This window comes from Hypanus sabinus, unplaced genomic scaffold (genome assembly GCF_030144855.1).
Source record: "Hypanus sabinus isolate sHypSab1 unplaced genomic scaffold, sHypSab1.hap1 scaffold_788, whole genome shotgun sequence".
NCBI classification, from domain to species: domain Eukaryota; kingdom Metazoa; phylum Chordata; class Chondrichthyes; order Myliobatiformes; family Dasyatidae; genus Hypanus; species Hypanus sabinus.
This window is the reverse complement of record NW_026781639.1, coordinates 7,782-79,870: the sequence shown is the minus strand read 5'-3', so window position 1 is coordinate 79,870 and position 72,089 is coordinate 7,782. Positions and strand designations below refer to the sequence as shown.

At 46.5% G+C, this 72,089-nt stretch overlaps 1 protein-coding gene across 1 annotated transcript; it reads left to right on the top strand.

Moving 5' to 3' along the window:
* Window positions 1-26,652: 26,652 nt before the first annotated feature.
* LOC132390148 (C-type lectin domain family 10 member A-like) lies at window positions 26,653-56,434 on the top strand. The gene is made up of 6 exons (XM_059962758.1): window positions 26,653-26,674; window positions 45,556-45,654; window positions 51,809-51,940; window positions 53,518-53,660; window positions 54,821-54,885; window positions 55,199-56,434. The coding sequence occupies exons 2-6, from the start codon at window positions 45,561-45,563 to the stop codon at window positions 55,386-55,388; spliced, it is 624 nt and encodes a 207-aa protein (XP_059818741.1). The 5' UTR covers window positions 26,653-26,674; window positions 45,556-45,560; the 3' UTR covers window positions 55,389-56,434.
* The last annotated feature ends 15,655 nt before the right edge of the window (window positions 56,435-72,089 follow it).

The following is a 72,089-nucleotide window of genomic DNA, read 5'->3' as shown; positions in this document are numbered from 1 at the left end:
AGATGACCTCTCTACTCTTGAACTCAATCCCCCCGTTTATGAAGCCTAGCATCCCATAGGCCTTCTTAATTACCCTATCAACCTGCGCAGTAACCTTGAGAGATGTATATTCATGTTGAGGGATGTGTCTCCCTTTGCTCATGCACATTCCTAAGTATCTGACTGTTAATCTTTTACTCAGTAATCTGATTTGTCCTTCCAAAATGCATTATCTCACGCTTATTCAGATTGAACTCCAACTGAGATTTTTTTTCTGCACAACTCTATATCCACTTGTCGCCTTCGACAACCTGCAGCTCCATCCACAACAACTCCAATCTTCGAGTCATCCGCAAACATAAATCCACCATGGTGGAGGCGGGTACAATAGGGGCTTTTAAGAGACTTTTTGACATGTACATGGAGCATCTTTAAAATAGCGGGCTTTAGGTCAGCCTAGTAATCTCTGAGGAAGTGACATGCTCGGCACGACATTGTGAACAGAAGGGCCTGTATTGTGCTGTAGGTTTTCTCTTCTTCTGTCTTTCTGTGGGTCCGTGAATGTGTGAGAGAGCGAGAGCGTGTGAAGAGAGCTTCCCCTCTGTCTAACCCCGGGAAAGTGTTATGGGACGGTGCGGAGTGAGGGTCACACTGTTTCTGTCCCGGGCAGCTTGTGCTGGGACGGGACGGAGGGAGCTTTATTCTGTGGCTGAAGGGGCAGTGTGTCAAGGGACGGTGTGCAGGGAGCTTCAATCTTTTTCTGACTCCAGGAGTATGTGTAGGGACAGTGTGGAGGAAGGTTCACTCTGTGTCTTACCCCGGGAGTGTCTGATGGGACGGTGTGGAGCGAGATTCACGCTGTGTCTGACCCCGGGAGTGTGTGATGGGACGGTGCGGAGGGAGAATCAGTCTGTGTCTGACCCCGGGACTGTGTGATGGAGCGGTGTGGAGGGAGATTCACTCTGTGTCTGACCCCGGGACTGTGTGATGGAGCGGTGTGGAGGGAGATTCACTCTGTATCTGAACCCTGCAGTGTGTGATGGGTCGGTGCGGTGGGAGTTCATTCTGTGTCTGACCCCGGGACTGTGAGGTGGGACGACTTGGAGCGAGTTTCACACTGTTTCTGTCCCCGTTCCTGTTTGTTCGACGGGCCAGGGTTAATTATTCTCTCTCACTCTCTGTCTAATTCCTTCCTCCAGTGTCTTCTCTTTTGCTCTTCCGCCTCTATTTCACGCACTCTCTCTACCTCTTCAGCCCACCGTAATTTCCTTACTCCGCTGTCAGGTGTCTCAGATGCACTCCATGTGCTAAACATTCCCCTTTCACGTCGCTCCCGCTCCCTACTCTCCTTCCAGTCTGTGTCGCAAGCAATTCTGGGGCGTATGAGAGAGAGATGACGTCTGGAGTTTTCCCTTTCACTGGATATCTATCAGCATGATCTGAGCCTCTTCAGAACTCTCTATGCATAGTATCTACAATCCTGACAACCTTTCTCTCACCTCCACTCTCCTCCCCTTCCTTTCTCATCCCGCAGCACACCATCTACACACACACACACACACACACACACACACACACACACACACACACACACACGCACACACACACTCACACACACGCACACACAGACACACATTCACTCACACACACACTCACACACACACACACACACAGACACACACTCACACACACACACACACACACACACACACACACACACACACACACACACACACACACACACACACACATACAATCCGAGTAGACAGGGACACAGAAGGACTTGGGATTGGTAAGAGGTGAGGAAGGGAGCTTTGATATGTGTGTGACTGCCGGAGCTTGTGCCTCGATTGTGCCCAGGGATGTAAGCTCCAGAAAATATCGGAATCCAAGAGCGTGACATGAGAAGGTGTCGATGGAGCTTCCCTTTGCATCTGATCCCTGGCAGCGTGTTATCCGACTGTGTGGAGTGAGTTTCACTCGATGTCTAACTCCCGTTATGTGCGACGAGACAGTGTGTAGCGAGCTTCCTTTCTTCTCTGACCCCGGGAGTGCTCTGGGACGGGGAAGACTGGGCTTCTCTTTGTGTCTGACCTCGGGAGTGAGCGATAGGTCAATTTAGAATGAGCTGCTCTCCATGTATATTCAGGGAATTGTGTGATGGATCGTTGTGGATGAGCCTCTCTCTGTGTCTGAGTCCCACAGACACACAGTTTTGTCGTCTCCAAGCAGTGATCAGGAGTGTCATTCACACGGTTGGGAGAGTGCCCATTAAAAAGCACCGATTCGCGTAATTTTCGGAGTGAGGAAAGTCTCACCGGACAGGGCTCCTGCGCTGAGCATGGTTCTGTGAGTCAGAATGGAAGCAGGGTGGGGGAGATGAGGTGACCTGTAGTGAAAGCAGCTTCGGATCTTTGTTTCTTTGGGTTTCCCTCCCAAGCATGTGAAACCGGTAGAGAAGGGATGGTTTCAATTCAATATGTTGCATTGCAATGCCACCATACATGAATACAGCCAATCGAGTCTGCGATATTGCAGGACGAAGGTGCCAAACACAAAACGCAACTGGTGAATTTCTCCCCCGGAGAGAATTGTCTAATACCACGGAATGGAAGGGGAGAGGGTGGATCTTTTCAGGAGAGGTGAGGGACAAGATTTTATTTACAAAGAGAGCGTGGGTGACTGAAATGAGCTGCCAGGGGTAGTGGTGAAGAAAAATCGATGGAGGCGTTTCGTTGATTCTTTGACTGTCACGTTTATGTTCAGGAATTGGACGGAAACAAACTATGAAGGCAAAAACGATTTTGGTATGAAGTATAACATGTGTGGCAAAAAATTTGGGACGAAGCGTCTGTTCTGCTCTGTAATTTACGCTCAGCGAAAGGGTGCGATTTAAACTCAGAGGATGGGAAGAGCAGGGGAGGGGTAGATCAGGGAATATGACGATGGATTGACAAAGACAGGGACCCGATTTTTCCACAGACGGTATGGGTAGTGAACGACCCACAAGGAGAGACCGATCAGACTCTAGAATATGGCTAATCTGTGTTTTAACAGCGATCCTCATTATCACGGGTATCTGCTGGAGGATTCACGGTGAGTTTCACACCGGTCGCAACGACCAAACCGCAGAGAATAAAAAATGGCCACTGTAACAGCCACTCATTCGCAACATTTCCCAGAAACACCCTTCACTCTGATACCAAGGCAGCCCTCACTGTAGTACTGACGGCTCTCTCAGCATGTTCGCGGCTCAGCCCTCACCGTGACACCGACACAACCCCCACAAACACATCCCTCAACATGAAACTGTCATAGCCCTCAACTTGATACCAACACACAACCTAATGTAATAACGATTCAACAAAACACTGACACGCCTCTCGACGTGGCACCGACAGGTCACACCCTGTGATGTGGAGACTTCCATCACTGTGACGTATCTCTTATCATGACAGCAAAAGCCACTCCACCGAAACACCGATATACCCCTAACCGTCACAATGACGCATCACTCACCGTGACACCAACAATCCCCTCAGAGCGTCACCCACTCAGTCCGCAACGTGACAACAACACTAAACTTACTGTGATAGCGACAGATCCACCGTGACCACGACAGGTCCTTCCCCGTGACTCAAACACACCCCTCATCGTGACATCGACATTTTTTCCGCAGTCACACCAATACATTGGAGACTATGACACCGACGAGTTTCTCACTGTAACACTGTCAAACCTCGCACTGTGACCCCGACATATCTCTCACCATGACATAGAGATACACCGCGATGTGAGCCGGTACACCTCTCACATGGACCCAGAAACCATATAACTATATGACAATTACAGTGCAGGATCAGGCCATCTCGGCCCTTCTGGTCCGTGCCGAACGTTACTCTCACATAGTCCCACTGGCCCATATAACCATATCACAATTACAGCCCGGAAACAGGCCGTCTCGGCCCTTCTAGTCCGTGCCGAACGCTTACTGTCACCTAGTCCCACTGGCCCATATAACCATATCGCAATTACAAAACGGAAATAGGCCATCTCGCCCTTCTAGACTTTGCCGAACGTTACTGCCACATAGTCCCACTGGCCCATATAACCATATAACAATCACAGCACGGAAACAGGCCATCTCGGCCCCTCGAGTCCTTGCCGAACTCTTACAGTCACCTAGTCCCACTGGCCCATATAACCATATAACAATTACAGCCCGGAAACAGGCCGTCTCGGCCCTTCTAGTCCGTGCCGAACGCTGACTCTCACCTAGTCCCACTGGCCCATATAACAATATCACAATTACAGCCCGGAAACAGGCCGTCTCGGCCCTTCTAGTCCGTGCCGAACGCTGACTCTCACCTAGTCCCACTGGCCCATATAACAATATCACAATTACAGACCGGAAACAGGCCGTCTCGGCCCTTCTAGTCCGTGCCAAACGCTGACTCTCACCTAGTCCCACTGGCCCATATAATCATATCACAATTACAGACGGAAACATGGCGTCTCGGCCCTTCTAGTCCGTGCCGAACGCTGACTCTCACATCGTCCCACTGGCCCATATGACCATTTAACAATCACAGCACGGAAACAGGCCATCTCGGCCCTTCTAGAACGTGCCGAACGCTTACTCCCACCTCGTCCCACCGACCCGCACTCAGCCCATAACCAGCCATTCCTTTCCTGTCCATGTACCCATCCAATTACACTTTAAATGACAATATCGATCCTGCCTCTACCACTTCTACTGAAACTCGTTACACACAGTTATCACTCTCTGAGTTACGAAATTCCCCTTCGTATACCCTTAAACCTTTGACCCTAACTCTCAAATCATGTCCTCTTTTTTGAATCTCCCCTGCTCTCAATCGAAAACAGCCTATCCACGTCAACTCGATCTATCGCCTCATGATTTAAAATACCGCTATTAAGTCACCCGCTCAACTTTCTACGTTCCAAGGAATAAAGACCTAACTTGTTCAACCTTTCCCTGTAACTTTGGTGCTGAAACCCAGGTAACATTCTGGTAAATCTCCACTCTACTCTCTCTAGTTCTTAACATCTTTCCTATAATTCGGTGACTCGAACTGTACGCAATACTCCAATTTCGGTCTTACCAATGTCTTGTATAATTTTAACATTACATCCCAACTCCTTTATTCAATGCTCTGATTTTTAATGGCCAGCATACCAAAAGCTTTCTTCGCCACCCTATCCACATGAGATTCCACCTTCAGGGAATAATGCACCATTCTTCCTAGATCACTCTGTTCTACTGCATTCCACAACCATTTACCGCGGCATAGAGATACACGACGATGTGCCCGGTACACCTCTCACATTGAACCAGAAACACCTATCACAATGGCAGCTACACGTCTCGCACTGAAACGCCGTCTAGGTGTGACAGGGAATCAACTATCACCGCGATACTGACGCATCTCCCATCGTGACACCGACAAAAACCTCGCTCGTAACCTGATATACCCCTCAGTGAGTGCCAGACACGTACCTGACGGTGGCGCCCAGCACACCTCTAACTGTAACACGGACACACCACTCTCCGTGACCCGCTCAGTAGCTTGACGCTGACACATTATAAACGCCAAACATCCTTCACTATCTCAGATCACCTCTGACCGAACTACAAACTCCTTTGGGAAGAAAATCAGCTGATGAACAGGACCCAACGTCAATGTCGACGACCAGTCCATGAGTTAAACTCAATCTTTGAATCCCAGATATCTGAGATCTCCCACACGGATCTCTCCCAGACAACTTGTCTCAAGGCGAAACACACCTCAGTGACACCGACACGCACTTTACCGTGACGCTAAGACACCACTGACACCTACAGGCTCCTCAACGTGACCAGCCCAGCTCTAAACCGAGACAAGGTTACACCCCTTTCCGAGACAGTATCTCCCCTCAACATCACATCGATGCTCCGCTCACTGAGGCAATTACTCAGACCTCATCCTGACACAGACAAACCCCTTACCGTGATACATAGACCTAAATTCACAATGACACCGACATAGTCCTCTCCGTGAGACTGACACACAACTCAGCGCGACAATCGGACAGACCCCGTGGCCATGACATGCCTCTCACAATGAAACAGACACACTCCTCTCAATGAGATCAACAACCACTCATTACACCGATACTCCACACACCATGACACAACCAGACCCTTCACTCTGACATTCGCCTCACCTGAAATATCCTTTGCCTTGTCATCGCGATACACTGCATTGTGGCCCGGCAAACCTCTCGACGGGGCAAAGAAACACCTATCACAGTAGCGCCGTCTCGTCCCGCGCAGCAGCTCGAACATGCCCCGCGCTGAGACAGGGGATCAATCATCTCCACGATGCTGACACAGACCCCATTGTAAAACAAAACCTTCTCCACGGCATTGGTAAACCCTCAGAGTGACACAGATACGCCCTTCAAGGTGGTGCCGGCGCCTCTCATTGTGTAAGCAGCACATCCAACACTGTGACACCCTTCACCGTGACACTGACACAACATTCTCTGTGACCCGTTCGGTAGCGTGAGGCTGACTCACTTGTCACTGTAAACGCTAAATATCCTTCACCATCTCTCCCAGTGTCACAGATCAGTCAGTCTCTTAAACGAAAGCACAGCGATCTCCGTCACCAGTTCACTGAGATGGAAACGAAGTACAGATCTGTCAACGAAACCAAGGCTCAAATCTGTGAATTGTTGACCAGCAGACGAGGTGAAACATCATCCCTGCATTTTCACCCGCTCCTCATCACAGGGCAGGCAAGGAGAGAGGATACGACACTCTGTGCTTGATATCGGGAGTGTGTGAAGAGATGTTATGGAGGGTGATTCACTCTGTGTTTGACCCGGTGGGTGTGGTGGGACTGCGTGGAGAAAGTTTCACTCTGTCACTGAATCCAGGAGAGTGTGATAGGACGTTGTGGAGGTGGATTCACTCTATGTCTGACCACGGGATTGTTAGACGTAACAATGCAGCTTCACCCTATGTCCCACTCCCAGAATGTCTGATGGGGCAGTATGGATCCAGCTTCACTCCGTGTCTGACAGCGGGATTGTGTGATGGGACAGTGCAGAGGGACGTTCATTCTATGCTTCGCCAGACTGGGTGATTGGATATTGTGGAGGGAGTCTAACCCCCTGAGTGTGTGAGCGGAATTTCGCCTTGTGTGGGAACACAGGAGGGTGTCATGGGACGGTACAGAGAGAGCCAGACTGTGACCCGCCAGGAACCGCGATAGGACGTAGGGAGGGAGATTCACACTTTGTTGGACTTGGGCGTGTGTGATGGGATCGTATGGAGGCAGCTTCCTTCTGTGTCTGACACTTTGCTGTGTGGTATGTTGAGAAGATACACAGGAAGAATCACTGTCCTTCTGACGTTTGTCGTGTGTGCTGAGGGAATTTCTTTCTGTGTCTGACCACTGGAGAGTGTTATGGGGCCGTGGAAAGAGAGGTTCATACTGTGTCTGACCAAAGCTGTGTGTGACTGGAGTTTGTGGAGGGATATAAAATCTGTTCTCTGACCCAGGGAGTGTGCGTTGGGACGGTGTGGAGGGAGATTCACTCTGTGTCTGACCCTGGGAGTGTGTGATGAGACGATGTGGAGGGAGATTCACTCTGTGTCTGACCCTGGGAGTGGGTGATGAGACGATGTGGAGGGAGATTCACTCTGTGTCTGACCCTGGGAGTGGGTGATGAGACGATGTGGAGGGAGCTTCACTCTTTGTCTGTGCGCAAGAGCGTGAGATTTGACAATAACCAGCGTGCAGTGTAAACGTCTAAAACTATGTGTGTGTGATGGAACAATGGAGAGAGAGAGAGAGAGAGAGAGAGAGAGAGAGAGAGAGAGAGAGAGAGAGAGAGAGAGAGAGAGAGAGAGAAGAGAGAGAGAGAGAGAGAGAGAGAGAGAGAGAGAGAGAGAGCTTCACTCTGTGTCTGACCGCGGGAGAGTGGAGCGTGTGGAGAAAACTTCATTCTGGATCCGGCCCAGAGGCTGTGGGACGATCCGCAATTAAATGGGCTTCACTCCAAGTTTGATTCAGGGGTCTCTGATAGGTCAGCGCGGAGGGAGCTTCGCTCTTTTTCTGACACTATGAATGTGTGATAGGAGGGTGTGGAGCGGGGATCATTTAGTGTCTGACTCCGTCTCTGTATCAGCGGATGGTTAGAGGTTCCCCCAGTCTGTGCCTGACTGGAGAGTCTATGATGGATGATGCGGAGGAATCTTCTCTCTGTGCCTGATCCTGTGAACCATTGATGGGACGTTATGGAGTGAACCTCATTCTGTGCCTCTACCCAGGAGTGTGCGATGGGACAGTGTGGTACGATATTCACTCTGTGTCTTCACCCCGTGAGTGTGTGATGGATGGTTTGGACGGAAATTCACTGTTCCTGATCCTTGTTAATGAGCGTTTGGACGGCGTGGGGGGAGATTCACTCTGTGCTTGACCTCCGGTGTGCGTGATGAGACGGCATGGCGAGAAATACACTCTGTCACACACCGCGTGTGTGTGATGGGAAAGTGTGAAGAGATAGTTCACTCCGTGTTTCACTGTCCCTTGTTCATGATTTCCAGAGCAAACGTGTTCCAGGGACTGGGTCACAAATAAAGACCGGTGTTATCATGTTTCGACGTTTGAAACATCTTTCCCCAGAGCGATACAAGATTGTTCAAACCGAGATTCAATGCTTCTGGGAATCAATTCAAGGGATGAATCGGTATGTGTACAGCACGGGAAGATCCCACAGTAACACAGGAATCATCACACACACTCGGGGTCAGACACAGAGTGAATCTCTCTCCACCCCATCCCATCACACTCTCCCGTAAACAGTTTTCGATTCTCGCCATTAACGAAAGGGATTTAATTTTGCAGAGTTTTTGTTTTACAGTCTCTTGATCCCCAAGACCTTGTTTACTGGATTGGACAATGCGCGAACTGGTGAGCTTCGGACTTGTCTGTGGGGTGGGAGCTGGGGAATGACACTGTCGTGAGGGGAGAAAATGGGATTATTTTACGGACTGAAGTAGGTTTTTGAGAAGAGGGTGGATGGTGGGATTTGGTGACGGGAGAGAACGATACACGGGGAATATTTTAGGAAATGATACGTGTCTGTCACAGGAGAGGGCAGCGAAATATTTGGACGATTTGCTGTGGGCCCCGGCGATTATTTCCCTGGGATTATTTTGGTGACTGACGCAGGGCTGTGCGCATTGGGCGATCCTGTGGAATTAGTTCGGGGTCTGACACAGATCTGTAGGGTGAAGTAGGCAGACTGGGACAGGTTTGACGACGGGCCTTGCCCTATGAGAAAGAGTTATGCAGCAGGATCATTTCGGGGTCTGACACTGATCTGAGGGGAGAGAGTGGAAGAACTGGATTAGTTTGGAGACCGATACGGGGATTTGGGCACAGAGACGGTCAGTGGATCCAGACTGCGGACTGACGCAGGGCTGAGGGAGCTGTGAGGGGCAATGGAATTAACGTGGAGACGGACATGGACTGTGGGGTGAGGAAGGAGCCGTGGTATGGATTTGGGGACCGACAGATGGTTGCATGGTTAGATTGTGCCGATGGGATTAATTTCGGGACCTCGAAAATCTCTGGGGGGATGGATAGGAGTGTAAGATTTGTTTAGGGACTGAAATAGATCTGATGTTAGAAGGTGGGTGTGTTCCATTCACATTAGACTGCCACAGCACTGTGGGGACCGCGGGACGACGGGCCGGAGGCTGTGGGGGAGGAGGTGTAATTGGATTAATTAGCCGACTGACACAGAGCGGTGGGGAGACATTGGGACACTGGAATTATTTTGGGAACGGCGAAGGGCTGAAGTGATTGCCCGGTTTTAATGGGATTAGTTTGGCGACGGTCTCGTGTTTCGCTGGATCTGTTTAGTCTCTGTTCAAATATTTTTACCATTTACTGATAGGAATGATGTCCATGGTCTGCTGTACAAGGTGATATCTGGAGGTCCTCCTGCAGTGAATGTAAATCGAATGGATGGAATGACTATTGCCTTCATGATAAACACCGTTTCATCTGCGAGAAGTCCGCCCCCTGCTGCCCGGATATTCCTGCCAATATCCAGGTTTTCTGTCAACAGCTCGGAGAGCCGACTTGAATCAAAGGATTACCCCGTCTTTCCATCCCTTATCCCTCCTCCACCCCATCCTCTCAAAATCCTCCCGACAGTCTCTGCCTTACCTGTTTCTCTATTCTCCTCTTATTCAACCCCATTCTCCCCACCACCCATGGAAATCACCGATCTCCATCTACCCCGTTCTTTCTCGCTATCCCTCCCCATCCCGCTCTTCCTCACTCCCTCTAGCTCTCTCTACCCCATCTCCTCCCTATTTCCTCGACCTCTCATTGCCTGCTATTTCTCCGCTCCCTCTTCCAACCTCTTTATGTTTATCTTACTTTCCCCCCTCTGCCACACTCTCTCCCTCTCCTCTCCGTTCCCTCAAACACCTGCGTCTCTCTGATCTCTCTTTCTCTATCTCCTTTCCACACACTCTCACCTCAATCATGTACCGTCTGGGTCTCGATACCTCAGCTCTGGGTAAAATTCTGTGCGCATTCCCTCTGTCTGTGCCACTCTTGAGTTTTTGCAACTCTGTAAAGTTACAGCTACCCTCGAGGGAATAAAGACCCGTTTATCCGAGACTTACACGGCCTGTAACTTCTTATTCTGAAACATCAGTATGGATCAAAGATGTAATATTAATGTAAAATACAAATATTAATATATACCGCAAAAATGTGGAGTTAGTTCTCGTGCATTGAAAAATGTGATGGCGCAGTGGAAGAAGATGCCCCATTGCCTATTTGTGTTTTGGAATTTCTCCCCGTTTAGGCAATAGTCCGCACATTTATTTCTTCAACCAATGTGCACGACCATGCATTTTCCAATATTGTGTTTCATTTGCCAATTTGTTGATCATTCTCCTATTCTGTCTGTCCATCCTGCCTTTCTACTGGTTGGTAAGTTGATGGAGAAGATCAACAAAAATGAACCATTTCACACTTATCTGCGTTGTACATCTGCCTCTTTCTTGCTCAGTTTTGCTTCCTACCAGTGTTCCGCTGTTACCTCTGAGAGCCCCCCGCACTATCCGCAACACCTCCAACCTTTGTGTCATCAGCAAACGTGCTAACCTATCCCTCCACTTCCTCATCCAGTTCATTTATAAAAATCACGAAGAGTAAGGGCCCCAGAAGAGATCCCCGAGACACTCCCCTGGTGACCGACCTCCATGCAGAATATGACCCGTCTGAAAGCACGCTTTACCTTCTGTGGGCAATGTCCTCTTTGATCCTACGCCTCCTTACTTTCTCAGCAAGCCTCGCTCGGGTTACCTTATCAAATGCCTTGCTGAAATCCAAATACATTAAATCTACTGTTCATACTTCATCAATGTGTTTAATCACATCCTCAAAAAATCCAATCCGGCTTGTAAGGCACGAGCTGCCCTTTAAAAAGCCATGCTGACTCCTCCTCGAGTTTAGTTCATAAATTGAATGAAGACCAATATTTTTGGCGTCAGGAATGATCTGGCAGGTGCAGATTCGGCCAGGTTGTTTTCTGGCAAAGATGTACCTGCTAAGTTGGAGCCCAGGCGCTGTCTCACAAGAATTGTGAGAGGTTTGAAAGGAGAGAGGAACTTCAGGCTCAGGAACTTCAGGGACTTCAGGATTGGAGACCACTCACTGTGAATGGGGAACAGTTCCGGGTACTAAGGGGCGGAGCAGATAGGAGTTGGGACTGGGTTTCACGTTTCGGAGATTCCTGATTAATTTCTGGACTCTCCGTTAATGGAAGTATGAGTGTCTTTGGGGAGGATACAGTGGGGATTCACAAGGATGCTGCCCGGTATAGAGAGCAATATCTATAGGCAGTGGGAAGAATTTCGGTTTCTTTTCTCTGGAGCGGCGAAGGCGGAAGGGACAACTGGCAGAGGGTTATCTCACTAGAACAGACACAGATGGACCAGAAAGTGGGTATTATTTCCCCCAGGAATAAAATGTCTAGTACAACAGGGCATGCATTGAGGTGAGAGGGGTAAGTTCAAAGGAAATGAGTTTGGCAAGTTTTTTATTCGCACAGAGAGTGGTGGGTGATTGTACTGTGCTACCAGAGACAGTGGTGAGGGCCGATCGATAGACGCGTTTCATTGGCTCTTTGACAGTCACGTGGATTTGTAGGTAATTGATAGAGATGGACGTGTGTCGGCAGAAGTGATTTAGATTAAATGGTATATCAGAACATTCCACATCCCTCTGCAGTCTCTGACTACTCTGGGCGTCGTCGACTCCACACCAGGCGGTGATGCGACTGGACAGAGAGCCCCCGAGCGGACATCCATAGACATTTACTCGTGTTCAATAAGAGACCAAATCGTCACAAACTCCTGACTTCACAATAACGTCTGTGGCCAGGCAGTTATGGATGGTGTCAACCCAAGTGCAGAGTCAGGTCTGGAATTAACTCAGACTTGGAGTCAAAATAAACGACGGCAGTAGCTACATCCAAAGTGTCAATCACAACCCACAGTGCTAGTAATAGATCTCCTGCGGTTGAGCACTGAGAGCTCAGCACAATCCATTTAATTACAGACATTCCAGGAAGGATTGTGACAGGCAGAAATTGGCAGACCGAGTCTTAAAGTGAAAGCCACAGGGAAGCGCACTCCAAATGAGGCCTCAGCAGAGCATTAAAATTAAATCCTTGCCCGGGAAATGAATGTGAAACTTTTATTAGCCTTCCTCACCACCGAGTCCTTGAACAATCCAGCCTGGTGGTGGCAAAGGTTTTAAAATTTTGAGAGGGATAGATAGAGTTAACGTGCATAGACTGTTTCCATTGAGAATAGGGGAGATTCAAACGAGAGGACATGATTTGAGAGTTAGGGGGTAGAAGTTTAAGGGAAACATGAGGGGGTATTTTTTTACTCAGAGAGTGACAGCTGTGTGGAATGAGCTTCGTGTAGAAGTAGTAGAGGCCAGTTCAGTTGTGTCATTTAAGGTAAAATTGGATAGGTATATGGGCAGGAAAGGAGTGGAGGGTTATGGGCTGAGTGCGGGTAGGTGGGACTAGGTGAGATTAAGAGTTCGGCACGGACTAGGAGGGCCGACATGGCCTGTTCCCGTGCTGTGATTGTTATATGGTAAAATGGTTATAAGGCCTCCTTTCATCTATGAATTAGGAGTTTGTTCAGAATTCCCAGTGAAATGGTTCTCCCATTCTCCTACTGCAGGATCTCGGCAGATATTTCACAGTTCTCCCCAAAATACAAGGTTGTTGCTGGAATTGGGAAGCACGCCTTACGAGGTTGAATGAAGTCGATCTTTCTCCTTGGAGCGACGGAGCATGAGCGGTGAACAGACAGATGTGAACAAGATAATGAGAGGAATTTATCGCGTGGACAGACAGACCCCTTTTTGCCAGGGCTGAAATGGCTAGCACAAAAGCGCATTGATTTATGGTGCTTGTAAGTATGTACAGAGGAATTGTCAAGGTAACTTTTTTTTTAGGTAGGGTGGTGAGTGCGTGGAATGGGCTGCCGGCGGCGGTGGTGGAGGTGGATACGATAGGGGCTTTAGAGAGCCTCCAGGCTGGCTGCATGGAACTTGGAAAAATAGAGGGGTATAGGTAAACCATAGGTCGTTCTAAATTAGGGACACGTTCGGCACAGATTTTCGGGCCTAAGGGCCTGAATTGTGCTGCAGATTTTTTTTTTATATGTTTCTATGTGGCCTATGTTATAGACACCAGTATATAGGAGCGAAGAGGGAGCCGTTTCTGCAAAGTTATGTCTGTGCAGGTGTGTCCGAAATTCAATAGAACTTTCAGTTTAACATTAGGGTTGGAATGAGAACTTCAGATATGTGTATCGCTAGATTCTCTTCCACTGAAGGTGCAAACTCTGCAGACGGAACGGTTTCATTGATTTCAATTAATTTCAATTTAAGTTTCATTGTAATTCCATCAGACGGGAATGTCCATGAATACAGCCACGACCTGGCTGCTAATTGCAGTACCAACAGTCCCACATGGGACAAAGCACACACAATATGTATAAAATGGAAAGATCGCAAGCTTATGTAGGTTATCAGTAAAACACATTTACATATTATGTGCACGCGCGAACCCCCGCGCGCTCGCGCGCGCACAGACGCACACACACACACACACACAAACATTCATACACACACACACATACATACACACACACACACACACACAAACATTCACACACACACACACACACACACACCTTGAATCTCCTGGGCACTTCGAGTACACGGTAATTTACATTGTTCAGAAAGAGATTGTCTTCTGCCGAGCGAACACTGGGGGGCAGCACAGACTCCTGCCTGGATGCAGCGCCTTGCCGCTTCCATCTAGCGCAGCTCCTTCATTTAGTCTCCCATGAGCAACCCTCTCACTTTACACCCGAACTTTAATGGAACTAATAAACCATCGATAAGGTTTGCCATTAAAAAGGGAGAGTGGTGAAACATAATAGAGTTGCAGGGACATGTAAACAAGAACGCCATTGCAGATAGCTGAGTGGTTGTTGGGACAGATGTTGTTAAGGCCTCCGACAAAGTCAAGAAGCAAAGCGTTAAGCCTGCTGAGACTCATGTTCTGAGCTGAGTACGTTTCAATGCAGGAAGTACTGTACTAAAGACCGATGAGCTCAGGGCAGGGGTCAACGGCTGGAATTATGATACTGTACACATTATTGAACACCGTTGCAAAGCGGGCAGGAGCGTCAGCTCAACATTCCCGGTTGCGGTTGTATTAGTCGTGAAGAAGTGGGAAGTATTGAAAGTTCAGGCGAGGTTTTATTGGTCACAAGAGGTTCATTGACAATCTCGGGGGGGGGGGGGTCATGTGCCTTTTTGACAGGTCCGTTAATGTACAGGGAATACAGGGAGATGGTTGTTGTGCAGTCAGAAGTGATTTAGCTCAATTGGCATATCATAACTTTGTGGTCCGAAGGGTCCGTTCTGTTCGGTGATTTACGTTCACTGCTCTACAAGAGGGGCTAAAAGAGAGATTTAAACACATCGAGTGGGCAGAGAAGCGTGGTGGGGTAGATCTAGGACTTTGACGATACATTGAGAAGCACAGAGAACAACCACTTCACAGACAGCATAGGCAGTGAGCGAGACACCCAGCTGTTACTGTGACACCTACTCACCCCTCACCGTGACATGGAAACAACCCCGACCGGACGCTAAGCGACCCCATACCGTGACACTGACACGCATCCTGCTGTGACACTCTGCGGAACAGCGTTGGGTAACCTCCAAACTGATGGCATGAACATTGACTTCTCTAACTTCCGATAATGACCCTCCCCTTCTTACCCCATCCCTGATACACTTAGTTTTTTTCTCTCTCTCTGTAATACACCTCCTCCCGTTCCACCGGATAGCGATCACCAGGATCTGAGCCTCTCCAGCACTCTGCATGAACAGGCGGGTCACGTGCTTCCACACCACTTTCATCAGTGCCTGCAAACTCACCACCATTTCCCTGGCCTTCACTCTCCTCCCCTTCCTTCCTCTAACGGCAGCACACAATCCGCTCACACACACACACACACACACACACACACACCATCTCTGAGAGACACACACGATTCAAGACTACTAGAAAGCCAAAAGTCTGGGTATTGGTGAGTGGGGAGAACGGAGGAGGGAGAGGGCTGCGTACTTTTGCTGACTCCGGTAGGGTGTGCTGCGGCGGTGCGGGAGGTACATGTCTGACACCGGGAGTTTGATGTGATAATACTTAAGAGACCTTCTATGGTTATCTGAACCATGGACTGGTGTTTGGACGTTGTGGACGGAGCTTCACTCGGCGTGTGACCCCGGAGTGTGTGTTGAAACAATATGGAGGGAGTTGCACTCTGTGAATGATCCTCGGGATGTGTGATGGATGGCTACGGAGGGAGCGTTACTCAGTGCATATTTCCAGGTGTGTGTGTGATCGGATTTTATGGAAGGATTCTCACTCAGTCTGTGACTACTGGCCATGGGTCAGTGGATTTCCATTCAGAGATAGGGAGCAAGAAAATGGTGCCTGACACGTTCTGCTCCAACGGCTGCAAACTGAACACCCTTTCTGTGGCCCCACTCTCCTCCCCTTCCTTCCTGTTTTCACAGCACACCATTCATTCTCTATGATTCCTTTTTAATTTGTAATATTATTTTATTGAAGAAAGGTCACTGTCCAGACTAATAATGGATTACAATTTCCTCCATTTTTCTTTTATATCTTTTCCCAAAAGAAATCTCCCCTCATCCGCCCTCCCCGACCATACAATGACAGCTAATGTATCTACAATACAACACTTCACAGATACAAGTATGTATATTTCACAACCATACCCCCACACTACTTCAAGACGAAGTCCCACACACATCTACAACTTCTCGGATGATCCAGAATACACTCATATTACGATTCATCAACCACCCTGTGAGGTAAAGCATATGAGTGTTAAAAGGGAAGCAACTTCCCAAGTACAATAAAATGTCCTCAGCCAGTAGGTAATTCCTTATGACTCCCAAAATATGACAAGGGAGGCACCATTTCGAATAGATCTTTCTCACAGAAGCCCTCAGAGTGAAGTTAATCTTTTCTAATTTCAGAATAAAGCATTGCGTCCTCTAACCAAGAAGCAGCAGATGGGGGAGTGGCAGATTTACAGACCAGTAAGATTCTCCTTCGGCAATGTGCAATGTGAGTGAAATATCCGATTTGTTTGCATTTAAACCCAAACCTCATCTGCCTCAACAAATACAGCTGTAGCGGGCAAGGTCTCAGTGTCACCCCCAAAACCTCACTGATAATTAAAAAAATAATGTGCCCAGTAGCCATCAAGCCGAGGGCAAGACCAAAATGCATGCACTAAACTAGCCAGAGAGAAGGAATACCTGTCACAGTCAGCGTCTGGCTCAGGATATATGTCAGCACACCTGGCTTTACTTAAATGTACCGTGTAAAACTTTAAATTGCCTGAGTCCTTGTCTAGCACATGATGACGCGGAATGAACACTATTCAGTGCTTTTACGAAATATTCCTCAGCCGGATCCACACCAAAGTCATCCTCCCAGCTAGTCGTAGTTTTCTTTAGATCTGGAACTCCCAAAGACATCAGCTGAGAGTACAGTACAGAGATCAGCTCTTTATTATTAACGCTAAGAGTGAGTTTGTACTGCAACATAGCAGGTGGTAGATCAGGAAAAGAGGCATTTTTTTCCTTGACAAAGGGGAGAATATTCAAGTATTGAAAAAAAATGATTATACGGAAGGCCATATTTACTGCACAGGTTATGAAAACTATTGAATACATTTTCAGTGCACAAATCCTTCATATGCATATGACCGTTCAAACTCCATTGTGTAAAAACTGAATCGAGTGTGGAGGGAATAAATAGATAGTTTCTATGAATGGGACCCACAACCGAACTAATGTGAACGTATAGTGGCAGCGAAATTGATTAAACATTTTGAGGGTGGATAACCCGACAGGGTCAGATGTGAATTGAGAGGATTTCAATGGGAATGTTCTTTGACCCCTCTCCTAACACCTTGAAATAATGTCGTTGAGTTAAGTGCAATAGAAAGAAGCTCAAATGTTACTGCAGAAAGATTCTGTGATTCTGAAGGTGGTGAGTGAGCAGCTCGATGTCCTGGTCCATATATGTACCAACGGAATCGGTATGTATTAGAAGGTGTTTCTGCACAGTGAGATCAGGGTCTTAGCTATTAACTTAAAGGCCAGGACCACCACCCCTCCCAGTGTGTCCAGACACAGGAAGACCATACAGTTTAACACGTGGCTCAATCTACGGTGCAGGTGGGAGGGCTTCAAAGTTCACTGTGTTTATTCCAAGGAACTGGGGATGTCTACAAGAGATGGAAGACGGTTTACTCAAAAAGACTATAGACAGCAGGTGCAGGAGTAGGCCATTCGTCCCTTCTAGCCATCTCCAACATGTACTGCTATCATAGCTGAGCATACACAATCAGTACCCCGTTAATGCCCTCTCCCCATACACCTTGACCCAGCTAACTGTAAGAGCTTTATCTTACCTCTCTTGAAAGCATCAAGAAACTTCGCCTCCACTGCCTTCTGGGGCACAGCATCTCAACAGATCCACCACTCTCTGTGTGAAAAAGTTTTTCTGCATCTCTGTTCCAAATGGCCTACCCCTATTCTTAAACTGTGGCCTCTAGTTCTGGACTCACCCATCAGCGGGAACATGCTTCCTGCCTCCAGCGTGTCCAATCCCTTAATAATCTTATGTGTTTCAATGAGATCCCCTCTCATCCTTCTAAATTCCAGTGTATACAAGCCCAGTCGCACCAATCTTTCAACATATGACAATCCCGCCATTCCGGGAATTAACCTCGTGAACCTATGCTGCACTCCCTCAATAGCACGAATGTTCTTCCTCAAATTTGGAGACCAAAAATGCACAATATACTCCAGATGGGTTCTCACCAGGGCTCTGTACATCTGCAGAAGGACCTCTTTACTCTTATACACAATTTATCTTGTTATAAATGCCAACATGTCATTAACTTTCTTCACAGCCTGCTGCACCTGCATGCTTGCTTTCATTGTCTGATGTACAAGAACACCTAGATCTTGTTGTACTTCCCCTTTTCCTAACTTGACTCCATTTAGATAGCAATCAGCCTTCCTGTTCTGGCCACCTAAGTAGATAACCTCACATTTATCCACATTAAACTGCATCTGCCATACATTCGCCCACTCACCTAGACTGTCCAAGTCACCCTGCATTCTCATAACATCCTCCTGACATTTCACACTACCACCCAGCTTTGTGTCATCGGCAAATTTGCTAAAGCTACTTTCAATCCCTTCATCTAATTCATTAATGTATATTGTAAACAGCTGCGGTCCGAGCACCGAACCTTGCAGTATCCCACTGGTCACAGCCTGCAATTCCGAAAGGGCCCCATTAATCGCTATACTTTGTTTCCTGTCATTCAGCCAATTTTCAATCTATATCAGTACTCTGCCCCCAATACCATGTGCTTCAATTTTGCCAAATTACCTCCTATGTGGGACTTTATCAAAGGTTTTATGAAAGTCCAGGTACATTACATCCACTGGCTCTCCCTTGTCCATTTTCATAGTTACATCCTCAAAAAACTCCAGAAGATTAGTCATGCATGATTTTCCCTTCGAAAATCCATGCTGACTCGAATTGTTCCTTCTACTGCTATCCAAATGTGTCGTAATTTCCACTTGTATTCTTGACTGCAGCATCTTTCCCACCACTAACATCAGGCTAACCTGTCTATAATTCCCTGTTTTCTCTCTCCCTCGTTTCTTGAAAAATGGGAGAACTTTAGCCACCAATCCGCAGGAACTGATACCGAATCTATAGATCATTGGAAAATGATTACCAATGCGCCCACGAATTCTAGAGCCACCTCCTTAAGTACCCTGAGATGCAGCCCATCAGGTCTCGGGGACTTATCAGCCTTCACACCCACCAGTCTGTCCAACACCGTTTCTTGCCTAATATAAATTTCCTTCAGTTCATCCATTACCGTAGTTTCCTTGGTCACTATTACATCTGGGAGATTGACTGTGTCTTCCCTAGTGAAGACAGATCCAAAGTACCTGTTCAACACATCTGCCATTTACTTGTTCCCCATAATGAATTCACCCGTTTCTGTTTTCAATGGCCAAATTTTGGTCTTAACTGTCTTTTTTTTCTTTTCACATACCAAGAAGCTTTTATTATCTTCCTTCATATTCCTGGCGAGTTTGCCTTCGTACCTCATTTTTTTTCTCCGCGCATTGTCTTTTTTTTTGTTATTTTCTGTTGCTCTTTAAAAGCTTCCCAGTCCTCTGGCTTCCTGCTCATCATTGCTATGTTATACTTCTTCTCTTTTATTTTTATACTGTCTTTACTTCCCTCGTTAGCGACGGCCGCCGCTTACTCCCGTTAGGATCTTTCTTCCTCTTTGGAATGAACCGATCCTCCACCTTCTGCGTTATTCCCAGAATTACCTGCCATTGTTGTTCCACTGTCTTCCCTGCTAGGCTTTTGTTCCATTGAACTTTGGCCAGCTCCTCCCTCATAGCTGCCAAGTTCACTTTGTTCATCTGTAATACTGACACTTCCGATTCTACTTTCTCCTTCTCAAATTGCAGGTTAAAACACATCATGTTACGGTCACTACCTCCTAACGGCTCCTTTACCTCGAGGTCCCTGATCAAATCCGGTTCATTGCACAACACTAAATCTAGAATTGCCTTCTCCCTGTAGGCTCCAGTACATCCGTTCTAAGAATCCATCTCAGAGGCACTCCACAAACTTCTTTTCTTGTGGTCCAGTACCAATCTGATTCTCCCAGTCTACCTGCATGTTGAAATCCGCCATGAAAGCTGTATCATAACCTTTGCGACTTGCCAATTTTAATTCTTCGTTCAACTTACACCCTACATCCAGACTACTGTTTGCATGCCTGCAGACAACTTGTAATAGGGTGTTTCTACCCTTAGAATTTCTCAGTTCTATTCTTACTGACTCTACATCCCCTGTAGACTTCGTGGGTGGAAATATAGAAACATAGAAATCTACAGCGAATTGCAGGCCCATCGGCCCACAAAGTTGCTCTCAACTTGTCCCTACCTTATTAATTACTAGGCTTACACATAGCCCTCTATTTTACTAAGCTCCTGTACAAAGCTAAGCTCCTGTTCTCCTGTACCTGTACAAAGGTCTCGTAAAAGAGCCTATTGTATCCGTCTCCACGACCGTTGCCGGCAGCCCATTCCACACACTCACCACTCTCTGCTTATAACACTTACCCCTGACATCTTCTGTGTAACTAGTCCCCAGCACCTTCACCTTGGGTCCACTTCTGGCAACAATTTCAGCCCTGGGAAAAAGCCTCTGATTATCCACACTATCAATGCCTCTCATCAATTTATACACCTCTATCAAGTCACCTCTCATCATCCGTCGCTGCAAGAAGAAAAGGCCAAGTTCCCTCAATCTGTTTTCATAAGACATGTTCCCCAGTCCAGGAAACTTCCTATATATTTCCTATAGTGAGGTGACCAGAACTGAGCACGGTCCTCCAAGCGGGGTCTGACCAGGGTCCCATAAGGCTGCAACATTACCTCTCTGCTCCTAAATTCAATCCCAGGATTGATGAAGGTTTATACATCGTATGTCTTCTTTACCACAGAGTCAACCTGCGCTGTGCTTTGAGATTCCTATGGACTCGGACCCCAAGATCTCTCTCATCCTCCACTGCCAAGTGTCTGACCATTAAGCCTTTATTCTGTCATCATATTTGACCGACCAAAATGAAACACCTTACACTTATCTCAGATGAACACCATTTGTCACTTCTCAGCCCAGTTTTGCATCATATGAATGGTTTAGATTCTAAATTGGAACAAGGCGAAGTTTACCTTGGATCAGAAAGTATCTGGAATGTTTGGATTTGGAGAAGATGTTTTCTGGCAAATCAGCTCTTGGTAACTTGGAGCCCAAGGGGTGCTTACTTCGTTGTAGCCGGGAACGAACTATCCTGTGAATAGAGGGAAGTGTTGAAGGAGAGATGGATTTTGGTGTACATGGCTAGGGAATACACAATGTGAATAGAGGGTCCCCTTGACATTTCCCTCCCTTAAAAACCTACATGTCTCCAAACCGAATTCCCTCCCCCATACACTTCTTCGCATGCGTCACCCCATACTCCCCTATACACCCTCTCCCTTTCCGTCTCACCATACCTCCACTTCCCCCTTAGTATATCTGCACCTCACTTAGCAGCACCACTCCTTCTCTGTGATCAGAGGGATGTGTGATGAGGAAGGGGGATATTGGTGCTAGTTGTCACACCTCCTCCTTTCCACCGGATATTGACCTCTGGGTTCACAATCTCTTCACCCCTCTGCATGGACACCACTCCCGCTAGTGCGTGCTATATCACCAACAATATATTTCCATTCCGGCCTCTGCCCAACACCCTTAGTGTGTGTTTGTGTGTGTGTGTGTGTGTGTGTGTGTGTGTGTGTGTGTGTGTGTGTGTGGTGGCAGTTGCTGACAGCAGTTTGGTGGCCCTGTTTAATGTTCAGTCTCTAAGAAGGGAATGTGAGGGAGAGCAGAGGCGAGCTGTCATGACAGGGGATTCATTAGGAGGCTCTGTGGAGAGAACGAGAGACCTGGATGGTATGTACCTGGGACCCATGTTCTATGCTGCGTAGTTTTCATAGAATCATAGAAAACTTACAGCATAATACAGGTTGTTCGTCCCACAGGTCTGTGCCGAACATGTCCTGCCTTAGAATTTACTAGGCTTACCTATAGCCCTTCACTAAGCTCCATGTATCCATCTAAAAGTCTCTTAAAAAACCGTATTGTATCCGCCTCCACCACTGCTGCCAGTCGCCATTTCCACGCACTCCCCACTCTCTGAGTAAAAAGCATACCCCTGACATCTCCTCTGTACCTACTCTCCAGCTCCGTCAACCTGTGTCCTCTTGTGGCAGCCATTTCAGCCCTGGGGGGCGGGGGGAGCCACTGACTCTCCACACGATCAATACCTTTCAGCATGTTTTCTCACCTCTGTCATGTCACCTCTCATCCTCTGTCACTCCAAGGAGAAAAAGCCGAGTTCACTCAACCTATTATCATAAGGCATGCTCCCCAATCCAGGCAACATCCCTGTAAATCTTCTCTGCACCCTTTCTCTGGCTTCCAAATCCTTCCCGCAGTGAAGCGATCGGAACTGAGCACAGTACTCCAGGTGGGGCCTGGTCAGGGTCATATATAGCTGCCACATTACCTCTCGGGTCGAGTTTGATTTCCAAGACTGATGAGGGTAGATATTCCGTACGCCTTCTTAACCACGTAATCAAACTGCGCAACTGCTTGAGTGTCCTCCGGACTCGGAGCTCAAGGTTTTTCTGATCCTCCACAGTGCCATCCTATATTCTGCCTTATTATTGACCAACCAAACTGAAACACTTCACAAGTGTCTGGGTTGAACTTCATCTGCTACTTCTCAGACCAGTTTTACATCCAATCAATATCCCGCTGTAACGTGTGATAGCCCTCTACATTATCCACACACCACCAACCTTTGTATCATCATCAAACGTACGAACCCATCCAACCCCTTCCTTATCCAGGTCATTTATAAAGAACACGAACAGTAAGGGTCGCAGAACAGATCCTTCAGGCACCCCACTGGTCAACGACCCCCCATGCAGAATATGACCCGTACACACCCACACTTTGCCTTTTGTGGGCAAGCCTGTTCGGGATCCACAAGGCAATCTCCCATTGTATCCCATGCCACGTCCTCCTCAATAAACCATGCATGGGTATCTTATCAAATGCCTTGCTGAAATCCATATACACTGCATCTACTGCTCTTCCTTCAGCAACCTGTTTTGTCACATCCTCATAAAATTCAATCAGTCTTGTACGGCACAACAGTCCCTTGACAAACCCATTCCGACTATTTCTAATCATATCATACCTCTCCAAATATTCATAAATCTTGCATCTCAGGATTTTCCCCATCAACTTACCAACCACCGAGATAAGACTCACTGGTTTATAAATTCTGGGGCTATCTCTGCTCCCTTTCTTGAATAAAGGAACAATATTCGCATCTCTCCAATCCTCTAGAGCCTATCCCGTCTCCATTGATGATGCAAAGATCATCCCCAGAGGCTCAGTAGTTTCCTCCCTCGCCTCCCATTGTAGCTGGGGTACATCTCATCCCGTCCCGGGGATTTATCCAACTGGAACTTTGCAAAAGCTCCAGCACAACTTCTTAATATCTACGTGATCAAGCTCTTCAGTCTGCTGCAGATCATCACTACTATCACAGAGATCCTTTCCATAGTGAATATTGAAGCATTCATTAAGTATCTCCGCTATTTCCTGCGGTTCCATGCACACCTTTCCACTGTCTCACTTGATACGTCCTATTTGTTCACGTCTTATCCTCCTGCTCCTCAGGTACTTGTAGAAAGTCTTGGGGTTTTCGTTAATCCTGCCCGCCAAGGCTTCAGATGGCCCCTCCTAATTTCCCTCTTAAGATCCTTCCTGCGAGCCTTATAATCTTTTAGTTATTACCTAACCTTCCGACACTTTTATAAATTTCTATTTTCTTCTTGACAGAGCTTCGCCTCTCCCTGATCTCTTCCGAACGAGACCAGCTGACTCTTGTGGAACAATATCAGGAGATGAACAGGACCCGGAGCCAATATCGACGAAAAGTCCTTGAGTTGTATTCGACCCTTGAATCCAGGACAATCGCAAATTTCCTTCGGGACCTCTGCCAGACCACCTGTTTCAGGAATGCTTGCATCCTCAACCACAGCAGCTCTGTCACCGAAAGCAAAATATTCTGCCAACGTTGACCTGCAGGTAAGGTGAGGTAAAATCCACCATTCCCCCGCTCCTACTCTCAAGGAGAGAGAGAGAGAGAGAGGACGAGAGAGAGAGAGAGAGAGAGAGAGAGAGAGAGAGAGAGAGAGAGAGAGAGAGAGAGAGAGAGAGAGAGAGAGAGAGATACTCAGTCTGGGCTGTGCGTGTTGGGTCTGACGTGGGGATCACATCTATTGGCTGACTCCACAAGACTAATCTTCTGGAAGTTTATGAGGATCTATCTATCAGAATGGACAAGGGGAGTCAGTGGATGTCGTGTACCTGGATTTTCAGTAAGCCTTTGATAAGGTCCCACACAGGAGATTAATGGGCAAAATGGGATTAATGGGATTGCGGGACTGTCAGGTGTTAAACAATTGGAGTACTGGACTTGTATACATTGGAATTTAGAAGGATGGGAGGGGATCTGATTGAAACATATTTGATTATTAAGGGATTCGACACGATAGAGGTCGGAAACATGTTCCCGATGATAGGGGAGTGCAGAACCAGAGGCCACAGTTTAAGGAGTAACCCATTTGGAACGGAGTTCAGGAAAAAAAAATACCCAGTGTGTTGTGGCTCTATGGAATGTTTTGCCTCCGAAGGCAGTGGAGGCCAATTCTCTGTATTCTTTTAAGAAAGTGTTAGGTAGAGCTCTTAAAGATAGCGCAGTCAAGGGATATTGGGAGAAGGCAGGAACAGGGTATTGATTGTGGATGATCAGCCCTGATCACATTGAATAGCGCTGCTGGCTCGAAAAGACCAATGGCCCACTCCTGCACCTATTGTCTACTTCTAGAAGAATAGATTATCGGAACAGGGCTGTGATGTTGAAGCTCTATAAGGCACTGGTAAGGACTCAGTTGGAGTGCTGTGTGCAGTTTTAGGCTGCTTATTTAATGAATGACGTGCTGACGTTGGAGAGGGTTCAGAGAAATTTCACTAGAATGAGTCCTGGAATGAGAGGGTAACATATGAGGATCTTTTGACCGCTCTTGGTCTGTACTCCTTGGAGTTTAGAAGAATGAGCGGGGACCTCATAGAAACATTTCGAATGTTAAAAGGCATGGACGGAGTGGATGTGGCAAAGTTTTTTCCCATGGTGGGGGAGTCTATTACGAGAGGGCATGACTGAAGGATTGAAGGGCGTCCATTCAGAACAGAGATGTGAACAATTTATTTTAGCCAGAGGATGTTGAATCTCTGGAATTTGATGTCTCGGGCGGCAGTGGGGGATAAGTCATTGGGTGTTTTTTTATGGCAGAGATTGGTAGGTATCTGAGTAGCCAGGGCATCAAAGGTTATGGTGAGAAGGCGGGGGAAGTGGGACTAAATGGGTGAATGGATCAGCTCATGAGAAAATAGCGGAGCAGGCTCGATGGGACGAATGGCCAACCTCTGCCCCTGAGTCTTGTGGTCTTAAGAGCATCCAGCTGCAGCTTCTAACACTCCGCGTTGAGGAGCTGGAAATGGAACTGGATGGACTCAGGGTCATTCGGGATGCCGAGAGTGTGATAGGGAGCACATATTGGGAGAAGGTTAACCTGCAATGTAATTCCAAAACAATTGAAAACACCACTCCGTATGCATAACACGCTCCCTCTGCAAAATCCTTCTAAACCCCTCAAACGTTCACCCCTGCACTCATTCCCGGCACCGTCACACACTGTCTGTAATACACCACTCCCGTCTCTGTCACCCATCACTCAGTTCCAAGCAATCCCGTCACCGTGACCCAAACACCCTCCTGCACACTTCGCTGTCTCCATCATCCCGTACGTACCCATACGTCCCATCCCCATCTCGGTGATACACTCCATGTGCTAAACGCTCCCCATCTAGGTCGTCTCTCCACTCTCCTACCACTCTGTGGCACAGTTAATTGTGGGGGGTATGAGAGAGAGATGATGGGTGGTGTTACACCTCCCCCCGTTCCAATGGGCATCTATCATCAGGATCTGAATCTCTCCACAACTCTGCATGCTCAGGCCGGTCATGTGATTCCACACCACTTGCATCAGTGTTTGCAATCTCAACACCCTTTCCCTGGCCTCCTCTCTCCTCCCCTTCCTTTCTCTAACGGCAGCACCCAATCCGCTCACACAAACACACACACCATCTCCGAGAAACACACACAGTTCGAGACTGCTGGAAGCCGAAAGGCTGGGTATTGGTGAGTGGGGAGACGGAGGAGGGAGAGATTTTGGTACTTTTTCTCATTCTAGTGGAGTATGCTGCGATGTTGTGGGAGGTACTTCACATGTCTGACTCCGGGAGTGTGATGGGATAATATTTAGCGAACTTCGCTGGTTCTCTGACCCTGAAAGAGTGTTCTGGGACGGTGTGGACGGAGCTTCACTTAGTGTATGACCCCGGAGTGTGTGTTGGGACAATGTGGAGGGAGCTGCACTCTGTGTCCGACCCCGGCTCTGTATGATGGATCTTTGTGGAGGGAGCGTTGCTCCGTGAATGTTTCCAGGATTGTGTGATGGGATTGTATGGAGGGATTCCCGCTCTGTCTCTGAGTCCTAGTCATGGGTCAGTGGATTTCAGCTTTTAAGCTGACTCCAAGCAAAGATAGGGAGCAAGAAAATGGTAACTCACACGTTCTGCTCCAACGGCTGCAAACTGAGCACCCTTTCTGTGGCCCCACTCTCCTCCACTTCCTTCCTCATTCTGCAGCACACCATTCCTTCTCTATGATGCTTAAGTGAGTGAGTGAGCAGCATATATGTACAATTGAAATCGGTATGTACGGGAATCTGGTTTTGCAAAGTGAGGTCAGGGATTTAGCTGTTAAGTCAAAGGACAGGACCACCACTACTCCCTGTGTATACAGATATGGGACGACCATACGGTTTAGCTCGTGGTGTAAGTGGGAGGGTCCAAAATTTGGAATCATAGTATTTTTTCCAGGTAAGGTGGGATCTGCATAGAAGAGATGGAAGACAGTTTACAACTGAACTGTTGGGAAACTGATATCCCAGCGAGAAGGTTTGTCAGTACTGTGCATGACAGTTTTTGGGCGAGTTTCTGAACTTGAGTTGCAGTGGGATGGGATACAGAGCTCAGAGCAGAGCAGAGTAGATATGGAGACAGAAGTTGTTAAGACCGCATAAACGATCAGATATCAAGAGTTTATGCATAATGTGACTGGTGCACTGAGCTCCGTATATTTCAATGCAAGAAGCTTTAGAAAAAGGCGGTTGAGCTCAGGGAATGAATCAATACAGTGAATTATGACTTTGCAACCATTGCTGAGAATTGGATGTAGGAGGAGCAAGCAGGACAGCACGATATTTCGGGTTTCCCTATTTTAAGTCGTGAGAAAGAGGAAGAAATTAAAGGAGGAGGGGTGACATTACTATGCTGAGAAAATATTACCGTAGTCAACAGTCAGGACAGGCAAGAACATTCGTCTAAATGAGGCTTTATGGGTGGTCATAACAAATAAGAAATGTATGGCAATGTTATGACATAAAGCATAGAATAGTACAGTGCAGTACAGGTACTTCGGCACACAATGCAGTGGTGATCCTTAAACCATGCCCCCTCCATATAACCTTACACCTAAAATTCTTCCATTTCCCTGACTCGTAGTCTCTTAAATTTCACTGGTGTATTTGCCTCCAGCACTAACTCAGGCAGTGCATTCCACGCACCAACCACTCTCTGAGTAAAAACACCTATCTCTAATATTCCTCTTGATATTCCAACCCCTTACGTTAAAGCCATGTCCTCTTGTATTGAGCAGTGTTGCCCTGGGGAAGAGGAGCTGGCTGTCCACTCTATCTATTCCTCTTAACATCTTGTATACCTGTATCATTTCTCCTCTCGTCCCCCTTCTCCCAAAGAGTAAAGCCCTCGTTCTCTTAATCTCTGATCATAATGCATACCCTGTAAACCAGGCAGCACCCTGGTAAATCTCCTCCGTATCCGATCCAATGCTTCCACATCCTTTCTATAGTGAGTCGACCAGACTGGTCAGAGTTCTCCATTTTTTTTTTTTGCATTTTTTGCTTTTTTTTCAAGGAAGGAGGGATCATAATAACCATATAACCATATAAAATATAACCCTAATGCGAGGGAAAAGCAGTGGATGTTGTATATATGGACTTCAGTAAGGCCTTTGACATAGATCCCTGAGGCACACCACTAGTCACCGGCCTCCAACCTGACAAACAGTTATCCACCACTACTCTTTGGCATCTCCCATCCAGCTGTTGAATACATTTTACTACTTCAATATTAATACCTAACGATTAAACCTTCCTAACTAACCTTCCTTGTGGAATCTTGTCAAAGGCCTTTCTGAAGTCCATATAGACAACATCTACTGCTTTACCCTCCTCAACTTTCCTCATAACCTCTTCAAAAAATTCAATAAGATTTGTCAAACATGATCTTCATCGCAGAAATCCATGTTGACTTTTGTTAATCAGACTATATCCAGATAATTATATATACCATCTCTAAGAATATTTTCTATTAATTTACCCACCACTGACGTCAAAATTATAGGCCCATAATTGCTCGGTTTACTCTAAGAACACTTTTAAAAGAGATGGAAGACGGTTTACACCTGAACTAGAGGGAAACTGATATCCCAGCGGGAAGGTTTGTCAGTACTGTGCATGGGAGTTTTCGGGAGAGTAGTTGAACTTGAGTTGCAAGGTATGGGATTCAGATCTCCAGAGCAGATAGCGGAGCCGATTTGGGCACAGATGTTGTTAAGACCGCAGAAAAAGTCAGATATCAATAGTTTATGCATAATGCGACTGGTACACTGAGCATTCTAATGCAAAAAGCTTTAAAAAGGCGGTTGAGCTCAGCGAATGAATCAATACAGTGAATTATGACATTGTCGCCATTACTGAGAATTGTGTGTGGGAGGGGCAAGCAGGGGAACCCGATATTTCGGGTTTACCTAATTTTAGTCAGAAGGCATGAGAACCAGGGAGGTTTGGCCAATTGGATTCAGAATTGGCTTGCCTGCAGAAGGCAGAGGGTCATGGTGGAGGGAGTACATTCATGATAGAGGGTTATGACTAGTGGTGCCCCACAATGATCTGCTCCGGGACCTCTATTTTTTGTGATTTTTATTAACGACCTTGATGAGGGGGCGGGAGGGTGGTTTGGCAAGTTTGCAAGCGACACAAAGGTTGGTTGTATTGTAGAGTATTGTCAAGGATTGCAGAAGCATTGATAGGATGCAGAAGTGGGCTGAGAAGTGGCAGATTGAGTTCAACCCGGAGAAGTGTGAGGCGGTACACTTTGGAAGGACAAACTCCAAGGCAGATTATAAAGTAAGTGGCAGGATACTTGGTAGAGTGGAGGAGCAGAGGGATCTGGGGGTACATGTCCACAGATCCCTGGAATTTGCCTCACAGTTAGATAGGGTAGTTAAGAATGCTTATGGGGTGTTAGCTTTCATAAGTCGAGGGATAGTGTTTAAGAAAAGCGATGTAATGATGCAGCTCTATAAAACTCTAGTTCGGTCACACTTGGAGTACTGTGTCCAGTTCTGGTCGCTTAAGTGTAGGAAAGATGTGGAAGCATTGGAAAGGGTACAGAGGAGATTTACCAGGATACTGCCTGGTTTAGAGAGTATGGATTATGATCAGAGTTTAAGGGAGATAGGGCTTTACTCTTTGGTGGGAAGGATGATGTAAGGAGACATGATAGAGGTGTCCAAGATATTAAGAGAATTAGACAGAATGGAGAGCCAGCGCCTCTTCCCCAGGGCACCACTGCTCAGTACAAGAGGACATGGCTTTAAAGTAAGGGGAGCGAAGTTCAAGGTGGATGTTACAGGAAGTTGTTTTTTTTCACTCAGAGAGCGGTTGGTGCGTGGAATGCTCTGCCTGAGTCAGTGGTGGAGGCAGATACACTAGTGAAATTTAAGAGACAACCAGACAAGCATTTGGAGGCATTTAAATTGGGGGGTTATATGGGAGGCAGGGTTTGAGGGTCAAAAGCCTTACTAAAATCCATGTAGATCACATCCACTGCACTACCCTCATCTATATGCCTGGTCACCTCCTCAAAGAAATCACGTGTAGGCATTGTAGAGGATACAGAGGAGAAATACCAGGATGTTGCCTGGTTTAGAGGGTATGAATTATGATCTGAGATTAAGGGAACTAGGGCTTTACTCTTTAAAGAGAAAGTAAATGAGAGGAGAAATGATAGAGTCATACAAGATATTAATAGGAATAGACAGAGTGAACAGCCAACACCTCTTCCCAGGGCAGCACTGCTCAATACAAGAGCACATGGCTTTAAGGTAAGTGGTGGGAAGTTCAAGGGGGATATTAGAGGAAGGTCTTTCACTCAGAGACTGGTTGGTGCGAGGAATGCACAGCCTGAGTCACTGGTGGAGACAGATACACTAGTGAAATTTAAGAGATTTCTAGACAGGAATCTGGAGGAATTTAAAGTGGGGGGGGAGTTATATGAGAGGCAGGGTTTGAGGGTCGGAACAACATTGTGGGCCGAAGGGCCTGTAATGTGCTGTACTATTCTATGTTCTATGTTCTATGTTCTACAGTGAAGCGACCAGACTGGACACAGTACTCCAAGTTCGGCCTAACCAGGCTTTTATAGAGCTGCATCTTTATATCGCGACTCTAAAACTCTATCTCTCATTAGGAAAACTTACACCACATAGGTTTTCCTATCTACCCTATCGATCTGTGAGGCAACATTCAGGGATCTGTGGACTCGTAACCCCAGATCTCTTTGCTCCTCCCTACTACCAAGTATGCTGCCACTTACTTTGTACTCTGCCTTGGAGTTTGTCCTTTCAAAGTACCACCTCACACCTCTCGGAGTGTGGCATCTGCCACTTTTCACTGGGAAATGAATAATCAAGCGTATACGTCCTATCGAAAGGACAGACAGGTTGGCAGAGAGGGTTGGGTGGCTCTGCTGGTGAGGAATGAAATTCAGTCCCTTGCGAGGTGTAACATAGAATCAGGAGATTTCGAGTCAGTATGGACTGAAATGATAAATAATAAGGGCAATTTGTCATCACCTCAGTTCGTGAGGTCTCTTTCATTGTCGTGCACGCACTTTTGCCTTTCTACCTTACTTTACAACCTTTATTCTTTTTCTCTTTCCTCAATTGCAAGATCTGGCTTTACTCCATGCACTGTACTTGCAGCTCTCGCATGAACTTTATCCTTCTCCACCTCACTATCTGCTCTAACACTCTGGTTCCCCTCCCCCTGCAAATCTAGTTTAAACCCCCCAGTGCAGCACAAGCAAACCTTCCCGCAAGGATGTTAGTCCCCCACCAGTTCAGTTGCAACGCGTCCCGTCGGTACAATTCCCACCTTCCCTGAGACAAGGCCCAATTGTCCAGAAACATAAAGCCATCCTTCTTGCGCAGACTCCTTACCCACGTATTTAGCTCCATCATCTTTCTGTTTCTGGCCTCACTGGCGGGTGGCACAGGTAGCGATCCTGAGATTGCAACCCTGGAGGTCCTGTCCTACAATTTTGCACCTAACTCCCTAAACACTCGTTGCAGGACCTCTTCCTTCTTCCTATCCAGGTCATTGGTCCCAGCATGGACCACGATATCCGGCTGCTCACCCTCCCTCTTGAGAATACTGACAGGTTGATCCGAGATATCGCGGAGCCTGGCACCAGGGAGGCAACAGATCATCCGAGATTCTCGATCTCTCCCACAGAACTTCCGATCTCTTCCCCCAACCATCAAATCCCCTATCTCTTTCCCCATCACTACTGCTCTCCTCATTTCACTCCTTCCCTTCTGAGTTGAGGATACAGTCTCAGTGCCAGAGACATGACCACTACTGATTGTCCTTGGTATGTAGGGACACCAGGGGCAGATCCTGCTTTACTCCATGAGGGTACGTCCCCACTAGCATTATCCAAAACGGTATACTTATTATTTGTGGGAACGGCCGCATGGATGCTCTGCTCATTCTGTCTATTCCCCTTCCCTCCGCTCACAGTCACTCAGATACCTGCCTCCTGACATTTAGGGGTGAATGTCTCCTTGTAACTCCTGTTTATTTCTGCCTCTGCCTCCCGAATGATCCGAAGTTTCTCCAGCCCCAGCTCCAGTTCCCTAACTCGGTTTGTCAGGAGCTGCAGCTGGATGCACCTTTTGCAGGTGTGGTCATCAGGCACATTTGTGCTCGCCCGGACTTCCCACACACTGCCAACGGAGCACTCGACTGCCATAACTGCTGCCTCTATTACCTACCTCTGGAGCCAAAGCCTTCCTACTCTGTCTCCCTCCACTGCGTCGCCCGCAGACTTACACGCGCTTGCGCAGTCGTGCCCAGCTCAAACTTCCAGAGTCATCTTTTGGAGATATGATTTGGTGGCCATTACAGAGACTTGGATGGCTCAGAGATAGGAATGGATACTTCAAGTGCCGACTTTTAGATTTTTCATAAAGGGCAGGGAGGGGGGCAAAACAGCTATGGGCGTGGCACTGTTGATCATAGATAGCGACACAGATGCAGAAAAGGTGGACGCCATCGAGGAATTTTCTACGGATACTCTTAGGGTGAAGGTTGTGAACAGGAAAGGGTCAATAACTTTACTGGGTGTTTTTTTCATAGGCCGCCCATCAGTAGCAGGAATATCGAGGAACAGATAGGGAAACAAATCTCAGAAAGTTAAGATAATAACAGAGTAGTCGCGATGGGAGATATTAATTTCCAAAATATCAATTGGCATCTCCCTTGAGCAAGAGCTTTAGATGGGTTGGAGACTGTTAGGTGTGTTAAGGAAGGTTTCTTGACTCAATATGTAGATAGGCCTGCAATAGCAGAAGCTCTTCTTGATTTCTTATAGGAAAATTATCCTGTCAGGTTTTAGATTTTCGTGAGATCTCACTCTGGAAAATGGTCTTGGTGATCATTGTTGTGACTTACAGCAGACTGAAAAGCTTGAGCACGTAGATAATTAAAAAGAGGATGTGCTGGAGATTTTGGAAAGCATCGTTTGGATAAGTCGCCGGGACCGGATGAGATGTACCCAAGGCTAATCTGGGAGGCAAGGGAGGAGGTTGCTGCGTCTCTGGCGATGATCTTTGCATCAATGGGGACAGGCGAGGTTCCGGAGGATTGGAGGTTTGCGGATATTGTTCCTTTATTCCAGAAAGGGGGTAGATATAGCCCAGGAAATTATAGACCTGTGAATCCTGACTCAGTGGTTGGAAAGTTGATGGAGAAGATCCTAAAAGGCAGGATTTATACACATTTGGGGAGGTATAATATGTTTAGCAGTAACAGCATAACTTTGTCAAGGACAGATTGTGCCTTACCAGCCTGGTAGAATTTTTTTGAGGATGTGACTGTACACATTGATGAAGAAGAGCAGCAGATTCAGTTTTAAAGGATTTCGGTAAGACATTTGATAAGCGTATTAAGCCGTATTAAGAAAGAAAGGATGCATGGGATCCACGGGGACATTGCATTGTGGATCCTGAACTGGCTTGCCCACAGAAGGCTTGTTACAGAAGGGTGATATTCTGCATGGAGGTCGGATAGTGTGGAGAGCTGTCAGAGGTTACAGCGGGGTATCGATTGAATGCTGACGAAATTACAAGAAGGCTAGAAAAGAGAGAAGCTGTGGTTGTTGCATACTTGGATTTTCAGAAGGCCTTTGGCAAGGTGCCGCACATGAGGCTGCTAAACAAGATAGGAGCCCATGGGATTACGGGAAATTTACATACGTGGATAGACCGTTGGCTGATTAGCAGGAAACAGAGAGTGTGAATAAAGGGATCCCATTCCGGTCTGCTGCCGGTTACCTTTGGCGTTCCACAGGACTCTTTGTTGTTGCCGCTTCTTTTTACATTGTATATCAACGATTTGGATTATGGAATAGATGGCTCTGTGGCAATGTTTGCTGATGATGCAAAATAGGTGGAGGGGCAGGTAATGCTGAGGAAACAGTGAGTCTGCAGAGAGACTTGGTTAGATTGGGAGAATATGAAAAGAAGAGGAAAATGAAATACAATGTTGGAAAGTGCATGTTCATGCACTTTGGTAGAAGAAAGCTTGCAGAGAGATTTAGGCCAGTTGGGAGAGTAAGCTGAACGTTGTCAGATGAAGTTTAATGCTGATAAAAGTGAGGTGCTACATTTTTGGTAGGAATAATCCAAATAGGACAAACATGGGAAATTGTAGGGCATTGAAGAATGCAGTAGAACAGAGTGATCTAGGAATAATGGTGCATAGTCTCCTGAAGGTAGAAACTCATGTAGATAGGGTGGTGTAGAAAGCTTTTGATATGATAGCCTTTATAAATCAAAGCATTGAGTATAGGAGTTGGGAAGCGATGTTAAAATTGTACGAGGCATTGGTAAGGGCGAATTTGGTGTATTGTGTATAGTTATGGTCACTGCATTATAGGAAAGATATCAACAAAATGGAGAGAGTACAGAAAAGATTTACTAGAATGTTTCCTGGGTTTCAGCACCTAAGTTACATGGAAATGCTGAAAAAGTTAGGTCTTTATTCTTTGGAGCTTAGAAGGTTGGGGGGAGGGGGTGTCTTATTTCAAATATGAGAGGGATAGATCAAGCTGACGTGGATAGGCTTTTTCCATTAAGAGCAGGGGAGATTCAAACGAGAGGGCATGATTTGAGATCTCGTAGGCAAAAAGTTTAACGTTTACACGAGCAGGAATATCTTTACTCAGAGTGTGGTCGCTGTGTGGAATGAGCTTCCAGTAGAAGTGTTACTGATAATACTAGGTTCGGTATTATCATTTCAAGTAAAATTGAATAGGTATATGGACAGGAAAGGAATGGAGGGTTATGGGCTGAATCCTGGCCAGTGGGACTAGGTGAGTGTAAGCGACAGCACGGACGAGTAGGGCCGAGATGGCCTGTTTCTGTTCTGTAATTTTTATATGGTTATCTGGTTACATAAACGGGCAGAATATTATTTAAATAAGGATAGAATTCAAAATTCTGAGATTCAACGGGATTAGGGGGTGCTCATGAAGGATAACCTTAATGTTAATCTCCAGGATGAGTCGGTGGTGAAGAAGTCGAATGCAATGTTGGCATTTATTTCTACAGGAATAGAGTATAGGAGCAGGGATGTGATGTTGAGGCTCTATGAGGCACTACTAAGACCTCACTTGGAGCACTGTGTGCCGTTTTGGGATCCTTATTTAAAAAAAAGTTGAGTTGACTTTGGAGTGGGTGCAGAGAAGCTTCACTACATGGATTCCGGGAATGAGCGGGTTAACACATGAGGAACGTTTGACCGCTCGTGGACTGTACTCCTTGGAGTTTAAAAGCATAAGGGAGGGGACTGATAGAAACATTTCCAGTGTTAAAAGGCATGGACAGAGTTGTTGTGGCAAAGTTGTTTCCTATGTTGGGGGAGTCCAGTACGAGAAGGCATGACTTACGGATTGAAGGGCGCCCAGGCAGAACAGAGATGCGAATATTTTTTTTATTATTATCCAGAGGGTGGTGAATCTGTGGAAATTGTTACCACAAACGGCAGTGGAGTTCAAGTAATTGGGTGCATTTAAGACAGAGATTGATAGTCATCTATGTTGTCAGGGCATCAAAGATTAAGGTGAGAAGGCGGAGGACTGGGACTAAATGGGAGAATGGATTAGCTCATGATAAAATGGCGGAGCAGAATCGATGGGCCGAATGGCCGACTTCTGCTCCTTTGTCTTATGGTCTTATGGATGGAAAACTGGGCTTAGAATTGGCGGATTGCGTTCAACCCAGGGAAGTGGGAGGTAGTTCATTTGTGTAGGTTTAACATAATTGCAGAATATATTACTAATGGTAAACCTTGCAGAGTGGACGATCAGAGGGAGTTCGAGTCCATCAGACACTCAGACCTGCTTCGCAGTTTGACTCTGTGTTTAAGAATACGATACAGTGGTAATCATCAGCCGTGGAATTGAGTTCAACAGCGAGAAGTCATGTTACATCCCTATAGCACACCGGTCAGATCCCCCCCGCCACCTTGGAGAACTGTGATCAGTTCTAGACAACACACTACAAGGATAATGTGGAACCTATAGGAATGGTACAGAGGAGCTAAACAAGGATTGGGGATAATGCCTTCTTGTAATAGATCAGTGAACTCGGAGTTCTCTCCTTGCAGCGACGGAGGATGTGAGGTGACTTGACAGAGGTGTATAAATGATGAGAGGCATTGATCGTGTGGTTAGTCAGAGACAAACCCACCAAATTTACTCATTTCGGCTCATTACTCATTATGAACAGCTCCTTGTACATTCCCATACAAATCGCCATATATCTGAACGCAATCAAACTGCTCAGAGAGGTGTTCGCGGGTTCCACATCGTCCTCCAATGTCGTCTGCAAACTGGACCTTGTTAAAAGCCTTGTTAAATTCCATGAAAGTCACATCTGCTATCCGTGCGTGATCTACTTGCCCGGACAAATCAGACCGACAACTTTCCCTGCTTCTCACGCCATCTGATCCTTCCCTCCCCTTTATGTTCCACGCTCCCAATCTCCGCTTCACTTTCCCTCTCTCACCACTACAGTTCATGTCCGTCTCTCCCAACCTTCCATCTCGGATATTCTTAATGGACATGTATATGTTTATAACAGATACCAATACAAAAAATAGCTCCAACACAATCAAATCAGCCGGTCATCTCTCCCTGTGTCCCACATCACTATTCCCGAAGGATTTACCCTGTTTTACCGAATTGGACTGTAAAAGAATTTATCCTGGGATCAAACAGAAATAAAGACAAAAACATCGGTGTTCGTTTAACCCTTCAGTAGGTGATCCCGTTGCCTTACGACTCCGCCAATATCAGGTTATCTCTGAAATTTATACAGTGAATTTTGGGCACGAGCCAGCAGCCAAATATATTCAGTGAGCGATTTCAAGAAGCACGTGTTAGATATCAGACAGTCTACGAATGCTACCGGGCGGTGCAAAACATTAGAACTGCACATCTGCAGTCAGTTCCTCTTTTACCAAAACAGTGTTGGACAGAAGTTAACATTACCTCATTCTTGGTATGAAATGCTGCTAGCTTTTGTATAGCTCGCACAAGCAAGGCAGCATCTGCATCTTATCCTGTGAGCTTCGTAACCTCAATCTTCAGCTAGTCCAGCTTGGCAAAAACATTTTTTTTTTTTTTTACATTCAGACTAAGTAACTTATCATGAGAACGTAGGATTTAGGAGCAGACATGGACCAGTTGTCCCATAGAGTCTGCTCCACTATTTCATCGTGCCTGATCTAATTAACTTCTCAGCCTCAATCCCCTCTCTTCTCCCAGTATTCCTTCAGGCCCTGACCAATCAAGAACTTCTGCCATAAATATATATAAAAAAGAAAGCTTTGGCTTCCACGGTTGCCTGTGGCAAAGAAATCCACAAATTCACCAAACTCTGACTAAAGAAATGTCTCCTTGTCTGCGTTCTAAAAGGACGCGCTGCTCTTCTAAGTCTTTGTCATCTGGTCTTCGACTCCCCCACCATAAAAAACTATCCTCTCCACAACCACCTCGATCAAGGCATTTAAATATTCAATAGATTTCAATGGGATCACACTTCTAAATTCCAGAGAGTGCAGACCTAGAGATATCAGGCACTTCTCATATGAGGCCCTTCAATCTTGGAATCATGTTTGTTATCCGCGTTTGAACCCTCTACGCTTTGAGCACAATCTTTCTAAGATAGGCGACCAAAAACTGTTCACAATACCCCACGTGAGGCCTCACCACTGCTTTATAAAGTCTCATCATCACACCTTTCCTTTTATATTCGAGTCGAAATGCTGACATGCATTTGCCCTCCTCACCGCAGACTCAACCTGAGAAGGTTACACCATCGAGGGGCGGGGAATGTGCTGCATGTTCAACCTTCAAATTATCCTTCAGGAAATCGCGCACAAGGATCTTAAAGTCCCCTTGAATCTCCGTTTTTTTTTGTTTTCTCTGCATTTATAAAATATTTAACCCTATTAATTTCTCCTAAAGCATGACCATGCATATTTCAACACAGCAGTACATCTGCCATTACATTGCCCTGTCTAAGTCCTTCTGTAGCCTGTCCACTTCCTCAGAACTACCTGCCCCTCCACTTATCCTCATACCGTCTGCAAACTGTGGAGCCACGTTCATGGAGCTGCATACACGGACCGTAAGGTCCCTCTGCTCACCGACACTGTCTTGTGTGCTATATCTTTCTATTTGTCCGGGTTGAACTCAGCTGCCATTTCTGCAACCATATCTCCAAGGGATTGTCAGCAGAGCAGCATTTGCTTTCATTTCTAGGAAAAAATGAGGAAGGTGCAGGACATGTGTATTCCAAAAATAAGAAGTTCTCAGTACACAAGAATAAGTCAACTTTGGCCGAAAAGGGAACTGAGAGCTCTTGTAAAAGCTAAAGAAAGGGCTTACAAGAAAATAAAAATTAGTGGGAATGCAATCATCGGTTCGGCTCGCGGCTTCATCCGGGTGATGGTCGCCCCCGGCCCGAGAAACTTACGAAATTTCGTTTGGGTGAATGCTGTACTCTGTTTACAAACAGTAAACAATATGAGAGTAAATGACTGAGCTTTAAATTTGTATTTTGTCTGTATGGTTAGTAAAGCAACATAAAAAAATAAGAAATGGGTACATTCTTATGAAACATTCTAATATGCCAACGTTGGAGCTCACAGTGTCGTCCATTTGTTCCCGTCGACCTCTCCCGAGCGTAGGTGGCCCTCGGATCCATTCTCCTCAGACCGCTCCGTCCAGCCGTCATAGAGACATAGAAACACAGAATGCCTAGATTACAGTACAGGCCCTTCGGCCGAAAAACTGTGTGAACATGTCCTTACCTCCGAACCATCCAGCCCTTTTACAGAATAGACTTCTAAATTACCTGGGTTTGCCAGTAGCTCTCTATTTTCCTGAGATCCATGTACCTGTCCAGGAGACTGTTAAAAGTATCTGTCCTGTCGGGCTCCACTACCGTGACCAGCAGCGCGTTACGCGCACTCACCACTCTCTCCGAACAAAATAAAAATACTCCTGACAGTCCCCTCTGTACCTACTTTTAAGCAGCTTAAAACTGTGCCCTCCCGTGCCATCCATTTCACTGCAGGAAAAAAAAGGCCTCTGACTATCCACACGATCAGTGCCTATCATCATCTTATACACCTTATCAGGTCATCTCTCATTCTCCGTAGCTCAAAGGAAAAAATGACCGAGTTTACTCAACGTATTCTCACAGGGCAGGCTCTGCAATCCAGGCAACATCCTTGTAAATCTCCTCTGTACCCTCTGCTCGTCTTTCCTGCAGTGAGGCGGCCAGAACTGAGCACAGTATTTCAGATTGGGTCTGACCAAGGTCCTTTGTAGCTGCAACATTACCTTTCGGCTCCTAAACTCAATCTTACGCTTGATGAAGACCAAGGCCACATCTCCTACCTGAAAAGCAGAGACAACCTGCGCCGCAGCGTTGAGTGTCCTATGGACTCGAACCCCAAGATCCCTCTGACACCCACACTGTCAAGAACATTACCATTACTACTATATTCTGTCACCTTATTTTGACCTACCAATATGATCAAACTCCCACTTACCTGGGTTGAGCTCCATCTGCCACCTCTCGTCGACTTTTGCATCCTATGGATGTCCTGCAGTAAACTCTGACAGACGTCAAAATAGGGGGTATCTACAACAGCCCCAACCATTCTATCATTCGCATTTTAAGAAACCACACTTACACATTCTCATCCAGGAAATTTATAAAATCAGGAAGAGCAGGAGCCCCAGAACAGATCCCTGAGGAACTCCACTGTTCACTGGCCTCCGTGCAGAATATGAACCGTTCACAACCTCTCTTTGCCTTCTGTGGGCAAGCCAGTTCTGGATTCACCAAGCAATGTCTCCTTGGGCCATCTTTCTTCTTACATGGGATAAAGTACAAAATGCTCGGTGAAATCAATATACACCACATCTACTGCGCTACCTTCATCAATTTGTTTCAGTCACATCCCGATAAATAATCAATCAGTCTCGGAAGGCTCGACCTGCCTTTGACAAATCCTTATGACTTACTGATCAGATTAATCATATTATGCCTCTACAATTGTTCATAAATCCAGCATCTCTGGATCTATTCCGTTAACTTACCAACCACTGAAGTACGATTCATTGGTCTGTAAGTTCCTTGGCTATCTCTACTCCCTTTCTTGAATAAAGAAACAACATCCGCAACCCTCCAATCCTCCGGAATCTCTGCCGTCCCCACTGATGGTACAAATGTCATCGCCAGAGCTCAGCAATCTCCCAGCAGAGCAGCCTGGTCGTCCTTTCCCGCTGGCCCATGCAACCTGATGCTTTCCAAAAGCGACAGCATATCGTCTTTATTAATATCTACATGGTCATGGTTTTCACTCCGCTCTATGTCACCCTGACAATCGGCACAATCCTTTACCCTAGAGAATACTGAAGCAAAGTATTTATTATGTACCTCTGCTATCCCCTCCGGTTCCATACACATTCTTCCACTTTCACACTTGATTCGTCCTCATCTCTCAAGACTTACCCACTTGTTCTTCACATACTTATAGAATGTCCTGTGATTTACATTAATCCTATCCTCCAAAGCATTCTTATAGTCCCTTCTGGCTCTCCTAATTTCTTTCTAAAGCTCCTTCCTGCAGCTGTATAATCTTTTAGATCTTTGTCAACAAATAGTGTTTTCGACCTCTCGTAAAGCCTTCGTTTCTTCTTCATTAGATGTATAGTAGGCTTTGTACACCACGGTTCCTGAACCATTCCATCCTTTCCCTTTCTCATTGGAACGTACCTATGCAGAACTCTACGCAAATACGCCCTGAACATTTGCCACATTACTTTCGTACAGTGCTAATGGAGAACGATGGAGTTTAATACAGGCAAGTGTGAGGTATTGCACTTTGTAAGGAAAAAAACAGTTAGAACATAAAATATAAATGGCAGGGCATTGAGGAATGCAGTAGAACAGAGGGATCCAGGAACGCAGATAGAAAATTCCCTAAAAGTGGCATCACATGTCGATAGTTTAGTGTAGAGAGTTTTTAGTACATTGGCCTTTACAAACCAAAGTATTGTGTATAGGAGTCGGAATGTTATGAAGGTGTTGTATAAAAAATTGGTGAGGCCGAATTTGGAGTGTTGTGTGCAGCATTCGTCACCGAATTACATCAACGATATTAAATAAGGTTGAAATAGTGCAGAGAAGGTTCACAAGGATGGTGCCGGGACTTGAGAATCTGAGTTACAGAGAAAGGTTGAATATGTTAGGACATCATTCCCTGGAGCGAAGGAGAATGAGGGGAGATTTGATGGAGGTGTACAAAATTATCATGGGTATAGAGTGAATGCAAGCAGGCTTTTTCTGCTGAGGCTCGAGGGGAAGGAAAACAGAGGGCATGGGTTAAGGGTGAAGGGGGGAAAGTTTAAAGGGAATATTGAGAGGGCTTCTTCACACAGAGAGTGGTGGGAGATGCGTTGCCAGATGAAGTGGTAAATGCGGGTTCACTTTTAACATTTAAGAACAACCTGGGCAGGTACATGGATGAGAGGTGTATGCAGGGATATGTCCCAGTTGCAGGTCAGAGGGACTAGGCAGAAAAATGGTTCGGCACAGCGAGGAAGAGCCAGAAGGCCTGTTTCTCAGCAGTAATGTTCCGTGGTTCTATGATTCTATTAGTTCCCCTCCAGTTCAGTTGCAACCTGTCCCGTCTGAACAGGTTCCACATTCCCTGGAACAAGGCCCAATTTTCCAGAAACATGAAGCCCTTCTTCCTGCACTAACTCCTTAGCCACGTATTTAGCTGCATTGTCTTCCTATTTATAGCCTCACTAGCACTTGGCATGGTTCGCAATACTGAGATTGCCATCGTAGAGGTTCTGTCCTTCAACTTTGCACTAAAGTCTTTAAACTCTCTTTGCAGGACCTCGCCCTCCTTCCTATTCACTTCTTTGTTCCAGACATGGTCAATGACATGTCCAGCACACAGGCCTGCTCTACCTACAACATCCGGATCAAGATCATTTTCACTTGTGAATGCTAAACCAAAGTATTCATTTAGGACCACCCCAACTTCCTCAGCCTCCAGGCACATGTTACCCTTTTTATCCTTTAGCGGTCCCACCTTCGTCCTCGTCAGACTCCTATTCTTCACATAAGCATAGAACGCCTTGGGGTTCTCCTTAATCCTACATGCAAAGGCTTTCACATATCCCTTCCTAGCGCTCCTAATCCTTTCTTTAGCTCCTTCCTGGCTACCCTATATTTCTCATAAGCTCCTCCTACTTCCTGATTTGATATCCAGCATATGTTTCCTTTTCTCCTCGTGACGAGTTGCCTCACATGTTTTGTCAGCCACTTCTCCCTTTTCCTGCCACGTTTTCCTTGCCTCAGTGGGACAAACCTATCCTGAACTCAAGTGGTCCCTAATTTTTTCCCACCTTACTTCTTTGCTTTCCGTTTTGAACATCTGTTTCCAATTTACTATCGCTAATTCCTGCCTCATCCCTTCAATGTTAGCTCTTCCCCAGTTAAGCACTTTACCATTTCGTCTGATTTTATCCCTTTCCATAGCTATGCTGAAGCTAAGGGGGTTGTGGTAACTTTCACTAAAATGCTCCCACCTAGAAATCTGTCACGTGACCAAGTTTATTACCCAGAACTGGATCCAGTATTGCTTCTCCTCTCGTCGGCCGGTCCACCTACTGTGTCAGGAATCCTCCTTGAACACATCCTGACAAATGCAGCCCCCATCTTTCAGCTTCGCACTCAGCGGGTGCAGGTCAATATGAGGGAAGTTGAAATCAGCAATACCTACTACCCTGTATGTCCTGCACCATTCTAAAATCAGCCTGCTTATCTGCTCCTCGGTGTCCTGAGGTCTATTTGGAGGCCTATAGTCTACTCGTAGCACAGTGATTGATCACTTCCTATTTCTGACTTCCACCCAGACTGACTCCGTGGACACTCCTTCTGCAGCGTCCTCCCGTTCTATAGCCGTGATACTATCCCTGACCAACAAAGCCAACCCCCGCCCTTTTCTACCTCCCCTATTCCTTTTAAAACACCTGAACTCCGGGACCGGCATCTTCGAATTCTGCCCTTCCTCCACCCAAGTCTCAGTAACGGCCACAACATCGTATTCCCACGTACTAATCCATGCTCTGGGTTCATTATCCTTGTTCCTTGTAATCCTAACATTGAAATAGACACATTTCAAACACTTTAACTGGCTACAATTATGTTTGGTCCCCTGCTTGCTCTTCCTCATCAACACAGAAGTCATAGCATCATGCCTTTGTCCTTCAACCTTAATCCCTGCACTCACATTCTGATTCCCACCCCCATGCCAAAGTAGTTTAAACCCTCCACAATTGCTCTATTAAACTTGCCCGCCAGGACATTGGAACCCAGGGATTCAAATGCACCCCGTCCTTTTTGTACAGATCACACCCACCACAAAAGAGTTCCAAATGATCCAGAAAGCTGAATCCCTGCCCCCTGCTCTAACACCTCAGTCACGCTGTTATCCTTCAGCTCATTCTATTCCCATTCTCACTGTTTGAGATTACTACCTTTGAGGTCCCGAGTAATCCGAGTAATCCCGAGATTACTACCTTTGAGGTCCTGCTTTTCAACTTCCTTCCTAACTCCCTGTAGACTTCTTTCTGGAACTCTTCCCTTTTTCTACCTATGTCATTGATACCAATATGTACCACGACCTCTGGCTTTTCTCCCTCCCACTGCAGGACACCTAGAGCGCGATCAGAAACATCGGGGACCCTGGCACCAGTGAGACAAACTACCAACAGGGTTTCTTTCCTGCGTCCACAGAATCGCCTGTCTGAACCCCTGACTAGAGAGTCCCCTATCACTACTACCTTCCTCTTTTTTCCTTACCCTTCTGAGCCACAGGGTCAGACTCTGTGCCAGAGTCACGGCCACTGTCGCTTCCCGCAGGTAGGCTGTCCCCCACCCCCAACAGTATTCAAACAGAAGTATTTATTGTCAAGTGGTACAGCTACAGGGGTACTCTCTAGTACTTTACCCTTCCCCTTTTCTCTCCTGATTGTTTCCCTTTTCTCAGTCCCCCGTGGCCCCGGAGTATCCACCTGTCTGTAACTCCTCTCTATCACCTCCTCACTCTCCCTGAGCAGATGAAAGTGATCGAGATGGATCTCCAGTTCCCTAACACGGTCCCTTAGGAGTTACATCTCTATTCACCGGGTGCAGATGTGGCCGTCCGTGACGCCGGGAGACTCCTGGACTTACCACAGAAAACTGGCATCACACAGATACTACCTCCTTTTGCAATCATCAACTGTCTCAACTCGTCCCGTTACCGCCGAGGCCCGTGGATCCAAAGCCCTTTCTTTCTTCTGCCCTATATTATGTTGTATTATACTATATCATATCATTACGAGAGCCACAGGGAGACCAGACAACTGATGTATTAGTCTGGAGTGGCGGAGACTGATTGTGAGGGGAGACACAGGGAGACCAGATAGCCGATGTATTAGTCTAGAGGATCGGAGACTGAGGTGGGGGAGATACAGGTCTATATCATTATGAGAGATACCGGGAGACCAGACAGCCGATGTATTAGTCTAGAGTGGCGGAGAGTGAGGGTGGAGGAGATACAGGTCTATATCATTATGAGAGATACCGGGAGACCAGACAGCCGATGTATTAGTCTAGAGTGGCGGAGAGTGAGGGTGGAGGAGATACAGGTCAATATCATTATGAGAGATACAGGGAGACCGGACAACTGGTGTATTATCCTGGAGCGGTGACAGGCAGGAGCGTGTACAGGCATTGGAGGGAGCTGCACATTGCTGAGGCAGAAAGGACTTGACTGGTATAGCACAGAATTGCGGCCGAAGGGCCTGTTCTTTTCTGTGATTTACGTTCACTGATTTTCAGGAGGGCGGGGACTGATTTGAACTCGGAGAGTGGGAAGAGCAGAGGTGGATTTGATCAGGGAAAAGGACGATTAACAAAGTCGCGGAACGATTTCTCCACAGACGAGATGGGAAATGAAGACGGATCAGACTCAAGCATATGGCTAATCTGCGTTTTAACAGCGACCCTCATTATCACGGGTATCTGCTGGAGGATTCACGGTGAGTTTCACTCCGATCGCAACGACCAAACCGCATAGAATAAAAATGGCCACTTTAACAGCGACACATTCCCAACGTTACCCCGAAACACCCTTTCCTGTGATACCAAGACACCCCTCACTGCAGTACTGACGGGCCGCTTACAGTGACTACGACACATCCCTCACCGTGACCCCGACACAACCCCATCTACACATCGCTCAATGTGATACCGAAACGCAACTGACAACCATAGAACCATAGAACATTACAGCACAGATGCAGGCCTTTCGGCCCTACTTTGCTGTGCTGAAACATTTTACTGCCTAGTCCCAATGCCCTGCCCTTAGACCATAGCTCTGCATGCTCCTTTCATCCATGTACCTCTCCATGTTTTTTTCTGAAATGATAAAAGTGAGACTGCATTCACCACTTCAAATGTCAGTTCATTCCAGACTGCCATTACTCTCTGAAGCCCCCACTAATGTGTCCTTTAAATGTTTCCCCTTTCACCCTTAACCCATGCCTTTTGTTTCTTTTTTTCTCCCCTAACCTCAGTTGAAAATGCCTGCTTGCATTCACTCTATCTAAACACACCGTAATTTTATAAACATCTTTCAAATCTCTCCTCATTCTCCTACGCTCCAGGGAATAAAGTCCTAATGTATCCAACCTTTCTCTGTAACTCAGTGTCTCAAGTCCCTGTAACATCCTTGTAAACATTCTCTGCACTCTTTATAATTTATTAATATCCTTCCTCTAATTAGTTGATCATAACTGCACACAATACTCCAAATTCGGCTTCATCAATATCTTATAAAAATTCGCCATGACATTTCTACTCCTATTCAGAGTCCTTTGATTTATCAAGGCCAATGTGCCGAAAGCTCTGTTTCCGACCCTATCTACCTGTGACGCAACTTTTAGAAAATTATGTATCTGTATTCCCAAGATCCCTCTAATCTACTGCACTCCTCATTGTCCTATAATTTACCTTATATGTTCTACCTTGCTTTATCCATCCGAGGTGCACTACCTCACACTTGTCTGCATTAAACTCAATCTTCCATTTGCCATATTCTTTTTCCAGCTTGTCCAAATCTCTCTGCAAGCTTTCAAAATCTTCCTCACTGTACACGACACCTCCACTCTTTGTATCATCAGCAAATTTGCTGATCCAATTCACCACATTATAATCCAGATCATTGATATAGATGACAAATAACATTGGACACAGCACTGTTCCCTGTGGTACAGCACTAGTCACAAGCATCTACTCAGAGAAGCAATCCTCCACTACCACTCTCTGACTTCTCCCATTGAGCCAATGGCTAATCCAATTTACTACCTAACCATGTATACCTAGCGACTGAATCTTCCTAACTAACCTCTCATGTGGGACCTTGTCAAAGGCCTTACTGAAGTCCATGGATACAACATCCACGGCCTTCCCTTCATGCACTTTCCTGGTAAGCTCATCCAAAACCTCTAATAGATTGGTTAAACATGATCTACCACGCACAGAGCCATGTTGACTCTTCCTAATAAGATCCTGTCTGTTGATCCAATCTCTTAGTACTCCTTCCAATAAGTTACATCCGACTGACGTCAAACATACCGGCCTATAATTTCCTGGATTACATTTAGAACTGTTTCTGAACAACGGAACAGCATGAGCTACCCTCCAATCCTGCGGCACCTCATCCGTGGATGTCAACATTTTCAATATATCTGCCACGGCCCCTGCAATTTCAACAATAGTCTCTTTCAAGGTCAGAGGCAATACTTTGTCCAGTCATGGGGATTTATCTACTCTGATTGCATCAAGACAGCAAGCACATCCTCCTCTGTAACTTTGTTTGCTCCGTGACCTCACTACTTGTTTGCCTTATTTCCATGTACCCCTTGCTAGTTCCTTAGTTAATAGTTGCTAAAAAATCTTCCCTATTTCTTTTAGTTCCATACATTGCCGATAACTCCGTTCTTCAAGAAGACCAATTTTATCTCTTAATATCCTTTAGCTCTTAATATACCTGTAGAAGTCCTTTGGACAGTTCTTCACCCTGACTGCCAACGCAACCTCGTGTCTTCTTTTAGCCCTCCAGATTTTATAAGAATTTTCTTGCACTTTTTATACTCCTAAAGCACCTTATATGCTCAGTTTCACATAACTCTCATATCTCTCTCTCTTCTCCATTATCAGGTTTCCAATATCCATCAAAATCCACGTTCCCTTTTTCAAATCCACTTTGCTTTTAATCCTGACATGAGGTCACAAACTCTGCACTGTCAATATTGCTTCTTTGAAGGCCTCCCACTTACCAGCCACATTCTTGCTAGAGAACAGCCTGTCCCAATCCACGCCTTTTCGAACCTTTCTCATTTCTACAAATTGGTCCCTTTGTCTAGTTTATTTCCTCAACCCGAGTACCACATCTGTCTTTATAAATAACCAAGTTGAAACTAATGGCGTTATGATCACTAGACCCCACACACGCTCCCGTCACTTGTCCTAACTTGTTTCCTAATAGGAGATCTAATATTGCATCCTGTCTAGTTGGTACCTCTATATATTGATTCAGAAACTTTCCTGAACACATTTTACAAACTCTAAACTTTGTAGACCTTTAACAGTAAGGGATCCCCAATCAATATGTGGAAAGTTAAAATCCCATACCATTAGAACTTTATTTTTCCTGCAGTCGTCTGCTATATTCCTGCAGATTTGTTCCTCCAATTCTCACTGATTATTGGGTGATCTATAACACAATCCCATTAATGTGGTCACACCATTCCTGTTTCTCAGTTCCACCTATATGGCCTCGGTAGACAAGCCCTCTAATCTATCCTGCCTGAGCACTACTGTAAAATCTTCTCTGACTAGCAATTCCAAGACACACCCTTCCTCCCTTTGCCTCTACCACCTCTGAAAATTCGTATCCCAGGAACTTGAAGCTGCTCGTCCTGCCCCTCCTGCAGCACAGTTTCACTAATGGCTATAAAGTCATAATTCCATGTGTTAATCCACGCCGTCAGCTCGCCTGCCTTCCTCAAAATACTCCGCGCATTGAAATAGGCACTCCTCAGAAGATTATTACCACCACACACAACCCTTCTATTTCTGACTTTGCATGAACTTTCGACCTATATCTTTTCACCCCCGCTCCACTATCTGCTCTGGCACTCTGCTTCCCATCCCCTCGCAAATCTAGGTTAAACCTTTCCCAGTAAGACTAGCAAACCTACCTGCAAGGATATGGGTCCCTCTGTAGTTCAGGTGTAACCCGGCACTCTTTTATAGGTCCCACCTGCCCAGAGGAGGTCCCAAAGATCTGAAACCCTGCCCCTTACACTAGTTCCTCAGCCACGTGTTCATCCTCCACAGCATCCTACACTTACCTTCACTGGCACGTGGCATAGGTAGCAAACCTAAGATTACAGCCCTCGAGGTCCTGTTTTTTAACTTCCTACCAAGCTCTCTATACTCACTCCAGGACCTCCTCACTCTTTCTTCCTACGTCATTTGTACCGACGAGAACCATGACATCTGGCTGCTCACCCTGCCACTTCAGAATGTTGTGCACGCGAGCAGAGACATCCCTGACCCTGGCACAAGGGAGGCAACAAACCATCCGGGAGACTCTGTCACGACCACTCCTGTCTGTACCTATAACTGTCGAGTTTCCTAGCAATACCGCTCTCCTCTTCTGCCCCCTTCCTTCTGTACTGCAGAACCAGACTTAGTGCCGGCGATCCGGCAGCCGCAGTTTGTCCCAGGTAAGTCAACCCCCCCTCCCCCAGCAGTTTCCAAATCTGTGTATATGATGTTGAGGGGAATGGCCAAAGGGGTATCCCTGATCTGACTGCCCTTTACTCCCTCCCTCGACTGACGATAACAAAATTATTTGTGCCTTGTTTCTATCCCCCTAAAGCCACTCTCTATAAATTCCTGATTCTCGGGAATGATCCGGAGGTCATCCAGCTCCTACTCCAGTTCTCAAACGCGGATTGTTAGGAGCTGCAGCTGCTTGCACTTCCTGCAGTTGTCGTTGTCAGGGACAGCGGAGGTCTCCCTGACTTCCCACATCCTGCAAGAAGATCATTCCTGCATCCTGCCTGGCATTCTCTCTACTCTAAACTAACGAAACAAAACTCACCGGAACCTACATTTGATAAGGTTCCACACGGTAGGCTTATTCCGAAAGACAGAAGACATGGGCTCCAGGGAAGTTTGGCCAAGTGGATTCAGAATTCGCTTGTCTGCAGAAAGCAGAGTTTCGTGGTGGGGGGAGTACATTCGGATTGGGGGGCTGTGACTAGTGGTGTCCAACAAGGATCGGTTCCCGCAACGCTACTTTTCGTGAATTTTATTAACGACTTGGATGTGGGGGTAGAAGTCTGCGTTGGGAAATTTTCAGGCAATACGAAGCTTTTGCGGTGTTGTGGATCGTGTGAATGATTATCGAAGATTGCAGAGAGACATTTACAAGATGCAGATGTGGGCTGAGAAGTGGCAGATGCAGTTCAACCCGGAGAAGTGTGAGGTGGTACACTTTGCAAGGATAAGCTCTAAGGCAGAGTATAGTGTAAATGGCAGGATACCTGTTTCTGTGGATGAGCAGAGGGATCTGGGGGAGTATTTACACAGATCCATGAAAGTTGCCTCACGGGTAGTTTGGGTAGTTAAGAAAGCTTATGGAGAGTTAGCTTTCAAAAGTCGAAAGATAAAGTTTAAGAGTCGCGAGGTATTCATGCAGCTCTATAAAACTGAGGTTAGGCCACACTTGGAGTACTGTGTCCATTCTGGTCGCCTCACTACAGTAGGGATGTGCATAGGTAACTGTACGGAGGAGATTTACCAGGATGCTACCTGGTTTTGAGAGTATGCATTATGATCAGAGATGAATGGAGATAGGGCTTTACTCTTTGGAGAGAAGGATGGTGAGAGGAGACATGATAGAGGTATACAAGATATTAAGAGGAATAGATAGAATGAACAGCCAGCACCTGTTCCCCAGGGCACCACTGCTCAATACAAGAGAACATAGCCTTAAGGTAAGAGGAGGAAAGTTCAAAGGGGATATGAGAGGAAGGTTTTTTGCTCACAACGTTTTTGGTGCCGGCCATGCACTACCTGAGTCTGTGGTTGAGGGAGATACACTAGTGAAATTTAAGAGACTACTAGACTGGAATATGGGGGAATTTGAAATGGGCGGTCATATGGGATGCAGGGTTTAAGGGTCGGCACAGCATTGTGGGCCGAAGGACCTTTAAAGCGCTGAACTATTCCATGTTCTATGTTCTGTCAAACAGACACACACCTAAACGTGATAAAAACACGAACCCTACCGTTGCAAAATCAAGACTTGTCCTGACACCGACACGCCATTCACCATGACATCAGCAATCCTGTCACTTCAGCACGTTCACGACACTCTAAGAGACACATTTACAATGCTAACCGCGAAAAGGACACACACATGGCAATCACACTGACCGCAACGTACCAATCACTAACATCGACATGCCCCAGACCGTGTTATTGATAAACTGTTCAAGGAGACCTGAAACACACTCTTCAGAATGACACCGTCACGCTCTTCACCGTGACACTGAGGTGCCGTACACCGTGACAACTTAACGCTACTCAACGTGATTCGCTCTGCACCGCATCATCTCAAAGGCTCACACGCAACTGTAACACCCTTTAGCAAGACAGTATCACCCCTCAAAATAACACCGATGCACCGCTCACTGAGGAAATTACCCGCACCGCACCCTGATATAGGAAAACCCCTGAACGTGATACAGACTCCTAAATTCACACTGACTCCAACATAGTACTCTCCGTGACACCGACACACAGCTCACCGTGACCCTCTCATACAAACCGTGGCCATGGCATGTTTCTCATCGTGACAGAGACAAAACCAGACAAGAACGGAAACATATACTCTACCACCGTGACACCACTGGACATTGATATACCCCTCACTGTGACACAGACACGCCTCTCAATGTGGCGCCGACGCCTCGCACTGTGCCACCAGCACATCCTTCACTGTGACACCCTTCACCGTGACAGTGTCACAACACTCTCTGTGACCCGTTCGGTAGCGTGACGCTGACTCAGGGGTCCCTGTAGACGCTAAATGCCCTTCACCGTCTCTCTCAGTATCACAGATTTGTCCGTCTATTAAACGAACGAACAGCGATCTCCGCCACAAGTTCACTGAGATCGAAACGAAGTACAGATCTGTCAACGAAGCCAAGGCTCAGATCTGTGAATTGTTGACCAGCAGAAGAGGTGAGACATCATCCCCCTCTTTCACCCGCTCCTCATCACATGACAGGCATTAAGAGAGGAAGCGTCACTGTGTGTGACATCGGGAGTGGGTGAAGAGATATTATGGAGGGTGATTTAATCTGTGTTTGACTCGGTGAGTGTGTGATGGGGCTGAGTGAAGACAGTTTCACTCTATCACTGAATCTAATAGAGTGTGATGGGACGTTGTGAAGGTGGATTCACTCTGTGTCTCACCACGGGTTTGTGAGAAGTAGCATTTCAGCTTCATTCTTTGACTCACTCTGGGAATGTCTGATGGAACAGTATGGATCCAGCTTCACTGTGTGTCTAACTGCGCGATCGTGTGTTGGGACATTGCCTAGAGCGGTTCACCCCATGTCTGATCCCTGAAGTGAGTTATGGCACCATGGAAACTCAGTTCAGTTTGAATCCATGGGTGTCTGACGGGACAGTACTGCGGGGGCCTCACCCACTGTCTGATTCCGAGAGAGCGTGATGGAATCGTGGGGAGACAGATTCTGTCTGTGTCTGAGACACAGAGTGAGGGATGCGAAGGAACGGAGGGAGCATCACTCGGTGTCTGAATCCGGAAGAGTGCGATGGAATGGCGTGGAGGGAGATTCACTTTGTCTCTGACCGCGGAAGTTTGTGAGAGGACTGTGAGGAGGGAGATGGACTCTGTGTCTGAATCCGGAAGTATGCGATGGGAAGGTGTGGAGGGAGCATCACTCTGTGTCTGACCCCGGGACTGTTTGAACGGACGGGGTAGATGGAGATTCACTCTACGTCTGACCCCGTGTGTGTGTGATGGGACGGTGTGGAGGGAGATTCACTCTGTGTCTGACCCCGGGATTGTGTGATGGGACGGTGTGGAGGGGAACTTCACTCAGAGTCAAACTTGATAGTGTGTTACGGGACGATTTAAAGCGAGATTCACTCTGAGACTGAACCCGGGAGTGGGTGAGGGGACGATCCGGAGAGACACTTACGTTGTGTCTGACACCTGGACTTTGTGATGGGACTTTGGGGGTTGACTCCCTCTGTGACTGACCCAGGGAGAGTGTCATGGGACGGTGTGGAGGGTGTTTCAATCTGTGCTGACTTAGGCAGTCTGTGATGGGACGGTGAGGAGGGTGATTCACTCTGTGTCTGACCCCAGGAGTGTGTGATGGCACGATCTGGAGAGAGATATGCACTCTGTGACTGACCCAGAGAGAGTGTCATGGGACGGCGTGGAGGGTGTTTCTATCTGTGCTGACTTAGGGAGTCTGTGATGGGACGCTGAGGAGGGAGCAACACCTAATGTCTCACCCGGATGTGCTTGATGCGACTTGACTCTGAGTCTGAGAATGACTGAGTGACATCGGGTGGTTGTGACATCACGGACGAAGCGAGATTCACTCTGTGATTGACCCCTTGTATGATTAACCTGAGAGTGCAAAGAGAGTTTCTAACAGTGCTTGACCATCGGAGCTTGTGACGAAATGGTGTGGAGGGATTTCACTCTGCGTCTGACCGCGGGAGTGTGTGATGGGACGTTTTGCTGGGAATTCACTTTTCTTGTTCCTGATTTCCAGAGCAAGCGTGTTCCCAGGACTGGATCAGAAATGAAGACCGCTGTTATTTCATATCCTCGGTGGAAACATCTTACGATGGAGCGGAACGATATTGTTCAAACTTTGATGCAAGGTTGCTGGAAATAAATTCAAAAGAAGAGCAGGTACGTGTCACACCGAGGGAGGAGAAATCCAGACAATCACAAACTCCCGGGGTCAGAAGAAGAGAAAAACTTCTGTGTCGCTTCCAATCACACAGTCCGGAGATCAGACACAGACTGAAGCTCCCTCCAGTCCGTTCCATCACACACTTCTGTGGTCAGATACAGAGTGAATCTCCCTCCGCACCGTGCCATCATACACTGCCGGGGTCAGACACAGAGTGAATCTCCCTCCACACCATCCCATCTCATACACACCCGGGTTCAGACGCAGACTAAGTTTCTCTGCGTACCGCGGCTTCAAACATAACTGGGGTCAGACACAGAGTGAAACTCCACCGTCCCATTGACACTAACGGGATCAGACACAAAGTGAATTCCCCTTCACACCGTCTCAGACTCCAGGTATATGGCTCAGAGTAAACCTCCCTCCATCACTCAGTTCCCGGGTCACATGCAAGGATGTTCCCTACACACCATCCCATCACACACTCCCGTGGTCAGAGATTTGGTAAACCTAGATCCACAACGTCACATCACACATCCCGGAGTGGGACACAGAGAGAAACTCCCGCACTACAGTCCCCTCGCAGACTTCTGGCTTCTGACAGTGCGTGAAACTCCTATCATACAGTCCGGGTGATACACTGAGTGAAACTCTCTACAAACAGTTCGATCACACACACCCAGTTTCATGCAGAGTGAATCTTCCTCTGCACTTTCTCATTACAACGCCGGACGTCAGATAGAGAGTGACCCACTCTGCACCGTCCTGTTACACTCTTCAGGGTTCATTCACAGAGTGAATCCTGCTGCACACCGCTCCCCACAGACTCCAGAGGTCAGTCACAGAGTGATGCTTCTTCCGCACCGTCCCAGGACACGTTTCCAGGCTCAGGCACAGAGTGAATCTCCCTCCACACCGTCCTATCACACACTCCCGGGGTCAGACGCAGAGTGAATCTCCCTCCACACCGTCCCATCACACACTCCCGGATTCAGACACAGAGTGAATCTCCCTCCACACCGTCCATCACACATTCCTTTGGTCAGACGCAGAGTGAAGGAACCTGTCTCTGTAGACCAACGTACCTCATACTCCCAGGTTCAGGCATTGAGAGTGGCCCCTTCATAACATTAATTAAAGACATTTAATTTCGCAGAATGATGTTTCCAACGCCGCCGGCCCTCAGTACAGAAGATACTGGATTGGGAAATGCGGAGGCGTGTGAGTTTCGGATTGTTCCTGGATTGGGACTGGGTCAGTGGGATTAGTTTGGAGACAGAACAGGAGCTGTGGGAAGTGAGGGTCCATGGTAGTAGATTCGATTTGACACAGGGCTGCAGGGGTGAGTGCGGGGCAGCGGCATCAATTTGGGGAGCGATGCAGTTTCTGGGGATAGAGTGGGTCGGGGGATTAGTTTGGATACCGACACGTGTCTGTGTGCTTAGTGCGATGCAGTGGAATTAGTTTGGTGGCTGTCTCGAGTGTGCCTGGAGCTGTTTTGACCCTGTTGAAATTGATTAACTTTCTTTGATAGGGAAGAAGGTTCTGGTCTTCTGGTCAGGGATTTCACTGGAACGTCCGTCTGCGGTCCTTGCGACTCTCACGAATGGAGAGGCCATTGCAATGGTCAACACCGTTTCATCTGCGAGAAGTCGGCATATCGGTACACGGATATTCCTGAAAAGATCCTGGATCTCTGTCAACAGTCCGTAGGGCCAACTTGAATCACATTACAATCGGTTTTCCTCCCCCGTCTTTCCTGCTCACTCTTATCCACCTAATCCTCACATTGTCACTTCACCCACTCTCTCCTTCCCCAAACCATTCTCCTCCACAACTCTCATCCTCTTCCCCTCAACCCTCTCCTACAATCCTCTTTCCCCAGCAATCTCCATCTTTCCTGCCATCTGTCCCACTTTTCTCTTCCCCCGCACCGTTCTCCGCTCTCCATCTTTCCCCTTACTCTCCACCCACTCTCACCTCGTTCATGTGCACTCTGGTTCACTGATTCCCCATCCTGGGGTAAAAGACTGTGCGCATTCACTCTATCTATGCCCCTCGGGGTTTTATACACCTCTATAATTTCACCCGTGATCTGCAAAAGTAAACTCCTCACGCCATCCCGGTTTCCACAAATCAGCCACTCGAGTCCCGGTAAAATGCTCGTAAATCTCCCTCTCCACTCTTTCCAGCTAATCGTTCCGACAGCAGGGCGACCAGAACCGAACACAGTAATCCAAGTGTGGCCTCTCCGATTTCTTGTACTACTGCAATGTGACCTCCCGACTCCTGCACTCACTGCAGACCAGCGCGACACATGTCCTGTCTATCTGTATCGCGTGTTTCCCACCGGAATGACCATCTGATTTATTGTCTGTGACTTATACCACCGGAGAGTGAACATTTGTACAATCAGTACTGCGCAAATTTGTAAATGTCATGTGTAGTTCCAAAAATTAATAAATGCAGCAAATAGGGGAATATCGAGGTTGCTCATGGATTCGGGAAGGGTTTAGCAATCTGATGGTGGAAGCGAAGTAACTTGTTCTAAATCGCTGAGTGAGGGTCGTGAGGCTCCTGTACCTCCACCGCGGTGGTACAAATGATGACAGGGCATTTCCCGGGTGGTGAGAGTCCTCAGTAATGGGCGCGTTCCCTCTTAAACATGACCTCGTTAGTGGGAAGGATTTTGCCCCCGATGGAGTTGGCTGAGCCTTGAACCCTCAGCAGCCTCTGGCGACCCTGTGCGTTGCAGCCTCCACACCAGGCGGCGAGGCGTCAAACCAGAATGCTCTCCGCCGTACATCGGAAGAAATTTGCGAGTTTTCAATGACAGACCACATCTCCTCAAACTCCTGACGTTGTAATCCCTTCTGTAAAGACAGAGATATGGACGGTGGTAAAGGTACCTGCAGAGTCAGGTCTAGAATACACTCAGACTCAGATCAGAAATAACCAAAACTGGAGTAAGTAAATCCAAAGAGGTAATGAAACTCCTACGGTTGAGCACTGAGTGCTCAACACGAGTCTTTTATCTACAAACATTCCACTAAGGAATCTGAGTCTCAAATGGAAAGTAACAGCACTCCATACTCCGGGGAATGGGAGTGCCGAACTTGGATGCACGTTCCCCTGTAGGTTAAACAGCATGCTGTTCCGGAAAGTCATCACGGCTGCAGTCTATGAACTTCTCCTCAAGACTGCCTCGAGCAATTTGATTGTGCAAGGTAAAGTCCCCCATGATAACTGCTGTTCCATGCCTCAGATATTCCTCTGTTTCCTGCCTGTGACACTGTAATGATATTGTTCGCTGTTCCATTGACAACTCACAGCAGTGAGTTTTTCCCTTTACTATCCGTTATCTCGACCGAGATGGATTCAATATTCCGCTCCAGACCTCATCCTTAATGAAGTGCGCTAAAAGACCACATTGACCTTCCTACCAGTCCTTCTGTAATACCTGATATACCTGGATATTTGCAATCTTCTCCACCTTGAAATCACGTATCTATAATGGCCTCTAAATCACTCCGCTTTGTACTGATTTGTGCCACAAGTTCACACTGAATTTATTTGGAAAATTACGGGCATTCAGATAAAGCTCCAATCTTCTTTACCCGATGCCAATGTGCGCGTGGCTCCGAGAGTAATCCTTATCCATTCTGCTTTTCAGGTTAGGCCCCAGCTGCTCAAATTCTCTCAGCAGAACCTCTTCCCTCGCTCGATCTTTGCCATAAATATATCTTAAATATTTGCAGTGATTTGGCCTCTACCGACGCCTGCTGCTGACAATTCCAGAAATCCACTCCTCGCTGGCTGAAGAAATTCCTCACAATCTCCTGTCTAAATCCTTCTATTCTCAATCTCCCCAGCATGTATTACTCTCCCTCAACAGAAGAAATCTTCTCTCCCACTTCATCCACCGAGTACCTTTAACTTTCGATAGGCTTCAATGAGGTCAATTACATAAACATTTTTTGTAAGAAACGTCTAACTTGAAGGTATTGTAAAAAAAATGAGTGTGAAAGATGATATTTATCCATTAATTGTTCAAAAGACATCAGTCTATCTTCATTAAATAGATCTAAGAAAAGAATTAATACCTTTATTATTCCAATTTTTTTAAAAGGATCACACAAGTATGCCTACAAAGTAATTTCGAGAAAGTAAACTATAACGTTTATTGTTTATTTTAATTAAAAAAATACGGAACTCGAGCCAAATTTGTAAAGGATACTTAATCACAGGGTATAAATTTAAATTAGCAACTTTAGCTAATTGTACAGGTAGAGCTGCTCTCAATAACGAGGTTAAATAAAACTATTTCACAGCTTTCTATTACAAATCTACTCAAATTTGGCGCTCGTTCTTATCAACCCAGTGTAATCAAAAGGACATATATGGCACATTAGCAGCCCAGCAATACATTACTAAATCAGGCAAAGCAGGATCTCCATCCTTTTTCCCTTTTTATAAGTGAAATTTACTAATTCTTGGTCTTTTGTCAAAAGTATTTAATTAATTTTCGTTACACATTGGGTGCCGACCTGTTAGATATTATCACGAGCACGAACCCTTTGATGAAGGGTTTCATTGGATGAATTTATAATTTATTATTACAATGAGATAAGCGTCCTTTATGTAAGATTAAACACATTTGGGAAAAGGAAATTAATTTGACCTTCTTGACGGAGGACTGGAAGCGGATTCTGAAGTTGGTTAAATCTTCTTCGATTGGTGCTAGTCATTCGCTGATCCAGTTTAAAATTGTCCATCGTCATATCTGAGTCTTTTTTGTCTATGAACTGTTAAGAGGAACTGTGGATCTTCTTATATTCGCTTAATATTATACTCTACATGGTTTTGACAGTGTATATATTCTTGTCTTTGTTTCTACTTTTATTGAAATATGTATTTGAGATAACTTCTCCCTCAAAATATCCGGGGTATATCTTTGTCTGTTATTGCGTTTGCTACACAGATAGCTGGGAGGGCCATTCTGTTGAAGTGGAAAGATACGTCGGTTCCTACTCTGTCATTACCCCTCTCTCAAGTGATGTTATGCCTTAGTTTGGAGAAAAGTAGAAGTCAGAACTTCGGACCTATGTTTGACTTTGAGAAAGTTGGGTGTCATTTGCTCGTTGATACCATTTGAGTTCATTGATAGGTATCCTCCACGATCTAATCGTAAATGTTGGTCAGAGAGCGCGAAGCAGAGAAACAAATATCACGGTGATGATTGTACGTTACAATATCAATTGTTTGGTGACAATAAATTATGTAAAGTCAAGATATATATATATATATGATGGCAGTTTGATGTTTATCTTTAGAAGCTTTTTGTATGACGCATGGCTCCGGGGTTGAACACCAAATGGCTTTTATGTTCACTTTTTCTTTGATTTAGTTGATTTTTTTCTCTTTTTTTCGTGTTACCATATTTCTTATTCTTTAAAACATTTTTACCTCTGAGACATTACCTATTTCGATGGTCTCTTATTATTTTGGATGATGATGATGATGATGATGATGATGATGATGATGATGATGATGATGATGATGATGATAATAATGATAATAATAATAATAATAATAATAATAATAATAATAATAATAATAATAATAATAATAATAATAATAATAATAATAATAATAATAATAATAATAATAATAATAATAATTTGGGAAGATAGGTTTCAATGAGGTCAACACTCAGCCCTCTGAATTCCAGTGAGTAGAGGCACAGATCCATGAATTTCCCGACACTGTATTCCATCAGTCACTTGTTTAGACATTTTCCTCTCTGTCTAAGTCCCTGTTTCCTCAACACAATCTGTTGATCTAAAATAGTAAGACCGATCTACACGGTCTGTGGTTTCCCGATGAGGAAGTCTAACATTCTGTTGCAGGGGGAGACACAACGGCCCAGGATTTGGATCCTGTTGATTATAACTGAGGAAACGATTGTGTTGAACGCTGAGCTGTCGTCTAGAAACCGCAGCCTCACTTAGGAATTGCTGTTGTCCTGATGGTCCAAGGCCCAGTGGCTAAGCAAGTGAGTTTGAATCCGCAGTAGATGTATTCTGGAGAGAGACAAAATGCAGCGGGTCAGCCTGTTGGGCTCACTGTGCGATGCAAACATCCAGGAAATTTCAATTAATTCAAGAGGCTGACAAGATGATAGATGGGACATATCGAGACGTATAAACATAGTAGCAAAGAAGACCTACAGCACAATACACGCCTGTCAGCCCACAAAGTTATGCCAAACATTTCCCTACCCAATAAATTACTAGGCTTACCTATATCCCTGCATTTTTCTAAGCTCCATGTACATATCCAGAAATATCTTAAAAGAATTTATCGTCTCTGCCTACACCAATTTTGCCGGCAGCCCATTCCACGTGCTCACCGCTCTCTGCGAAAAAAACTTACCCGGTCATCTCCTCTGAACCTGCCCTCCAGCAGTTTAAACCCGAGTCCTCTTCTGTCAACTATTTTAACCCTGGGAAAAAGCCTCTGACTATCCACATGATCAATGACTCTCATCATTTTGTACACCTCTATCAGGACACCTCTCATCCTCCGTCGCTCCAACGAGAAAAGGCCGAGTTCAGTCAATCTATTCTCATCAGACAAGTTTCAAAATCCAGGCAACATCCTTGTAAATCTCCTCTGCACCCTTTAGATGGCTTCCACACCCTTCCTGCAGTAAGGCGATCAGGACTGAGAACAGTACGCCAAGTGGGGTCTGACCAGGGTCCTATACAGCTGCAACATTCCCTCTCGGCGCCAAAATTCCATTCCACAATTGAGGAGGTCCAGTACGCCGTACGCATTCTTAACCACAGAGTCAACCTGCGCAGTTGCTTTGAGCGTCCGATGGACCCGGACACCAAAATCACTCTGATACGCCACACTGCCAAGAGTCTCAACATTAATACATTATTCTGCCATCGTATTTGACCTATCGAAACGAAACACCTCACACTTATCTGGGTTGAACTCCATCTGCCCCTTCTCAGCCGAGTTTGCATCCTATCAATGTCTCGAAGTAACCTCTGACAGCCCTCCACACCGTCTACAGCACCTCCAACATGCATTGGATACCGTAGGAAATGCCTGCCTAAATCCATATACACTACATCTACTGCTACTCCTTCATCAACAAGTTTACTCACATCCACAGAAAAATTCATTCAGCCTTGTAAGACACGACCTGCCCTTGACAAAGCCATGCTGACTATTCCTAGTCGTATTATACTCTCTAAATGTTCATAAATCCTGCCGATGAGGATCTTCTCCATCAACTGACCAACCACTGAGGCTAGACTCATTGGTCTATAATTTCCTGGTCTATCTGTCCTCCTTTTCCTGAATACAGAAAAACATTCGCAACCCTCCAATCCTCCAGAACCTCTCCTGTCTCCCTGTTGATGATGCAAAGTTCATCCCCAGCTATCAGCAATCTCCTCCCTCGCCTCCCTCATTAACCTAGGGTGCATATCATCCGGGCCCGGCGACTGGTGGTTACACCCAAGGTGCCGGACCGAGGAAATTGGGTGACAGCCAGGGAGTAGTAAGAGGTTAAGGAACAAGTGCGTAGAACCCCTATGGCTATACCCGTGAACAATAAATATATCACTTTTGAATTCTGGCAGGGTGAGGGCGGAGGACCACCTAAAATAGGAAGGTTACGGTAGTCCTATCTCTGGTAGTGAGTCAGGATTCTTAGGTGTGAGGACGAACAGCCAGAAGTCTCTTAAATGAAAACGTAGGATTGGATTAATACTTCTCTCCGAGATGTTGTCACAGGTACAAGTATCAGAATGGAATGAAGGGAATTACAGACGTATGAGAAGATTTGGATGGGGTGGGATGCTGAAAATACAGAGAATATCAGAACCGTGATTGTGTGATTGGACGGAATCACTCAGGAAGAAATGATTCGGGGAAAGGTGTGACGGAAGATTCTGTTTCTGACTCCGGGAGTGGCTACTGGGACGCTGGGAGGAAGATTCAGATTGGGTCTGACCACGGTAGTGTGTGATGGGACGGTGTGGAGGGAGATTTACTCTGGGTCTGACCCCGGGAGTGTGTGATGGGACGGTGTGGAGGAAGATTCACATTCTGTCTGACCACGGGAGTGTGTGATGGGACGTTGTACAGGGAGTTTCACTCTGTACCTGACCCCGGGAATGTGTGAAGAGACGGTGCGGAGGGAGATTGACTCTGAGTCTGACACCTGGAGTATGCGATGGGAAGGTGTGGAGGGAGATTCACACTCTGTCTGACACCAGCAATGTGTGATTGGACGTTGTGGAGGTAGATTCCCTCTGTGTCTCACCACGGGAGTGTGTGATGGGACGGCGTGGAGGGTGGTTTACTCGGTGCCTGACCCCGGGGGTGCGTGATGGGACAGTGCGGAGGTAGATTCACTCTGTGTCTGACCCCGTGAATGTGTGATTTGACGGTGTGGAGGGAGATTCACGCTGTGTCTGACCCAGGGAGTGTGTGGTGGTCCGGTGTGGAGGGAGATTCACTCTGTGTCTGACCCAGGGAGTGTGTGATGGTCCGGTGTGGAGGGAGACTCACTCTGTGTCTGATGCCGAGAGTGTGTGATGGGACGGTGTGGAGGGAGATTCACTCTTTGTCTGACCCGGGAGTGTGTGATGGGACGGTGTGGAGGGAGATTCACTCTCTGTCTGACCCCGGAGTGTGTGATGGGACGGTGTGGCGGGAGATTCACTCTGAGTCTGACCCCGGGAGTGTGTGATGGGACGGTGTGGAGGATGATCCACTCTGTGTCTGACACCGGGAGTGTGTGATGGTCCGGTGTGGAGGGAGATTCACTCTGTGTCTGATGCCGAGAGTGTGTGATGGGACGGTGTGCAGGGAGATTCACTCTGTGTCTGACCCCGGGAGTGTGTGATGGTCCGCTGTGGAGGGAGATTCACTCTGTGTCTGATGCCGAGAGTGTGTGATGGGACGGTGTGCAGGGAGATTCACTCTGTGTCTGACCCCGGGAGTGTGTGATGGTCCGCTGTGGAGGGAGATTCACTCTGTGTCTGATGCCGAGAGTGTGTGATGGGACGGTGTGGAAGGGGTTTCATTCAGCGTTCGTCTCAGAAGTGTGTTTTTCACTCCTATTTAACTTGTTGTGTGAGATGGGTGCGCTGAGGGACCTTTACGGCTTTTCTATCCCCGACACTGTGTGACGCATCGTTGCTTGGGGAGCATCACTCGGTGCCGGACCTCAGGAGTTTCTGATGGGATATTTTGGATGTATCGCCAATCTGTGGCCGAAAACTGGAGTTATACACTCATACTCTGAGGGCGTTGCGACAGCCTCCAATCAGAGATCAGGAGCGGGAATTGAAGTGTGTTCAATTCCCTTGAACAGCGCCTTGAATAGTGAACAGCGCCTCACGTTTGTTTGAACAAAAACCAATCCGACAGGCGTATTCATTAGCAATGGAAAGTTAAGATCAGACATGGGCTACTGTTGTTGGATTTGTTTTTAGTAGATTTGTTGTTTCATGTACAATTGCACCGTTAAAACATTAGGCATTCCTGGTCGGAGAGTTAAATGCTCCTCTTGCAGGACCGTGGGAGCAGGGGGACGTTAAGTGTCTCTGACAACTTCACCTGTAAGAACATCACCCAGCTGCTGCTTCTAACAGTATGGGATTGGACGTGTAACTGGATCATTCGGGCTGATAGGGAGGTCTTTTTGCGAGGAAGTTAGACCGAATGTGCGGGTCACCGGAAACCGGGAAACAGTCAGGCCGATGAAAAAGGTTGAACAGCCAGGCGCAGTGCAGAGCTCCCCCTGTGGCCAACCCCCTCAATAACAGGTCTAACAGTTTGTATGCATTTGGATGTGGGGAGGCGTCAAAAGTACAAGTACAGGGAAATATCTCAGGTCAGGTTCCTGGCACGCAATTTGTCTCTCTGGTTCAGAACGGAAGTGGGACGGCGAGGTGAGGCGAGCTGTGGGGAGAGGGGATCACTTTTTCGGGGATTAGAAAAGAGGTTCTGTGTGCGATCGAGAGATTCCTGGATGGTATTTGACCTCCCAAGTGTCCGGGGCACAACCACTCTGAGCGTGTCGTCAGCAATCTTAAGTGTGAGCGTGAGCAGGCGAAAGTCGGTAGGTGCTGGTGTGGCTAGTAGGAAGACATCTCCGATTAACACGTGGCTAAGGTGTCGTGATAGGAAAGAGGGCTTCTGATAGTTGGATCATTGTGTTCTCTTCCGAGGAAGATGCGACTACTGTATCAGGCTTATTTGATTAAAATGCAAGTTTAATTTTCATTCAGTCTTACTTGAATAGCCTTAAGTGCAGCCAGACGAACCATCGGTACTTCAGGACCAAGGTACTAAAACACCTATAATATATGAGGCTTAAAATATGCCAAAACGCAGTTTGAGTCCGGGTGTCCACAGAACGCGACAGAAATCTGGATCCGACACCAGCAGAGGTTGTCTTCTGCCGACCGAACACTAGGGGGCGGCAGATGCACCCGCCTGAAGGCCGCGCCGCAGCGCACTCACGTTGCGCAGCCACTTCCTTTTCTGAGCCACTGAGCAAATCTCTCTGTTTACACCTAAACTGGTCTGGAACGAATATCCCAGCGGGAAGCTCTGACATTAAACGGGAGCAGGGGTGGGGATTGAACTAGAGATGCAGGGGAATGAAAAAACATAATGCCAAAAATGGTTGTTGGGACAGATGTTGTTAAGACCACAGTCAAAGTGTGGAAGCAAAAGTTTGAGTCTGCTGGGACTCTGAGCTGCCTCCGTTTCAATGCAGGAAGTATTGTACGAAAGACCGATGAGCTCAGGGATGGGATCAACGACTGGAATTATAATATTGTAGACATTAGTCAGACGCCGTTGCAGGGCGGGCAGGAGCGTCAGCTCAACATTCCCTGTTTCGGTTGTATTAGTCGTGATAAAGCGGGAAATATTAAAAGTTGAGGGGCAGCTTTACGAGTCACATGAGATTCATTGACAAACTCAGGGAGATGGGTTTCATGTGCCTCTTTTACGGGGACGTTAAAGTGCAGGGAATTCTGGGAGATGTTTGATGTGCAGTCAGAAGTGATTTAGCTTAATTGGTATATCACATTATTGTGGGCCGAAGGGTTCGTTCTGTTCGGTGATTTACGTTCACTGCTCCGCACGAGGGGCAAAAACACAGGATTAAACTCATCGAGTGGGCAGAGAAGGGGTGAGGTAGATTGACAATCTTAAGGATATTGACGATAGATTGCAAAAAACAGAGAACAACCACTTCACAGACGGCATCGGCAGTGAGCGAGCCACACAGCTGTCACTGTGACACCGACACACCCCTCACCATGACATGGACACAACCCCGACCGCACGCTAAGCGCCCCCACACCGTGACACGCACACGCATCTCGCCGTGACACTCTGCGGGACAGCGTTGGAACTGGAAATGAATTAACTCGGGAGCATTCGGGAACTTGAGGGGAAGATAAGGAAGACATATACAGAGGGATTTACACCCACGTTGCAGGGTGCAGGAAACTGGGTGACGGACAGGAAGGGGCTAAACAGCCGGAAACAGTGCAGAGGCCCCTTGTGGCCAACCCGCTCAATAACAAGTAGACCGCTTTGGATACTTCTGGATGGGAGGAGAGAGGTGCAAATGACCAAGCAGGTGAACGTCTCACCGGTCAGGTGGCACAGAAGGAATAGGGGGTGAAAGCTGGCGAGCTGTGTCCATAGTGTTGTCTTTGTTTCTGGAACGGAAAAGAGATACTGTGGACGAGTACGAAATTCCTCGATGGTATGCGGTCGTTATCGTCACCAGTATATAGGTAAGAAAAGGGAGTCGGTTCACCACACTTATATATGTGCAGGTGTGGCCAAAATTCAAAAGAACATTTAGTTTAAATGTGGCTGAAGAGTAAGGATTGAAGCTCACATAATATGTATGAAATGTAAAGATAGCAAGCATATATAGGATATCAGTAAGTACATTCACGCATTATGTATATACACACACACACACACACACACATGCACATTTTTGAAGCTTGAGACCCCCTGGGCATTTTGAATGTCACGGTAATCTACAAATGTTCACGACAGAGATTGTATTCTGCCCAGCGAACACTGGGGGGCAGTACATACTCCTGCCTGTTGGCCGCGCCACACCGCTCCCACTTTGCTCAGCTCCTTCATTCACTCTCTCTTGCGCAACTCTCACTTTACACTTGAACTGGAATCGAACTAATATCACAACGGTATGATTTGCCATTACAATGGGAGAGTGGAGATATAAACTAGAGTTGAAGGACGTGTACATAAAAAAGCCATTTCAGTTAGTTGAGTGGTTGCTGGGACAGATGTTGCTAAGACTTCAGAACAAAGGCAAGAAAGAAAAAGTTGAGTCTGCTGAGACTCATGTTCTGAGCGGCGTACTTTTCAATGCGGAAAGTATTGTTTGAAGGGCCGATGCGCTCTGGTCAGAGTAAGCCTGGCACGGTACAAATTAGTGAGACTTGATTGCAGGTGGGACAGTACCGTTTGCATAAGCTATAAACCAGACACACAACCGTCACTGTGACACGGAGACGTTCTTCAATGGGACACTGAAAGTGTTTCAGTGTCACTGGCACAAACCCCATCTGTCATGAACACGCCCCTCATCGTGACACAGACACACTGACAGGTTCTGCACCACAGGAGGATCTCACCACTCAACGAAACCAACACAGAGTCAGACCCTGCACTGTAACCCGAATACAGTCCTCCCTCTCCAAAACCACTCCCCGACTCCGACACCCTACTCGTTCACCATTCCCAGTCACCGTCACACAGACTGCAGTACACCACTCCCGTCTCCGTCACCCATCCCTCGCCTACAAGCAGCCCCGACTTCGTGACCTTCTCCTGCACACTTCGCCGTCTCCAGCATCGCGTACGTGCCCAGACGCCCCGCCCCCTCCCTGATACACTCCACCCACTAAACGCTCCCCATCTACGTCGTCCCTCCGCTCTCCTCCCACTCTGTCACACAGACAATTGTGCGGAGTATGTGGGAGAGATGATGGCTGGTGTTTCACCTCCGCCCGTACCATGGATATCGATCGCCAGGATTTGAATCTCTCCACAACCCTACATGCACAGGCCGGTCATGTGATTCCACACCACTTGCATCGGTGTTTGCATTCTCACCAGCCTTTCCCTGGCCTCCTCTCTCCTCCCCTTCCTTCCTCTAACGGTATCACAAAGTCCGCTCACAGACACACACACCATCTCCGAGAGACACACACAATTCAAGACTACTGGAAAGCTGAAAGGCTGGGTATTGGTGAGTGGGGAGAACGGAGGAGGGAGAGGGTTTCGTACTTTTGCTGACTCCGGTAGGGTGTGCTGCGATGGTGCGGGAGGTACTTCACATATCTGACCCCGGTAGTGTGATGAGATAATATTTAGTGAGTTTCGCTGGTTACCAAACCCAGGAACTGTGCATTTGGACGGTGTGGACGGAGCCTCACTCTGTGTGTGACCCCGGAGTGTGTGTTGAAACAATATGGAGGGAGTTGCACTCTGTGTATGATCCCGGGGGTGTGTGATGGATCGTTGCGGAGTGAGCGTGACTCAGTGTATTTTTCCATGAGTGAGTGATGGGATTGTATGGAGGGATTCTCGCTCTGTCCGTGACCCCTGGTCATAGGTCAGTGGATTTCGGCGTTTTAACAGACTCCAAACAAAGACAAGGAGCAAGAAAATGGCGCCTCACACGTTCTGCTACAACGGCTGAATGTGAACACCCTTTCTGTGGCCCCACTCTCCTCCCCTTCCTTCCTCTTTTCACAGCACACTATACCTTCTCTATTATTCTTTTTTTATAAGATGTTTTACTGAAGGAACGACACAATATAGAATACAGAATGGATTACAATTTCTTCCATTTTGCTTTTGTATCTTACCCCTAAACAAATCTCCTCTCAACCGCCCTCCCCGAGCATACAATGGCAGCTAATGTATTTACAATACAACACTTCACAAATACAAGTACAGACATTCCACAGCCATACCCCCACACTACTTCAAGAGGAAGTCCCACACACATCGACAACATCTCAGACGATCCAGACTACACTCATATTACAATTCAACAAACACCCTGTGAGTTAAACCATATGCGTGTTAAAAGGGAAGCAATTACCCAAGTACAATTAAATGACCTCAACTAGTAGGTAATAACTTATGACTCTCAAAATATGACAAGAAGGGCCCCCATTCCGAATGGAAGTTTCTCACAGACGCCCTCAGAGTGAATTTAATCTTTTCTAATTTTAGGGGAAAAAAAAAACATTACGTCCTCTAACCAACCAGCAGCAGATGGGGGAGTGGCATATTTCCAGACCAGCAAGATTCTCCTACGGGCCAAAAGCGATGTAAGTGAAATGATATCCTACTGGTTTGCATTTAAACCCAAAACATCACCTGCCACATCAAATACAGCAATAAGCGGGTAAGGTCTGAGTGTCACCCCCAAACCCTCACTGATAATTTTAAAAACCAGTGCCCAGTTATCATCAAGCCGTTGGCAAGATCAAAATGCATGAACTAAACCAGCCGGAGGGAAGGAACATAGAACATTGAATATTACAGTACATTACAGGCCCTTAGGCCCAAAATGTTGTGCCGACCCTCAAGCCCACCCTCCCATATATCCCCACACCTTAAAGTCTTCCATATACCTGTCTAGTATCTGCCTCTACCATTGACTCTGGCAGTGCATTCCACGCATCAACCACTCTCTGAGTGAAAAAACCTTCCTCTCATATCTACCTTGAACTTCCCATCCCTTACCTTAAAACCATGTCCACTTGTGCTGAGCAATGGTGCCCTGGGGAAGACGTGTTGGCTGTGCACTCTATCTATTCCCCTTAATATCCTGTATACCTGTAACATATCTCCTCTCATCCTCCTTCTCTCCAAAGCGTAAAGCCATAGCTCCCTTAATCTCTGATCATAATCCATACTCTCTAAAGCAGGCAGCATCCTGGTAAATCTCCTCTGTACCCTTCCCAATCATTCCACATCCTTCCTATAGTGAGGCGATGAGAACTGGACACAGTACTCCAAGTGTGGCCTAACCAGAGTTTTATATAGCTGCATCATTACATCTTGTCTCTTAAATTCTACCCCTCGAATTATGAAAGCTAACTCTCCATAAGCTTTCTTAACCACCCTACCTACCTGTGAGGCAACTTTCAGGGATATGTGGACATGCACCCACTGATCCCTCTGCTCATTCGCACTCCAAGTATCCTGCCATTTACTTTGTACTGTTGCCTTGGAGTTTGTCCTTCCAATGTGTACCACCTCACACCTGTCACAGCCAGAGTCTGTCCCTGGATAAATGTCAGCACGCCTGGCTTTACTTAAATGTATCGTGTAAAACTTCAAATTGTATGAGCCCGAGTCTGGCACATGATGACGAGGAATGAACCCTATTCAGTGCTTTTGCCAAATATTCCTTGGCCAGATCCACACCAAGGTCATCCTCCCAGTTAGTCGTAGTTTTGTTTAGATCTTGAACTCCCAAAGACATCAGCTGAGAATATAGTACAGAGATCAGCCCTTTAGTGTTAAAGCTAAGAGTGAGTTTGTCCCACAACATAGCAGGTGGTAGATCAGGAAAAGAGGGAGATTTTTCCTTTACAAAGTTGAGAATCTGCAGGTATTGAGAACAATGATGATTCGGAAGGCCATATTTACTGCACAGGTTATCAAAACTATTAAATATATAATCAGTGCACAAATCCTTAATGCGCATAGGATCATTCAAACCCCATTGTCTAAAAACTGAATCGAGTGTGGAGGGATGTGATAGATGGTTTCTATGAACGGTACCCAAAACTGAAGCTGATGTGAACAAATAGTGGCAGCGAAATTGAGTAAATATTTTGAGGGTGGATAACCCGACAGGGTCAGATGTGAATTGAGAGGATTTCAATGGGAATGTTCAATGACCCCTCTCCTAACACCTTGAAATAATGCAGTTGACTTAAGTGCAATAGAAGGAGGCTCAACTGCAATAGCAAAAAAATATTCTATGATTCTTAATTGAGTGAGTGAGCAGTTCCACGTCCTGGTCCATATATGTTTCAATAAAATCGATATGTATGTAAAGGTGGTTCCGCAGTGTGAGGTCAGGGATTTAGCTATTAAATAAAAGTACAGAGCCACTACCCGTCCCAGTGTGTCCAGACATAGGAAGGCCACACATTTTGCACGTGGCTCAAGCTACGGGGCAGGTGGGACGGCTTCAAAATTAATTGCGTTTATTCCAAGGAACGTGGGATGTCAACAGAAGAGATAGAAGACGGTTTACACATAAACTGGAGGGCATCAGATATCGTAGCGGGAAGTTTTGTCAGGAATGTGCATGAGAGTCTTTGGCAGAGTGTTTGAAATCGATTTGCAGTAGGATGGGATTCAGAGAGCAGATAGCGGAGTCGATCTGGAGACAGATATTGTTAAGACCTCAGGAAAAGGCAGGAATCAAAAGGTTGTACATCAAGCGACTGGTGCCCTGAGCTCCGTATATTTCAATGCAGGAAGCTTCTAAGAAATGCAGTTGAGCTCAGGGCATAAATCGACACAGTGAATATGCTTTTACAGCCATTATTGAGAATTGGGTGTAGGAGGAATAAGCAGAACAGCACAGTATTTCGGGGTTCCCTAATTTTAGGCGTGAGAACGCGGAAGGAGTTGAAGGAGGAGGGGTGACATTACACGGCCCAGCATGTCCCCACAGAGCACAGTCAGAACAGACAAAAGAACTAGTCCAACTGAGGCTTTATGCCGGGAAACAGAGAAATATAGAAAAGATGCAACACCATACAGGCTCTTCGGCCCACAAGAAGTGCAGAACATGACGCTTCCTTAGAAATTACTAGGCCTACACATAGCCCTCTATTTTGCTAAGCTCCATGTACCTATTCAAAATTATCTTAAAAGACCCTATTGTATCCGCCTCCACCACCGTTGCCGGCAGTCCATTCCACGCACTCACTACTCTCTGCGTAAAACACTTACCCCTGACATCTCCTCCGTTCCTACTCCCCAGCACCTTAAACCTGCTTCCTCTTGTGGAAACCATTTTATCCCTGGGAAAAAGCTCCTAACCATACACACGATCAATGCCTCTCATCATCTTATACACCCCTATCAAGTCACCTTTCATCCTCCTTCGCTCCAAAGAGAAAAGGCTGATTTAACTCAACCTGTTTTCATAAAGCATGGTCACCGATCCAGGAAATTTAGGTGTGAATCTCCTCGGTACTATATCTTTTTTTTTTTTTTTGCTTTTTTTAAAATTGAAATTCACCATCAAACATACATTTCCAAAAGATGTATCTCAGATATTGTACATTGAAATCATATAGACAAATATGACACAAATCTCCACATGATATATATCTGAGGTTTACACTTATACAACAGAGAGTAAAGAAAGAACAAGCGAAAGGAGAAATCGATGTACAAGTAGGGAGTAATTTTTTACAACATATTCATTGTATTGTGAGAATGAAATCAGTCCTATGAGGTGTTATGTGGCTAAAATATTTTCCCCAGTATGAATCAAATTGTTCCAATTTATGAGTAACAGATGCTGTTTTCTTCTCCATTTTGTAAATGTCCATTATAATGTCCATCCATGCGTTTAAGGCTGGGCTCTCCTCTGATAAACATTTCCTAGTAAGAATTTTTATTTTGTTTTTACCAGCCACCAGCTGTATGTTAGTTAAATATTTCTCTATTTTCAGCCATTCTTGAGGTACACACTGGTGAGGCGTCCAGCACTGAGCACCATACTCCAAGTGGTGTCTGATCAGGGTCCTAAGTAGCTGCAACATTTCCTCTGTGCTACTATATTTAATTTCGCGGTTTATGAAGGCCACGACGCCGTATGTCCTGTTACCTACAGAGTCAATCTGTGCAGTTGCTCTGAGCGTCCTATGTACTCGGACCACAAGAACCCTCTGATCCTCCAGGCTGCCAAGAGTCTTACCATTAATATTATCTTCTGCCATAATAATTGACCTACCAAAATGAACCACCTCACTTTTATCTGGTTTGAACTCCACCTGCTATTTCTCAGCCCGGTTTTACATTCTATCAATCTCCCACTGTAACTTATAACTGCCCGCCACGCTAATCACCACACCTCCAACCTCCGTGTCATCAGCAATCTTTACAAACCCATCCCTTCACTTCCTCACCCAGGTCATTTATAAAAAAGCAGGAAGAGTGAAGGTCCCAGAACAGATCCCTGAGGCACACCACTGACTCCGACCTCCATGCAGAATATGACCCGTCTACAGCCACGATGGAAAACCACTTCTATGGGCAAGCCAGTTCTG

What these genes read in the sequence shown, in the direction of transcription:
- LOC132390148 (XM_059962758.1), top strand. Translation starts at nt 45,561, where the DNA reads ATGGGAAATGAAGACGGATCAGACTCAAGCATATGGCTAATCTGCGTT. An exon ending in ATTGTTGACCAGCAGAAGAG is followed by an intron (nt 51,941 to 53,517) that starts GTGAGACATCAT and finishes CCTGATTTCCAG; the next exon opens with AGCAAGCGTGTTCCCAGGAC. An exon ending in ATTGGGAAATGCGGAGGCGT is followed by an intron (nt 54,886 to 55,198) that starts GTGAGTTTCGGA and finishes TTTCTTTGATAG; the next exon opens with GGAAGAAGGTTCTGGTCTTC.